This window comes from Lissotriton vulgaris, chromosome 10, assembly GCF_964263255.1.
Source record: "Lissotriton vulgaris chromosome 10, aLisVul1.2, whole genome shotgun sequence".
Classification (NCBI taxonomy): Eukaryota; Metazoa; Chordata; class Amphibia; order Caudata; family Salamandridae; genus Lissotriton; species Lissotriton vulgaris.
The window spans coordinates 614,778,630-614,850,718 of NC_141698.1; positions in this window are offsets into that span (position 1 = coordinate 614,778,630).

Consider the following 72,089-nt stretch of genomic DNA (forward strand, 5'->3'; position numbering starts at 1 on the left):
TTTGATCTATCTTTTAAAACATATTTCAGCCTCAACCTCAAATCTCTGTTATTAACCTTTCTTTTACTTTCATCTCCCACAAAAAATATTCTCTGCAGTATCTCGCTAACTTGATAACACATCCTATATAATTCACTCTTTTCCTGCTCATTTGTTCCACCCTTGCTTGACCCATCCCTAACCCTCACCCATTCCCTGTGCCCCTTCCAACCCCTGGTAGATGGGGAATAGCCCACCATACTCCTTGCCTCCCCACCCTAAATTACCCCTGAGCTGGGTGCCATGGTTTTGCACCCAGGAGTGACCTATCACCCCGCCCCCTTAGTCTCAACAAACAACTCAAAGAGAAAAAAAAATCATTTTCAAAGACAAAGAGGAAAAAAGGAAAGAAAGACAGCAGCCATTCCTGCATTTCTACTTTTCCGTAGTAATTTTCTGTAGCAGTTCTTGTGCTTCATCAAGATTTGTGAACATATGAAATTTCCCTTGCACCAAGACCTGTAACTTAGATTGCTGAGCTATAGCCGCCGTAGCCCCCTGTGCCTTGAACAGGTAAAGAAGCTTGCTAGCCGCTGCTGACATATCGGAGAAAATGCGGCAGCTCGGAACTTCCCGAGTTGAGAATTGCTTCTTTTGAATAGCTCTGATCAATGTCTGTTCTTAGACCCAGAAATCTGGGAAGTTGACTAGGATTGTTCACGGTAACTTTGAATTCAGAAATGGCTGGGCTGGGACCCTATGTGCTCTTGTGATAGTAAGATCTCCGGAGAATTTGGGCAGCACATCATCCTTAATGAGTGACTCGACCCATTGATGCATTTGTAACCCCTCACAGCCTTTTGGGACCCTGACCAGCCACAGATTAGAGGAGCAAGAGTGATCTTCCAGTTTACTTTCATGTACATGTTTCTGTTTTCAGTGGTGGCTGGTGACATTTGAAAGTGGTGGGCGTAAACTTTTTAGGCAAGCACCGTGGCGAGCGAGCGTAGCGGGTTTGCCCGAACACTTAAAGTGGGGTAGAGCGAGAGAGTGTATGGTGTATGGGGACCACGCCTCTTTAAGGAATTATGTGATAAAATACACCTATTGCAGCATAGAAAGTTTAGGAATGTAAATACATCTTACGGACTTTTTTACATGTTTACTCAGAAAGCCCTTTGGTTTTTTGACCCTTTACTTCTGGTATTTTTATCTATGAACAGTTGACACCTGCTAATTAGCCCTCAACTGCTTGTGGCCTTTCCTAAACATGGAAACAACAACACACTGTCCTTGTACAACTTTTGATTGGCAAAGGAAAGTCAGCATTATTTTTTGTTAACAGAACAACCGTATTCTGTGGTCCAAGGAAAGATGAGCAGGGTTGCGCGAGTCATTGGATTTTTATTATGTAATTTTGACCTGGTGTTGTGGTGAGATCTAACTTTTTATAATTCGCAATATTGAAGCTTTGTATGCAAGTTTAATAGGAACTTTGCATGAGCACACAGGAAAAAAACCATCAGCTACCAACCTTTCCTTTGGCAGGATTAGTGTGCTGCACCCAGCCCCCCAAACACAGCCTTCTTATGTTTCTGTAATTTCTGTAAAGAGGAGGTTATTATTTCGAAAGACTTTAAACAATTTGGCACACAGCTCCAAGATAAAGCAGGGGTTGACATCCGAACTGGGAGACAACTGTGAAAACGGCCAATCAAAGCTGCTGCGGACACATTTACAACTCACTTTCGGAGGAAGCTTGGGGCCACAGAACTTGTACAAAGGCTAAACAACTAACGTGCAAAGCGTTTAGCACATATTTCACAGACACAGAGACACGTAGCACACTACATGTGCCAACAAAGAACGTACAACAAAGTACTTGCGTTATTATTAGGTGACCTGTGGTTAGGTTACACTCAGGTAACATCATACATTCCAATCGATTTTATTTATGGCGGTGCGATGCCGATGGTGGTGGGGAGGACAGTGAAAGTAGCCCAGTAAATACACAGCAACTGCATGCCACGTGCCAGCACAGGACCAGAAAGTACTGCCCCTGGGGCCAGAATGCACCAGTCTCTGCATTGACGTTCTCGCTCTAAACACTACTAACACTCTTTGAAGTGCAGAGTGAACCACTCTGCACTTCAAAGAGGGTTAGTGTTTATAGAGTCAGAAAGAATGCTACCCCATTCGGCAATTGATTAGAACAGCTGCCACAGGCGAAAAATAAAATGCAGTGTGGACAGTAATGCGGCGCCTGCGGCCTGCGTGCCGTTGTTTTCATCCCTGGCCTCATCTCTCACTCAGACAGTGGCCGGAGGCAGCTTCCCTACTGTTTGACAGTCATTATTACGAGTAGAGATTAAGACAAGGTGGTCACTCAGATGGATCCTATGGGTGTGCACACACAGTCAGCCATCATGGCCCACCGAAATATTAACGGTCGGGCCACGAAATATTCAGTGACTGAGAATAGTGCTGGTCAGTCAGTCACACACACATGCAACAACAACAAATCAATATTTAATTTATATGCAAATATATGCAGCGTTGCTGCGCAGGGCTCATGGACTAAATGACTCTGATGACGACACTGGTATGAAGAGAAGACAGAAGTTGAAGTAGTAAGTAGAGGCCTCCCAGCAAACGCCAACGAGATCAGGTGAAGGCTCGACGTGAGTGCTCCTGGCAGACTGTCTCTCTCACTCACTCACACTCCCTTCTGTGTGCGCAAAGGGCACGTACGCACGCACGGAGGGGAGGGAAGTGGAGCACCCGGAGCAGAGCAGAGAGAGTGGGGCTGATGACCATGACCAATCACTGCACGCCCTTACAATAAAGCCATGCCATGATTGGTCAATATGCCTCCATGCTCCTGGACATGCCCCGACTATGCCCTGTGACTTGAGCAGCCAATCCAAGTGCTGCTAAGCCTAAGCAGCGCTTGGATTGGCCTGGGACAGAAGACCTTGCTGCTCCTTAGGAGGCAATGGGGGGCTGCAGCTTCAACCCTCCCACCCTCCGCAATTTTCGTACAGCGAGAGTGACAAGACCAGTAAAAATGCACATGTCAGACTGGCCTGGGAAAGGCACCCTGCCAACCCGACATGCGCATTTTTGCTGCACTAGTACAGGGAATGCCGGTATGCCACAAGCCAAGTAAGTTGCTCCCCCCCTCTGAGTGAAAGTGACATCATGGTAACGGCATGCCTGCAGCCACGGCTGAATCAGCCTGAGTGAGAGAGACAGCTAACTAGCTGAGCTGACTGCTCCTGTGCGCTGCAGGCTGAGCGCTTAGTGCTGCTGCTAGTGGACCCTTGGGGGCAAAATAATCAGTGGGGCGATGCCCCAATGCCCATACAAAGGAACCGCCACTGTCTGTTTTTTCATCCAGAGTAGCCTGATGCTGTATTGGGGTCATCTTATCTTCAAGGTGGGATATCTTGGATTCGGCTTCTTGTAATCTTACTGGATAGCTACCAACTGCTTCTTCGATTTTTGACAAGCACAGATGTAATGCTGCAATCTTGATTGCTTGCGTTGCTTTCAGCTCACGTATCTCTTCCAGGATGAGAATTAACATGGCTATAATGTCATATTGGATACTGGTCCCGGCCTCTGATAGCTGAATTCCTAAGGGTTCTTCTGGTCAGTAGCAGCCAGTGGCGGGAGTGCTGCTGGGCGCTGATATGGGGAGGGGAGAGACAGGGAGGGGGTAGTAAACTACAGATTATGGCTGATTAGAGGTAAGTAAACATATAAATAAATAAAACAAATTTTGTTGCGTGCGCTGCCTTGCCAAATGTGATGCAGCTGTCAGCAATTAATACTTTATACACTTTCCTAGAGTTTTCGTACTGCCCAGCGTCCAGACTAATGCCCAGCCGTGGGATTCTAAAGATGTCCCTGCAGCAACAAAAAAAACCCTGGAAAAAGAATGTCTTTGGGTGGTTAGGAGCCTGCTCACCTCAATTGCTAATTCCTTAAGAAAAAAGCTCCTTCAACCCCTGCAAAAACGTCCTCAGAAGATCAGTTCAGATTCATTTTCTGAAAACCCCTCTCTGAGCATGGGGGCCAGCGCAGGCCAAAAATACCCGAAAACGGAAAAGAGCCTCCGCGTAATCGGCTCTCTGATCTCAGCATCTCGGCGTCTCCTCTCTCCTTGCTCGACTGCCGGCATCAGCAAATCCGTTCCGTAGCAAGGGGTAATGGCAATGTGGTCACCTGCAGCTACGCTAGGCGGGATTCCCCGTAGCCGTCATCATTCGCCCAACATGGCGTTTAATTCAATGTAGCCCATCAATCCTTGATCAGGTTTTACTGGGTGTGAATCTGCATTGGATTAAATATACCAGCAGGTGTGTAATGTAGTAGAGACCTCTAATGAAGCACACCAGGCAGGGGTAGTGTTTAAGTATTTATTATTCTTTTCCCTGCAAGAGAACGCCGGGATTAACACCGGAGAGCTCAATTATCGGCACTTGAATGCCAATCAAAATGGCCGCCGCGCACTACGCGATTACGTAGTGTGCGACAACTAGAACGCAACATTACATGGTGACAAGCTGCTGGACACATCCGGGTGCACCGTGGCCCTGCATGATCCTTGCAAGTGATGGAGCGAGTTTCAGAAATTATTTTATTCTGACTCGCAAAGTTCATTCCCTGTAACATGAACTAATCTATTAATGAATTGTTGCATGATTTATTTTACTAATTCAACTTAGAATAAGATTGCTCACACACAAACACGTGGGACTAATGATATGTGCTCTTGTTGCATTTGCAAGTTTGTCATGTAATACATGATTAATATTGTCCTGTTCGTCCTATTGTTCTTATCACTATTATTGTGCGGCGGATCATTTTATGGCATGTGCTTTAATTATGTGTGCTTATGTGTTTGTCTTATGTTGTGACTGTTTGTCTGTGTATTATTCGATCATCTTTTTACTCTTTCAGATACATAAAGACTTCAGCTGGACGTTATGAAGAATGGTAGATATTAAATGTGCTGCTTTATCTGTTTGCTTCTGCTAGATGTCATTTATTAATGAGTTAATTATTAGCAATGGTAGGGTGGGTAACAGAAGGGTTTATTTTACTTGAATTAATCATTCTTTTGTGTTTGTTTCAATACTAGCCCGAGAGAAAGGCTTGAGGCCTAGTTCTGGAGAATGTTGGTTAGCCTGTACGTGAGCAGAGCCAAGCACAGTCGTATTGGAACTTTTCCATGAAAGCTATTCTTTGAAATCAACTCAGGCTTAAACAAAAAAGACTTGTGCGTTACGATCTCTGGATGTTATTTCTACAAGGCCAAGGAAGTGACAGAGATAGTTTTGCCGAGCTTTGGAGGAAATCAGTGAAACAACTTTTGAAACTGTATCAAATCCTCGGAAGCTGGAGTCGCTTCATGTCAATGAACAATGATGAAGTGACGTTGTCATTTTGGAAAGAGGTGGCTTAGGTGGTCTGACAGTCAGCAACCAATCAGGGTGCTGGAAATTATTAAAACATATCGTTTAGTTAGATTAGGGAGTAAGAAAGGTATAAAAATTAGGCCTCTTGAGGGGAGCGGGGCTGACTGTTTCCTGAGGGCGAAGTGCTGTCCGTTTTCCATTGGACACGTAAGCATAATAGATTGTTTCCTTTTCAGGTCAGAAAGCTAACTTAGGGAATATGGTTGATTTTTTCTTTAATTCATTATTCTATGCAATGTTGAAGTGCCAGACCCGCAGCCTATATGGAAGGCGAATATGGCTATCATACTGTAATTTGGTTTGACAATTGGATGCATTACACTAGAAATGATGGCGTATTAGCCTGGCCAGAAGATGGGTCATTTAATATGAAAGTTTTGAGAAACTTGAGAGGAAAAATGATGGATCTTGTGCTGAAGCCTAGACCTACACAATTTGAGGCATTGGTTGAATGGGAGGTTGAAATGATGGAACTTGAGCGTGAAAGCAAATGCTTGGCACCTAGAAATTCAAAGTATATTCTAAATAGAGAAACACATGAAGACAAAGTGAGACGCAGGAGAAAGGCAGACATGTATGATGGTCTGTATCCAGTGAGAATAATGATTACTGAAGATTTAGAACAAAAGAAAGCTGAAAAAAGACTTGATGAGGAATTAGATGATGCAGTTTTAGAAGACATTTATGCTACTAAACGCAAACCGCCACCTTATCAAGTAAGTTCTCAGACTACCCCGAGAGTTTCTACAGGAACTTCTCCAAGTGCACCTCCTAGAGAAGCTAAGGAAGGTTCTCCTAGATTTTTAAAATTACCTGAAAGGGTAGGGTCAACAAACAATTGTAGTACACCTAGAGAAAATAGATTTCCTCAACAAGCAAATAATTTTGTGAGAAATCAGGAAAGAATACCTGCTGACATGCAAGAAATTTCCAGTTACAATAAAGCGAAAGAACAATTGACAAAAAGCATGGAAGCAGTGACAGTACCAGTAACTATTGGTCCTGTTGTACCAGTTTTCGATCAGGGAGACAATAGACATTCTGCTTTGACAGTTCCATTAAATGCAGAAATTCAGATCTTTGGACAGAATGTAAAATTTCTGTGGATTGGCCAAAAGAAGAACCTCCCCGAGACCCAATTACAGGTGCCCCATCAAAAGATGTCATGGATATTTATAATAAAGTAATTTATGGGCTGAAAGGGAAAATTCCCCCGACGGAAGTGGACTGGGTTAAAATTGACAGAACAAACCAGGAACCAAAAGAATCAGTTATGAAAGGTTACTGTTAGTCTTCAAACAGTACAGTGGCTACGAAAAATTAAGTGAAAAGGACATGAGCCACTTTATATACAGATTTGTATATGGCCTGAGACCTGAAATTGGCGATATGATTAGAAACAGAATTGTGTGCTGGCAATCACTTTCAGTTGATGACATCCTGAGGAAGGCAAAATATTGCAGTGATGAAATAGATGCAAACAGAAAAATCTCAAGAAAAAGGCAATGTGGGCACAAGTGAAGGTAGCAGAGCAGCAACAACAGCAGTTAGCTTCTATGCAGCAGCAGAATCAAGGGAAATTCAAGAACAATTTCAATAATAATAATAAGCCAAAATTTAATGTAAATGTTGAAGAGCTTAAACAAAAGCTCCCATGCTTTAATAGCGGTGAAATTGGACACTGGAAACGCGAGTGTAAAAACCCGCCCAGAAATTTTAAAAATAATTCATTGAATCCACAGGTGCAGTGTGAGTTAAATCAGCAGCAACAGCAACAGCTACAGCAACAGTTAAATGAGTTAAGTCAGCAGCGACAGCTACAGCGACAGGTAGCGAATCAGCAGAGCCAGATACAGCAAAGCCAGTTTCAGCAGAACCAGATACAGCAGAGCCAAATTCAGCAGAGTCAGGTACCTCAAGCACCATTCCCAATAGTGCTAATGTTCAGAGATTTACTCCTGAAACAGGTTTCTGTGGAGGTAATCAGGTAAACAATGTGCCAAGAGTTAACATGACAAATGCTTCTCAATTTTGGCTGAAAGATAAAGAAGAGAGTGATTCGTCAGAAGAATACTCATGACGGTGCCTGAGAGAGGAGGAAGAGTGTGTGCTTGGACCCACTCTTGAGGTAGATCAGTCTGGTCCATTTGTAAATGGTAAAGTGAATGATGTAGATGTCACTTTCCTTGTGGATACAGGTGTTACCCGTTCTACTGTTAGATCAGCAGAAATAGAAAACCTTCCTCTCTCTGGTGAGTCCATCCAAGTTGTAGGTATAGCTAATCAGCAAATTAAAACAAGTTTAACAGAATCAGTTAAAGTGGAAATCGGAAATTACAAAGACAAACACAGATTTCTAGTTTGTGACAGCAGTCCTGGAAATCTGTTGGGTCGTGATATATTATGCAAAATGAATTGCAGGATATATTGCTCACCAGATGGCATTGAAATGCAAACATCAGAAGAAGATGGGCTTTATAAATTAACAATGTTGATGGTTGATGAAGAAAAAACGTTAATGTTTCCAGTTTTTGATAAAAAAGATTTGCCAGAAGAGCTTAAAGAGCCAGTTAATCCAGCAATTTGGGATCTAACAGGAAATGAAATGGGTCTTATGAAAAATGTAGATCCAGTGAAAATTACAGTAAAGCAGGGAATAGATTTTCCAAATGTTCCTCAATACAAAATGAAAGCTGAGACAATTGAAGGTGTCATTCCAGTAATTGAAAAATTCATAAGTCAAGGTGTGCTAAAAGAAATTGAGAGTAGCCCATGTAATTCACCAATTATGGGTATTAAAAAGCCAAACGGAACATATAGAATTGTTCAGGACCTGAGAAAAATTAATCAGATTGTTGTTCCTTGTTGCCCAATTGTTCCAAACCCTGCGGTAATTCTTTACCAGATTCCGCATGATGCAGAATGGTATACGGTCATTGACCTGTGCAATGCCTTCTTTACAGTCCCATTCCATCCAGAAAGCCAGCAAATGTTTGCTTTCAGGTTCCAGAATCGCATCCTAGCATGGTGTCGTATCCCACAAGGGTATACTGAAAGTCCATCTATCTTTAATCAGTTGTTAAAGAAGTCTCTGGAAGATCTGATATTGCCTGGTAATTCCACATTGGTGCAGTACATTGATGATTTGCTCGTGGCAGCAAAAACGCGAGAAAACTGTGTTACTGATACCATTACTCTTTTAAATCGATTAGCAGATGAAGGACATAAAGTGTCACCTGTAAAATTGCAGTTTTGTAAACAAGAAGTAAAGTATCTTGGTCACAGAATTGCAAAAGGAACAAGAAAAGTGACAGTTGAAAGAATTAAAATGATTCGAGCAATTCAGCCACCGACAACACAAAGACAGGTCAGAATGTTTCTGGGAATGGTTGGATACTGTCGACAATGGATTAGTGGATTTTCAGTAATTGCAAAACCACTTCAGAGACTAACAAAAGCAGACATAAAAGATCCGATTAAATTGTCAAAGATTGAACTAGAAGCTTTTGAACAATTAAAAAGGAGCTTATGTGAAGCTCCAGCTCTGGGTATGCCAGACTATGAGAAGGAATTTGAACGGTACTGCAGTGAAAGGGAAGGTTGTGCATTGTCTGTGTTGATTCAGAGACATGGAAAGTTGAGAAAGCCAATTGCATATTTCTCAGCTGTTTTGGATCCTGTTGCAAAAGCTTTGCCAGGTTGCTTAAAAGCAGTGGCTGCAACAAGTGTAAGTCTTGAACAAAGTGAGGTTATCATTATGGGATTTTCTGTAAAGGTATATGTACCTCATTCAGTTGAAATTCTTCTTACCAGAAGTAAGACTCAACATTTAACAAGTAGCAGATTGACAAAAAATGAGAAAACAATTCTGGGGTCAGATAACGTTTCAATTGCGAGGTGTGTTAATTTGAATCCTTCCACATTGTTGCCAGATGGAGTCGTTACTGAGGTAAATAATGAAAATGATATTGATCATGAATGCCTGGATGTTGTAGATTACTGCACAAACCCACAACAGGACATAAAAGATGTTTCTTTGCCTGAATCAGACATAGTATACTTTGTGGATGGGTCCTGTTTGAGAACTGATGAAGGGATTCTGAGAGCAGCATATTCGGTATGTACAGTTTCAGATGTTGTTGAAGGTTCACCTCTTGATGGAATGCGTTCTGCTCAAATTGCAGAGCTAGTTGGTCTAATTCGAGCTTGTGAAAAGGCAGCTGGCAAAAGGGTAACCATAGTGACTGATAGTCAGTATGGATATGGCGTGGTTCATGACTATGGACAGCTATGGTCTCATAGAGGTTATTTGACCTCTGCTGGTTCGCCAATCAGAAATGCAAAATTGATCAAGAGATTGATCGATGGCATTCAGTTACCAGAGCAAATTGCTGTTGTAAAATGTGCAGCTCACAAGAAAGGTGATGATTACATCACTAAAGGAAATGCATATGCAGACGAAATTGCAAAGTACTGCGCGAAGAACAATTATTCAATCAATCGGGAAAAAGACAAAAGTCACACGTTGAATTCTCTCATGCTAATCTCTGTAGATGAAACATGGCAGGAGGTAAAAGAATTACAAGATGAGGCAGACGATGAAGAGAAAAACACATGGTTAAAAAAAGAATTCAGACAGCGAGAGGAAGATGGAATTTGGGTGTACAAAGATAGAAGGCCTGTAATGCCAGACTGCGTGATTGCTGACATGGCACGGATGTACCATGGTCCAGGGCATTTAGGGAGAGATTCTATGATCAGACTATTCAGAGAAACATGGTTCAGTACAAAATTCAGAATCATTGCAGAGTCACTTTGCCAAAGATGTTTGACCTGTCAACAGATGAATCCAAACAGGAAAACTGTTGTAAGCATGGGAACCATAGGACGGGAGGGTGGTCCTTTTACTAGATTAAAGATGGATTTCATTGAAATGCCGATGCATAACAGACTAAAATATGTACTAGTATTTGTTTGTCTGTTTTCGAGATGGGTGGAAGCTTTCCCAACTCGTCACAATGACTCAGTCACTGTGGCCAAATTGCTCTTGAGGGAGATCATACCTAGGTACGGATTTCCAGTGACCATTGAAAGTGATTGCGGAACCCATTTTGAAAACAGATTGATGAAATTGATTTGTGAAGCTTTGAATATTGAGCAAAAGCTGCATTGTGCGTACAGACCAGAAGCATCAGGTGTTGTTGAGCAAATAAATGGAACTATCAAGAATAGAATTTCAAAAATGTGTCTAGCCACAGGAGTAAAGTGGACAGATGCTCTTCCACTTGTTCTGATGTCATTAAGAAGTACTCCTGAGAAAAAGACAGGTCTTAGTCCCCATGATATTGTTATGGGTAGAGTAATGAGGCAAGCATTTGTTCCAGTTGGCAAATTATTGAGTATTAATGATAGTGCAATCATTGAATACTGCCAAAATCTTTCTGATGTAGTCAATTCTGTATTTCATCAGGTGGGAACAGATGTAATTTAAAAGGAGAAAGTGCAAACGCATGACTTGTTGCCCGGAGACTGGGTAAGGACTAAAGTCCATCGGAGAAGAAACTGTTTAGTACCAAGGTGGCAGAAGGCAAGGCAAGTGATTTTGGTCACAACAAATGCTGTTAAATGCAAAGGGTTGAAAAGGTGGGTGCACGCGAGCCACACAATTCGTGTACCACCTCCTGAAAATCCTGATGAAGACAGTGAAGTGACAACTGATTCAGATTCAGAAGGAGATTCAGAAGATCCCGAGTCTGATGATCAGCAAGATAATCAACGTCAAGAAAATCTAGATGAGAATCAGAACTTGAGTGAAGAAGATCTGAATATCGAAACTGGAAATCGAGATGTTGATGAAGACCTGCTAGTAAAAGAATCTCAAAGAGAAAAGGGAGATTCAGGGGCAGAAGATTCTGAGCAAGACGAAAATCTAATCCAGGAGAGTATTGAAAGGCAAAGAAGTAACTCTGTGTGCAGGAGCAAGAAACCTGAAACTGGGAAATTAAAGGTGATCCCTGAAGAAGAGGAAGAATTACCAAGTACCAGCTGTAAGGATGATGTTGTTCCTAATTGAGTGAAGCTGCCAAGTAAAGAAGTTCCTAGGTACAGATTTGAAGTCTCAGATACAGACACTGATGTAAGTGATGAAGAATCTGAAATAAGAAAATTCAGAAAAAGAGCTTGGAAATCTGAATGTAATGAAAACGTGCCAAAGAAGAAAATCCTGAGGAAAGGAGATATTTGGCCTGAAGATAATTTGAAATTCAAACTAGTGAAGAAATCAAAAGAGCAGATCAATGAAGTTTCTAGTCAGGGGGGTGATTCTGATAAGAAAAATGAAAATATAAAGATTGAAGTAATCACTCGAAAAACAAAGAGAATAATTAAGCCAAATCAAAAGTATAAGTCCCCAGAGTGGACCTATATTAATATACCACCAACTGTAGAGGTGGAAAGCAGTAGTCAGGAAGATCTGGAAGAGCTCAGTGACAAAGATTGAGGTTGTTTAAATTTTAGATAAGGGTTTTGTTTCCTGGCATAAGGCTGAAGAAAATGTGTTAGATGACTTTAGGTCGAAGAAATTGTGTTTAGTTGGAAGCACATATTTATGTGACACAAGGTCGAAGAAAAGCTGTTTAGGGTTTTATTCTAAAAAAAAAAAATTTTTAAAGGGGGATATAGTTTATAGTTTACTCACATTTTAGTTAGTTGAATTCACAATATTTAAAAAAAAAAATGTTTTCAGAATGCCTAGATCAGATACTTCAAGGTGTTCGATACTAAGAAGATGTTGCAAGATGACTTCAATTTGTGTGGTTTTATTAATTTTAGTTTGGTTAATATTAGCTGTAGTTTACCATTTTGGTATTGACAAGCAAAAACTCAAGACTAATATATTATTTAGAGTTATTGAGCATGATCCAGAGATTCATCAAGATAGATCTGTTGGAGATTTCTCAAGCAATTCATTTTCAAGGCTTCTGTCTGAATATGTTAAAGTAATGAATGTTAAAGATTGTTATGTTTGCGTGAGCTGCCTGCTTCAGTTTCAGAGGGGGTGACTTATAATATGTTACCTCTCACTTATGGCATTACTTGCAGTGTAATTGCTAGCCTGTTTTATCAAACTGGTCGTCTAGAATATTATTATTCAGATTTTGATGAAGTTTTTGCAAACCTCAAAGTTGTAAATAACTTGAACAAAGTGAAGCCTGCGAAACAGATGAGGGAATTCTTTTTAGTTACAAATGAACTCAACTATGAGTACGCTTATAGAAATAATTTAACATGCAAAATGGGAGCAGAAGAAAAGACTTTCTTGAACATGGTTGAGGAAAGAAGGGCTGTTTACAAGAGAAATGAGATGTTAAAGCATGCCAAGTCCAAGTATTGGCAAATGGAGGATGCTAAACTAAATGGTGTTAGCACAAATGCTGCTATACACATAGATGAACTAGTTAGTGGAAAATTTTGCATTAGGAGAGATAACACACTTTACGATAATTATTTTGTGGGTGCTAGTCAATGTGAGGATACCTATCGTATCATAGGGGGATGGGGATTCAAGGGTAGTAAGGATCCAATTTTTCCTGGAATTTATTTTATTTGTGGCAATAAAGCATATTTTAGCCTCCCAGACCATTGGTATGGGACATGCTATCTTGGATTGGTTTTTCCAAAAAATTTCCATGTTGACAGAAATGAAAAGGGTACTTTTGAAATTGGTGAACACCTGAATAGGTACAAAAGAGAAAGTTTTACAGAAGTCCTGGGAGACATCTTTGGTGCTGTCATTCCTATGGTAGGAATTACCATGAATTCAATCAAAATCAGAAAGGTTTCTACAATTGTAGATAGATTGTCAACAGATACTGCAAGTGGTTTCCAATTAGTCAATACAGAACTTGTTGCTACCAGGAGCATGGTTATGCAGAATGGTCTTGCATTAGACATTCTGCTTGCAAAGGAGGGAGGAGTCTGTGGGGTCTTACATGTCCAGCATTGCTGTACTTATATTCCTGACAAGAGTCGGAATATAGATTTGCTAATCAAAAATTTAACTGAGTTTCATCAAGAAATAGAACCCCTGGAAGAAGAGAGTTTTACAGAACGAATAGGCAAAAGAATGGAGGCAATAAAAGAATGGTTTTCAGAAGTTGGTAGCTCCATCATTGGCAAAGTGCTCTATCCAGTTATTGTCATCATTATAGTGATAATGCTGCTAAAAATTAGCTGTATGATTCACAAAAGGAAGAAGCATCAGAAAGAAAAGAGGAGGATTTACAAACTCAGAAAGGAACAGGAGAAGGAATATGAGTTAGAAGAAATGCGAAAGGTTCAGTTTGAGAGAGATGACCAGACAGCAGAAACAGGGGTTTAGGGAGACTAATACCGAGAGAATTCATAATGTGCTGTCTCTAAATTGGGTTCAAAATTTCCTGAAATTTTGGGTGTTGTTTGGTGATTTTTAAATCACCAGATGAGGGAGTTGATGGAGCGAGTTTCAGAAATTATTTTATTCTGACTCGCAAAGTTCATTCCCTGTAACATGAACTAATCTATTAATGAATTGTTGCATGATTTATTTTACTAATTCAACTTAGAATAAGATTGCACACACACAAACACGTGGGACTAATGATATGTGCTCTTGTTGCATTTGCGAGTTTGTCATGTAATACATGATTAATATTGTCCTGTTCGTCCTATTGTTCTTGTCACTATTAATGTGCGACAGATCATTTTATGGCATGTGCTTTAATTATGTGTGCTTATGTGTTTGTCTTATGTTGTGACTGTTTGTCTGTGTATTATTCGATCATCTTTTTACTCTTTCAGATACATAAAGACTTCAGCTGGACGTTATGAAGAATGGTAGATATTAAATGTGCTGCTTTATCTGTTTGCTTCTGCTAGATGTCATTTATTAATGGGTTAATTATTAGCAATGGTAGGGTGGGTAACAGAAGGGTTTATTTTACTTGAATTAATCATTCTTTTGTGTTTGTTTAAATACTAGCTCGAGAGAAAGGCTTGAGGCCTAGTTCTGGAGAATGTTGGTTAGCCTGTACGTGAACAGAGCCAAGCACAGTCATATTGGAACTTTTCCATGAAAGCTATTCTTTGGAATGAACTGAGGCTTAAACAAAAAAGACTTGTGCGTTATGTGCTCTGGATGTTATTTCTACAAGGCCAAGGAAGTGACAGAGATGGTTTTGCCGAGCTTTGGAGGAAATCAGTGAAACAACTTTTGAAACTGTATCAAATCCTCGGAAGCTGGAGTCGCTTCATGTCAATGAACAATGATGAAGTGACGTTGTCAATTTGAAAAGAGGTGGCTTAGGTGGTCTGACAGTCAGACACCAATCAGGGTGCTGGAAATTATTAAAACATATCGTTTAGTTAGATTAGCGAGTAAGAAAGGTATAAAAATTTGGCCTCTTGAGGGGAGCGGGCTGACTGTTTCCTGAGGGCGAAGTGCTGTCCGTTTTCCATTGGACACGTAAGCATAATAGATTGTTTCCTTTTCAGGTCAGAAAGCTAACTTAGGGAATAGGGTTGATGTTTTCTTAAATTCATTATTCTATGCAATGTTGAAGTGTCAGACCTTTTGAGCCAATGATTTAATAAATAAAACTGAATTAATAAAATGCTTGGAATTAATAAATAAGCTAATAAAGTTTATGAAACGTTGAAACTTTAAAATTAAAGACTTAAAACGTCAAGCTGGACTTGATTATTGAGTTATTACCATTAGTTTAAATCCGTTGGCCTCAGTGGTCTAATTAATGTTTCTTTAATAAATTTATGTATATAAATGTTATACTGCAGTTGTAAATATGTATATATGAGTTTAATAGTGTGATTAATTAGGCCGCTAGATTCAGCTTCATGATTTTCTGTCCTATTTGCATGGGCCTGGTTATTGATTAGGTTGGTGAGTATTAGGTAGTGAATAGTGACACATGTGAGACAGAATTTCTATAGTGACGCTGGATCAGAAGCTTTACTGGGATGCCAATCCCCACCCCCCACAAGGAGCAAGTCCCTCGACCAGAGGAAGTCTCCTAGGGCTGTTAGCACCCATCCCAACCTCCACCTGCCCACCTTTATTAATGGGAGTTCCTGGATAGAGCAAAAGGATCGGGGCATAGAAACACTGCTACCAGAACACCAGTAACACCATACGGAATACCGGTAGCTCCCATACCATCTCCCCAAGCTGATTAGCCCCTTGACACTCAGCCTCCGGCTTCTCCTGCAAGCGGCTGCAGCCCACCTGCTTCCATTTACAAACTGCTCAGAACAGGTGGTAAATAGGAGTGTTAAAGAGGATGGAATCAGGAAAGCTATGTGGAATTCGGACTATAAAAACGGGTTTGCAAGATTATCCTCCATTCCAGTCTGTTTAACTCCTAATTGGATAGTGCAGGGAGAAATAACCATCCAGAATTGGTAATTCTAGACCTCTGCATCACCGAATCAAATCCAAAGTGAGATGGAATCTGAAGAGTATTATTAGAAAATATGCATATTTTAGTTATTTATTTTGGTTAATGTATTTGTTAATGTTGTTAATTCACCATTAGACAGATGCATTACCTAGGGTTGGTGTTACATTTGAGATGTATTATTTTGTGTCTGGATGTCTTAAATGTACATTATATGCAGTGGTGGTGAGTCCATTGTGGATGGCAGGGCACTGCTTCTCCAGCTCAGCACTACAGGTCACTTTGCATGTGGAAACATTCTCAGAGATCTTTTATGTATGTGTCCACTTCACTGTTCGAAAGTGCAGGACGGCTATGTGGGCTTGTAGAGGTTTGTGCATGTATAACAGACAACTGCAGTAGCACTCCCATCACACAGGCACACACTATAGATGGCATGGTGTACATGTCTTAGCAGTGCAGCATGTCATGAAAATCAACTTCAGTTGGGCTTGTCAATCATGCACCTCATGTACTGTCAGAACCGAGAATAGAGGGTCAGGATGAAAGGCTGTTGTGTCTATGCCTTGTTTCACTTATGCTTTCCATCACTTATGCTTTTGCAGTCATACTTGTACACTGCAGTTGGGTTTCTATAAGGCAGCTCCTCCGAGTTCTAAAATGCTAAGCACTTTTGGGATTTCAGTTGCCCGGAAAGAAGAAAAGCAAGCTGTGTCGGTTGTATGACAGAGGCACACAAGGCTAAGCCATGCATGCCTCTACTACGCTGCCTAAACCACAAATGCTTCTGAACAGCGCATTTCTTTACCTTGCATGCCTTTACCACGCATGCCTTTACCACGCTATTTCGTGGTAAAGGCATGACTGGTATAGGGATTTGTGGCAAAGAACCCACCCTATGCCACCTACACTTATCCCTAACAACTAGCTCGACCTAACCACGATCCTTAAAAAGTACCTTGACTCACCCTGAGCCCTAACAACTAACTGACCCCCTGATCCCTAAAAACTTATCAGATGCCCTCCAAGCCCTAACAACTACCCTGACTCCCAATCCCTAAAAGGTACTCTGCCCCCTGACCGCTTAAACCTGTGCTGACCTCCCCAGCCCTAAAAACTACCATGACCCCCTCCTAAGCCCTAAAAACGAACCCACCCTGAGCCCTCTACACAACCTCGACTCCCAGCCCTAAATACAACCCCGCCCCCAGCCCTGAAAACAACACTGATCTCCAGCCCTGAGCCCTAAAAACAATTGATGTGGAAGGTGAAATGGCCGTAGATCAGATGAAGAGACATTCTGTAGGACCAGAAGGTTCGAAGGTCTATGATCATATGTCAATGGAAATGGAGATGATGAGATGAATGCTTTTGAAAAAGCAATCAATAACTTTTATGGGTATTTTGCATCTAATGTTTGTACTGGAATAGGGAGATATCATTTTTCCAGAGGAAACAAGAAGTTAGTGAAGCAATTGATGAATATGCGGCCTCACTTAAAAGGTTCTTTCTGGATTGTAGATTTCAAAGTTTGCAGGAAGAGTTAATTAGGGATCAAGAAATCATGCACTCTAGGGACTCAGAAAATCAGGAGAGATTATGGGGCAATGGGATTGCAGATTTAAAATATGCCATAGCAATTGTAAGAAAGGCAGTGTTATTAAGCTGTACTGCTGAGGTCATAAGAGAGGAATTGCACGCCAAAGTAGGAGTTGGTAGGCAAAATAAAAAACAAGGGTGATGCCAAACCTCAGAGTAGAACTACAAAAAGTAAAGAAATATCTACAGAGGGTCCTAGATGTTCCAGGTGTGACAGTAGTTCACATTTAGCCTATTGCAAGGCATGTCCTGTCATTAAATAAAAGCGAACATTGTATTGAATAATTGGACACAAATGTACAAGAGGGAAGGGGAACAATGTAAAATGTATAAGGGATGGCACTTCCAGTAAGGAGTGTTGCACTAAGGAGGATCTTAAAGTACACACTGCGAATGGTTATAAGCAGTCTTTTGTCTTAAACATTAATGAATGTGAGAGGTGGAAAATAAAGAAACCGTTTTGTGAAATGTGCATAGGGGGAGTTATTGTACAAAAGTATGCATGCTGACTCTAAATCCCCTTATACTATTGTGAATGAAGAGGTATGGAAAATAGATTTTATGAGCAACATTGGAGAAATGATATTTGAACCAGACACATGGCCAGGGGGGTTCTCAGGTGAAAGAATTGACTTGCTAGGTTATAGCCCTTAAGTGTTCAAATTTAAGACTAGTGAAACCTATGGCAAATTATCCATTGGCAAAACAGGGGCTCTATGTTCTGGGCTAGTAAAATCAAGGAAATCTCTATATGAGTCAAACCCTAGTAGTCCAGAGCCAGTTATGATTGTGGATAAGAGGAAAGATTTAGTAATGTTTTGCTTACCAAATTTGAAAAAGTATTCAGTGGAATGATTGGTAACCTTACGGATTTTGAACATCATGCAATCCCAAAAAACAACGTCCCTCCTAAAGTCCACGAGGTTGCAGGAATATTCCCATGCTCTTGAGGAAAGAGGTGGAAAAGACATTTAAAAAATGCTGGTATTGTTAAAGATGAGGAAGCATCTAAATAGGTTTCTCCTATTGTGGTTGCCAGGAAGAGTAATGGTAAAATCAAGTTTGCACCAATTGTTTAGGAAAATGGACAATGACAAAGGTTTCCAAGATTACATTTTGGTCTTTGGCAACAATAGGTAGGAGCATTATGTCATTTTGGAAACCGTTGTGAGCATACCAGGAGATAGAGGCTTGACCGTGGAATATTCAAAATGCAAATTTTCAGTCCTGATTGTAACTTATTTGGGTTACGTTTTGAGTGCTGAGGGTGATACTCCTAAACCAAATTTAGGGCAAGCCATTCAGGATGGTCACCCACAATCAAATCAAGATGAAGTAAGATCATTCTTGGTTCCTGTAGAGTTTTACTATAAGTTTGTGAAAGTGTTTTCTGACAAGGTTTATAGCGTTAGGCAACTTCTAAAGAATAAGACAAACTTTGTGTGATCAACAGAATGTCAGAACAAAGTTTGATCCATTCAAAGAAGCTATTGTTAACACTGGCTTTGAAAAGATTTGATTCCAACCTCAATAACATCATCACCACTGATGCTAGCAGTATGGGGTTGGGAGTTGTTGTCAATAGGAGATACAATGGGAAAGGAAAGGATAATTGCATATGCCTCAATTGCCTTATCTCCTGTGGAAGAATAGTTTTTGGCTATTGAGAAGAGTACGCTGTCATGTGTATGGGCCTTGGAGCATTTTAGACCTTTTGTGTGGGGCACGTCATGCTTGGTGCCATGTGATCATAAGCAGCTGACCACAGAGGGTTTTGTCACATGCTTCTGCACAAATTGCATTCATGTCAATGAGGCTGCAGGATTTCATTTATAAAATTGAATATGTTCCAGGGAAAAGTAATGTGCTAGCAGATTTTTGGTCCAGGATGCCTGTGGAAATTCAAGAGTGTGGGAAAGATGATTGGGAGGCATTAATTCATGACAAAGATAGTCTTGTGTTGGATGATGTGGAATGGAAGAGGGACTATGAGAAGGATTCCACCTTACAGAAATTGAATAAGGTAGTTATAAAGGGATGGCCTGGAAAGGTTGGAATTTTGCCAGAGCTGAGACTATTTTGGTAAGTCAGGAAAGAATAGTCTCTGGAAAAGGGATTAGTTTAAAGTGGTGAAAGAGTTATTCCTCCTATGACTATGAGATCTAACGTGATTCAATAGGATCATCAAGGTCATGGTGGCATTGTTAAGATGAAACAATGTGAAGAAATGGTTTTGATGGCCAGGTCCAGACTTAGCTGTTGAAAGGATGGTGTGGAATTGTATGGCTTTTGCCAAATCTGATAAGCAATAAAGACTCTGAAGTCAAATATATGTGGAACAACTGTTCCTAAGAAACTTTGGGAGATAGTGGCCATTGACATTAAGAGATGAATAGGGTCCCATTCCAAGTATGTTATTGTATTGATTGATGTTTTTTCTAGGTGGCCAGTTGCCTGTACTTTGGATAGACTTTGGACTGAGGTGGTGTTGCATTTTATCAACAGAGTGTTCATGGATAAGGGTTTACCTTTCCAACTCATTAGTGACAATGGGGTACAGTTTCTGTCTGTCAAAGCTAAGAGTTATTTCATGCAATAGGGTATAAGGCATTGTACTACTTCACTCTGTAATCCCAGTGGCAATGGAATGATCAAGAGATTAGTAGAGTGATCAAGAATACTGTGCAACTAGCTATACCGAATACTAAAGATTGGGAAGTACAGGTCTTGAAAACGGTGTGGATGTACAGGACAAATATCCATGAAGCTTTGGGAATATCTCATTCTGAAGTTATGAGGAGAAGAGGGGCAAGTACTAAAGCTAATATGAAATGGTTGTTGGAATCTACTATTCTTAATTTGTCTGTTGATGTGTGAGAAGTAAGATCATTGAAACATATTTGGGCTACAAGAAGTGGTATTTGCCAAGAAAGGGTCTGAGGGTGTATACATAAGGCAGGTATGTGCGTTGAAGCTAAGAAACCATGGAGAGTAAGGAAAGGAAAGAGTCAGTTTTTTTAATCTTTGGAAGTTGTGAAGGCTTTGCGCAATGCAGTTCGATTGAGTGGTGGGAAGGTGTGGATTTTAAAAAGAATTGCCATCTTGAGGGGTGATCGTGAGGTAAGGGATTTCTCTATGAGTAAGTGTTTCATGTGGGTTGAAGATGATGAGAACAGAAGTTTCGAGCATGAGGATGGAAGGAAGTTGAGTAACTGTGGAGTGGAAGATGTCAACGTAGGTGATGAGGCCTAGATCGATGTTGATGGAGGGTTGGAAGTTTTTCAGTGGGAGGTGGACAATAACCAGAGCAGTTTCCAGAGAGATCAGAAAGGTAACATAATTGTTGACTCAAGAGTGGGTGAAGCATGTGTAGGAGGCCCACCTCCTGCCCTATCCTGGTTTCTGATTGGGAAGGGTCACCATCTGGATGAGGTACAGGGTCATTGACCTAAGTAGGATACGTAGAAGTTGTCATTTATTATAGCTTTGGCCTGCTACTTGTGCTAGGGTGTAACTCTCTTCTCCTCAGGACCTCAGCAGAGCTCAGTCGAACCAGAGCCATTTGCATTGCTGTTAGAACTCAGCATTATAGGAAGTGGGTGAAAAGCCTATGTGTGTGCAAGTGTAAGTGAGTGTATGAGTGAAACAAGATTGTATATGAGTGTGTGCGTGTGTGTGTGGGGGGGTGCGTGCATGTGTGTGTGCATAAGTGAAAGAGTGGGACCAAGACCTCAAGTTGTCATTGGGCATTGCTGGCACACTCTGGCTTAATGGCACCCACATCGGAAATATTGTCATAATTCAAGATAATATTATGGCTGCACCTCATGTACTAGTGGCCTACATGTTTGCCAGAATGTGAGCATTCAGAAAACATTCTTGGTATTCCAGGCCTAATAGTGGCTGATCCATTCAAAATATGACAGACGCATCCATCCGCCCACAGTTGACATTATTTACAGCGACACACTTAAATACTACGCCATCGCAGAGACTTCCCTAAATCATTTTCCTTGACCTTGTGAGTTGCAGCCTTCCTGTGCCCCATATTGCAGTGAACGGAGTCCAGGAAGTGGCAATTAGACAAACTAGTGCTGTCTCTTCCCCAAAACAAAAGTTATTAAAAAATCGATTTTCCCTTTCTGTGATTACTGTCTTTGCCTGTGGTTGTTACAGTTTAAAATTGTAGTTTTAACCTGCCTGTGATTGCATATTTTATCACCTATCTTGTGTTTTAAATTGTGGTTTTCCCTGCCCATGATTGCTTCCATTTACCGTGTTGAATTTGTGGGAATTGCAGTCCAAACTCTGTAGTTTATTCCTCTCATTTCTGTTGACAATTCAGTTTTCCATTTCTCCTCTGCTCTGTGCTAGGACCTGTATGTTAAAACAGTGCACCCCCAGCCACCATTTTGTGTTCACAAGCCAGTGAAACCAGCCCCCCTGCCCCCCCCCACCCCCCAGCAACAGGGATATTCTACATCAGAGGGTGCTTCTGTGAGCTGTTTAAACTGTTTACTAGGGACTGTGCACTTTGTTTTTTTGGCCAGGAGAGGGAGTAAAGTTTTATTCAAACAGTATTGTAAGATTTCAAGTTAGTGAGGTCTTTACCTGCAGACGGTCAAAGTGTGGATTGAGCCTGTCTGTCTCCTAGGAGATTCTGAACAGGAGAAGGAGCTCTCCAGCCCCAACCCCCAGGCCAGCAGATGATTGGCTATTCAGTTACCAGGCAACTCTGAGTCCTCCCCTCACACTTGCCCAGGCCCCTTAAGGCTTTGCTGGGTGCATCCCAAATCATTCTCCTCCATCTTGTGAGTTGCAGCCTTCTTGTGCCCCGGATTGCAGTGAGCAGTGTCCAGGAAGTGGTAAGGAGACAGACTAGTGCTGTCTCTTCCCCCCAAAAAAAGTTGTTAAAAAAAGATTTTCCCTTTCTGTGATTACTGTCATTGCCTGTGGTTGTTACAGTTTAAAATTGTAGTTTTAAACCTGCCTGTGATTGCATATTTTATCACCTGTTTTGTGTTTTAGACTTGGGGTTTTCCCTGTTCATGATTGCTTCCATTTAATTTGTTGAATAGTGGGATTTGCAGTCCAAACTCTGTAGTTTATCCCTCTCATTCTTGTTGACAATTTAGTTTTCCCTCCAAATGTCTCCTCTGCTCTGTGCTAAGACCTGTATGTTAAAACAGTGCACCCCCAGCTACCATTTTGTGTTCACAAGCCAGTAAACCCAGCCCCCCGCCTACCCCCCCCCCCCCCCCCCCCCCCCCAGCAACAGGGATATTGTACATCAGAGGGTGCTTCTGTGAGCTGTTTAAACTGTTTTTTGGTCAGGAAAGGAAGTAAAGTTTTATTCAAACAGTATTGTTAGATTTCAAGTTAGTGAGGCCTTTACCTGCAGAAGTCCAAAGTGTGGATTGAGCCTGTCTGTCTCCTAGGACATTCTGAACAGGAGAAGCATCTTCCAACTCCCTGGCCAGCAAACCTTGTCTGATGTCGCCAGGGCCTTATATGGTCTGCTAGTGGTTGGTACATGTGTACACTGATTGGTGGTAGTATCTGGTGTTTTTAATGGATTAGGGTTAGTGTCCTCATTGGTTGGGTATTTGAGGGTTCTGATTGGTTTGTGGGTCTGTGATTCAATCAACGTAGGGTTGGGACTAGGGCTAGGATTAGGATTTCTATTGGATTTAGGGACTAGACTTCCTATGTTATTGGTTGCTGGGAGTAGGGTGGGACTAGGGCTAGGGTTAGACCTTTAATTGGAAGTAGCGATTAGGGCTTCTGGTGTGATTGGTTCCTGGACTAGTTGTGGGACTAAGAGTAGGGTTAGGCTTTCTATTGGATGTAGGGACTAGAGCTTCCTGTACCATTGGTTGCTAGGACTTGGGTTGGGACTACTGGTAGGGTTAGGGCCTCTATTGGACATAGAGATTAGGGTTTTTGAACTGATTGGGTGCTTGGACTAGGGCTAAGATTGGCTGTAAGGTCCTGATCTCCAATTGGTTCTATATTTTAGGGCTAGTGTTGTGATTGGATAGTGTTAGGGCTAGGGTTCCCATTGGCTGAAGGGGTCACCTGATTACTAAGGCTATAAAATGTCAGGGTTAGGGCATCTTAGCCCAGGCGTCGGGGCTAAGGACGGAGAGGACAAGGGCTTCTGCCTGTTTGAGCCTATTAAGGGCGGAGAGGACAAGAGCAGCTGCCTATTTGAGCCTGTTAAGGGCGGAAAGGACAAGGGCTGCTGCCTGTTTGAGCCTGTTAAGGGCGGAGAGGACAAGGGCTACTGCCTGTTTGAGCCTGTTAAGGCAGAGAGGACAAGGGCTGCTGCCTGTTTGCTGCCCATTTTCCCATTTAGCAATACCAAGCCCACACCATCCACAACCACAAACTTAAGGTACTTATGGATCTATATATTTATCACTTTTTTCTCATTTGGCATTTCCAATGCACTACCCTATTTCTCAGCCTATACATCTATCAATATATCCTCTAGATCCACTCTCATTTATCCCAAACCCCATACCACTACTATGATCCCCAAAATAACCCTTTCTTAACTCTCTCCTACTCTACCCTCCTTGTATCATTTAACACCTCTTACTACTATACCTATCCCCAGAACAAATCTTTCTAAACTCTTCCCTCTGACTCCTCCCCTCCAAAACTCTTTTTTACTCATCCAAAAGCCTCCTCTTACTGCTAAGACCTAAAAACAAAAAAAAAACTTTTACTCTTTTATCCCTCAACTATCATTTTCAATCAAAATTAAAAGACTAACATTTTCACTTCTCAAATTCCATATTCAACTATACTAATTCACCACTAATCCTTTATGGGTTCCGGAGTGGCGTGCTTCAACACCCCATCAGGGGTAACAAGTGCTATATGAATGTGAGAAGTTGGCCCGATATGCAACGTTCGCTATTCTAGCGACCGCTATGTATCGTTCCAACGACCCTTATGGTGTTTGGTTGTAAGTCAACCTATAGACCAGCTATCCTAGTAGCGTGGATACGAGCAGTCTAAGGCTAAAGACTCGAGAGGGCGCGTTAAGCCAGCTGTTTACCACACATGTACCCCTTGAACACCCAGTGAAAGGACACCACACAAGTGTTATGAAAATAAACAATATATTTATTAAGAATCACAACAGCCCTGTACTCTTTATGAGGACAGGGTACTAAGCACAAACCAAATCTCTTTAGCAAATACTTCAAGTGCACAATTAAAACAAGTGTCCGAGGACACGGAACGATTAAGGTCTCGGGCGGACCCGATAAGGCAAGTCGGAAGCGAGGGACTCAGGACCCTAGAGTAAGGAGGTTATGCAGGCACCGAAATGCCGAGTTACCTAGCCACGAGGGCTGCGGCTGCACAAGTCTTACAGGCGTCGGGGTCTTCGCTGACGAGCCAGGAGCCGGAAGAAAAGGAGTTGCTGGCCGGCGACCAGTGCTGAATAGTTCGTAGAGATCCAAGCCTGGATCGGAGATTGATGAAACCTGAAAGCAGAGGGGACCAAGTTCGTACTACTAGCCAGTAGTCAGAAGGTACCAGGAAGGCACCGGTTGGCCGTCACCTCGACCAGGTGAGTGGGCGACGCTAGGCTCTGCAGTCTCACGGACCAGGAGGCGTTGTCGGCGACCACGGTGGAGGTGCGAGCTGTCCCACGAAGGATGATGCTGTCGGCGTCGCGGGGCCCAGGATGGGGCAACAAGCCTTGGCAGATCTCAGGGCCACGTGGTGGGCCTAAGATGGCGTCTTGAGTGGACCAGGAGGGTCCGGGGTGCTTCTCGCAAAGATGGAAGCAAGGGCCAGTCTGGAGCAACCAGACCAGCAGTGATGATTCTCGGATGTCGTCACAGAAGGGCACAAGCCAGCGGCTAGTGACCAGACAACGTGCTGAGCAGCGAGCAGAAGGGCCCCACGCAGATCGTGGAGATGCTGGGAGACTGCACTTCGGTGCTGGAGCGGCTCAGGGTCGGGGCTTCTCGGACCCCAGAGCACTCACCAGAGAGTTACCTCGATGGTCGTGCTGGTTTTAAGAGCGTGCAGGTTCTGATGATGGCCGGTCCCTCGAGGTCTCGTCGCACCCACAGATCACAGCTGAGCTGATGATGTGGGTAGAGGTCAGAGGTGCCAGGGAAGCCGGTTCTCGTCGAGCTGGGCCGTCGGATTCCTTGAGGAAGGACTTACAGCAAACCGCAGAGTTCTTAGTTGGTGCCCGCTGATGCAGGGTGACTACTCCTTAGTCACAAGGGAGAAATCTTGAGAAGAGTCTTGAATGTCCTTTCGTAGAAAGTAGTTCTTGAATCAAAGATGATCTAATTTGGAAGGGTCCCCGCTCCGGTCTTTATTCTAAAGAAAAGGGGTGGGTACATGACTAGGTCCTGCCCTAAGGGTGGGACCAGGAAGGGGGGTAGTTACACCCCTCTCCCCTGCCGGACTTTCCCCAGGCCAGGGCTGTCGCCCCTGGAACTGGTTCTAACCGGCAGATGCGTAGTGAGCACCGGGGTGCCACTCCGCAGTCACCTTCTCGCCAAAGCCCTACCTACCCAGAATACACAAACCCTGTCTGGGATGGTGCGAACAGCGCCCTCGACAGGAAACCCTTTGTCCAAGCGCTCCTCGCTGGAAGGACTCCCAGCAGCAGGAGGTCAGACTCGTGTCTGTGGTGGCAGCATCCATTTTGTGGAGCTGAGGCTTCAGTTAACTTTAACCGGGGTTCACAGTTACGTACATGTCGTGTCCCTCTAGAAGGGTGGAATGCTAACCTCGTCGCCAGAATTGGTGAGAGGGCAGCACCCCGATTTGTATGACACCTTACTCGACATGCCTGGGTAACGCGACACCGGAGTTACCGATATGGTACGCGTTACCATGGAACAGCTATTGGGTCTGGATTCCGCAAGCTGCAACCGGGCTCGGCTCGGGCCTGAACCTAGCTCACACGAGCCCACGCACTCTGCCTTCAGGATCGTTAAGGCCTGCCTTAGGAGTGACTGATAGGAACTCGGGTGTCCATTGTATGGTTAGATATAGAGCTACTATACCTAAAGCGAAGGGTGGTTACACGTCTTCGCCCCAGCTGTCGTGCAGCCAGTTGTGTCAGATTTAGGAGGCCAGCCAGGGGTGGCATAATACATGCTTCAGCCCCTGGCGGCCCTGGGTACACCTATGCCCTGCGTTACGGGGTCTGATAAGGTGGCCCAGTACCAATTGGTAGATGCACTTAGGGTACATATCGTAATTTAGAAAGAGAACAGCCAGGCTGTGGGTCTGATTAGCAGGCCCACAGCCAGAGAAAGTCGTAAACCAGTGAAACAAAAGCAAAAAAATCTGGGTGATCATAGGATTGCAGACCCTACTCTCCTACATGACCCCCCCCCAAACGTCGGAACAATAAGCTATCCTTGACCAGGTGAGTCTTCTTGTTCTAAGTGGAAATATCTGGAGAGCCCATCGGCATTGCCATGATCAGTACCAGGTCTATGTTCCACTGTAAAGTCCATCCCCTGTAGGGAAATGGACCACCTAAGCAGTTTGGGGTTTTCACCCTTCATCTGATTTAGCCACAAGAGGGGCTTATGGTCGGTCTGAATCTTGAAGTGAGTGCCAAACAAGTATGGCCTCAGCTTCTTCAGGGCCCAAACCACAGCAAAGGCCTCCCTCTCAATAGCTGACCAATTCTTCTCTCTAGGGGTCAGCCTTCTGCTTATAAAAGCAATGGGCTGGTCTTGACCATCAAAATTCAGTTGAGAAAGAACAGCTCCCACACCCAACTCAGAAGCATCTGTTTGGACAATGAATGGTTTGGAGTAGTCCGGACTCTTGAGGATAGGCGCCGTGCACATGGCCTGCTTTAGGTCATCGAATGCTTTTTGACAGCTCGCTGTCCACTGAACTTTTTTTGGCATTTTCTTACTTGTCAGTTCGTTTAATGGTGTCACAATTGAACCATAGTTCCTGACAAACTTCCTATAGTAACCAGTCAGGCCCAAGAAAGCTCGAACCTGAGTCTGGGTGGTTGGAGGAGCCCAGTCCCTGATTGACTGTATCTTGCTCTCCAGTGGCTGAACCTGACCTCCACCTACAAGGTGGCCCAGGTATACAACCTGTGTCTGCCCTATCTGGCACTTGGTGGCCTTGATAGTGAGACCTGCTGCTTGCAGTGCCTCTAACGTCTTCCGCAGGTGGACCAGGTGATCCTCCCAGGTGGAGCTAAAGACAGCAATATCGTCAAGATACGCCGCACAGAAGTCCTCCAGCCCAGTAAGGACTTGATTCACCAACCGTTGGAAGGTGGCAGGTGCATTTTTCAGACCAAAGGGCATCACCACGAACTGATAATGCCCACCAGGGGTTGAAAATGCGGTTTTAGGCTTGGCGTCCTCAGCTAACCTGATTTGCCAATACCCAGCTGTCAGGTCAAACGTACTTAAGTAGTTGGCCGAAGCCAGTCTATCGATAAGCTCGTCTGCCCTTGGTATTGGGTGGGCGTCAGTCTTAGTGACTGCATTGAGACCCCTGTAGTCTACGCAAAACCTCATCTCTCTCTTACCACCCTGGGTGTGAGGTTTCGGCACTAGAACTACGGGACTAGCCCAAGGGCTATCCGAGGGTTCAATGACTCCCAGCTCCAACATTTTCTGCACTTCACTCTTGATGCAGTCTCTAACGTGATCAGGCTGCCTGTAGATTTTACTCTTGACGGGCAAGCTGTCACCAGTGTCAACCTCATGGGTGCACCAATCGGTCTGACTGGGTGTTAGAGAAAGCATATGTCTGAACGACTGAAGAACCTGTTTACAGTCGCTCTGTTGATGTTCGGAGAGGCTGCCACAAAAGACAACACCATCTACCGAGCCATCGTCAGGATTCTGAGTGAGCAGGTCGGGGAGAGGGTCACTCTCCTCTTCCTGTCCCTCATCTAGGGCCATGAGCAAACTCATGTCCTTCCTGTCGACATATGCTTTTAGCCTGTTGACATGAAGCACCCTGTGGGGGCTCCGGGGAGTTCCCAGGTCGACCAGGTAGGTGACCTCTCCCTTTTTCTCCAGGATGGTGTAGGGCCCGGACCATTTGTCCTTGAGTGCTGCTGGGGCCACTGGCTCCAACACCCACACCTTCTGTCCGGGCTGGTAAACAGTCAAGACAGCCTTTTGGTCATGCCAAGTTTTTTGGAGTTCTTGGCTGGCCTTAAGGTTTTCAGATGCCTTTTCCATGTATTCAGCCATCCGCGAGCGGAGGCCAAGCACATAGTCCACTATGTTGGCTGCAGGCTTTTTGAGAGGTCTCTCCCATCCTTCCTTCACCAAACACAGGGGTCCCCTTACAGGATGCCCGTACAAAAGTTCAAAAGGGCTGTAGCCAACCCCCTTCTGCGGGACTTCTCTGTAGGCGAACAAGAGGCAGGGGATCAGGACGTCCCATCTACGCCTAAGCTTTTCCGGTAGTCCGTGAATCATCCCTTTAAGGGTCCTGTTGAATCTCTCAACAAGCCCATTGCATTGTGGATGATAGGGTGTAGTGAACTTGTAGTTGACACCACATTCCTTCCACATAGCAGTTAAGTAGCTCGACATAAAGTTTGCACCTCTGTCGGAGACGACCTCCTTAGGGAAGCCCACTCTGGAGAATACTCCAACTAGGGCTCTTGCCACAACAGGTGCTGTAGTGGTCCTAAGGGGAATAGCTTCAGGATACCTGGTGGCATGATCCACTACCACCAGTATAAACTTGTGCCCTGAGGCTGTAGGTGGTTCCATGGGACCGACGATGTCGATCCCCACCCGTTCAAAGGGCACCCCCACCACAGGCATTGGTATAAGGGGGGCCTTTGTCGTGCCACCTAACTTACCACTGGCTTGGCAAGTGACACAGGAGCGGCAAAACTCCTTGGTATCTTCGTTCATGTGAGGCCAGTGAAAGTGTGAGACGAGCCTGTCCCACGTTTTCGTCTGGCCTAAGTGACCTGCTAAGGGAATCTCGTGGGCCAAGGTAAGTAGGAAACCACGCTGAGACAAGGGTACAACCAGCCTCCTGGTCATGCCAGGCTTGGGGTCTCTTGACTCAGTGTACAGGAGTCCATCTTCCCAGTATACCTTGTGGGTACCTGTGGCGTTCCCAGCAGCCTCAGCAGCAGCCTGCTGTCTGAGGGGTTCAAGAGAAGGGCAGTCTAACTGGTCCTTCCCCAGGTCTTCCCTTGAGGGTCCCCCTGAACCCAAGAATTCAACTTGATCAAGTTCGAATTCCCTTGGCTCAGTTTCCCTCAATTCCTGTAGGTCAGCTTCCTCTGAGACTTGATCCTCGACCTGGGGCAAGGGGGAAGGCGCAGCCTTAACCCTACTGCTCTTTTTCTTGGGAGGCGTCTGGTCCGTTGTTCCAGGATCCAGCACCTGTTCAGTGGGGCATTTCCTGACCTGTGACCTGGTCACAGCGAACACATGTGCTGGCAAACCTAACATTTCCATGTGAGTCCGGTGCTCCACTTCTGACCATTGTGACGACTCCAAATCATTGCCCAACAAACAATCCACTGGGAGGTCTGGACTAACTACAACCTTCTTTTGGCCAGTTACCCCTCCCCAGGAGAAAGCTACAATTGCCATACTATGATTGGTAGTGACATTGCTTGCATTGGTCACCAGGAATTCTGTACCTGGCATAATCTGTCCAGGGTCCACAAAGTTAGGCGTCACCATGGTGACGCTGGCACAAGTGTCCCTATAGGCCTGAGCCATCTTTCCATTTATGAAAGGCGTCTGTCGGTATTTGCCCAAAGTATTGGGGCTTACGTCAGGGGATACGTCCGCGTCCCCTGTACTGACAAGGACAGCATGAGTGAGTGTGCCAACTAAGTTGTCACGCTCCTCAGAACCCAGGGTTAACCCTACTAAACCCTTGGGAGGCGCACTACCACTGCTGACTGTACTAGGGGGCACAGGTGCCTTAGGGGCTGCAGTGGCAGGAGTCTGCCCTCCTCCTTTCTTGGTGCACTCACTAAACCAGTGAGATTTACTTTTACAGTACTGGCACCATCTTTTGGATTGGCCTTCTTTCTTCTTTTGGGGAGCCTGACCCCCACCCTCTTTGGGTTGTTGGGGACCTGTCGAAGACTTCTGGTCATTTTGTTCCCCTTTAGAATCTTTACCCTTCTGGTCTGCTTTCTTCTGACCACCTTGATTCTGGCCCTGGTTCTGTTTAACTCTTGTACGAACCCATCTGTCTGCCTTCTTTCCCAATTCTTGGGGAGAGGTCAGATCCGAGTCGACAAGATGCTGATGCAACAACTGGTTCTGACAATTGTTTAAAATTTGTTCTCTCATCATCAAATTATACAATCCTTGATAATCAGTAACCTTACTGCCCAGCAACCAGCCCTCAAAAGCCTTAGTGGCACAATCGACAAAATCAGACCAATCTTGAGACTGCGTTTTCTGGGTATCCCTGAACAGCACCCTGTACTGCTCAGTGGTTAGGCCGAACCCTTCAACGAGTGTATTTTTCAAGATTTGGTAATTGTTAGCATCCTCCACCCTTGTGGTGAGGAGCTTGTCTCTTCCTTTTCCTTCAAAGGAGAGCCACAAGATAGCTGCCCACTGACTCTGGGGAACACCCTGCACAGTGCAGGCCCTCTCCAAAGCAGTAATCCATTTGTGGATGTCGTCCCCTTGTTTAAAGGGGGGCACTATCTTACCAAGGTGTTTCGTATCGAAACTCTTTTCCCTATTACTAGGTACATTGCTGCCACCAGTGGGGACTACCCCACTTAACTGTTGCTCTCTAGCAAAGGCAAGCCTTTCTTTGGCCAGGGCAAGTTCTTCCCTTTCAATCCTTAGATTGGCTGCCCTTTCCTTAGCTTCGTACACTCTCCTCTGAGGGGACGTCATCCCTCTCTGAGAAGAGTTGTGAGAGCCATTGGTTTGAAGGGATCTGCCAGAGTCTCTTGACAGAGATCGGGCTCGTCCATTCCCAATGTTAAGCTGACCTGATAGTGGCCCCAGGGGTCCCCCAGTACCGCTATCATGTTTGCTTAAGTTGGACCTGCTTAGCCTGACGACTTCTACCTGTCCCTTATCTGCCTCATCCCCAGAGAGATCCTCATCCTCATCCTCCTCCACATCTTCGTTCTCAGTTGCGAGGTGGATGAGGTCAGGATCGTCCCGGGTTCCCTCGAGGGGAGGCATGTCTCCTTCTGGATTAGAAGAGCTACGAAGTTTCTCAGCTCTTCTGGCATCATAAGTCTCCAAGAGACCAATCAGAAAGGACGTTGTGGGGTTAGACCCCTGCTGAATCTTCCTGGAGTGACACAGTCGTCTTAACTCCTTGAAGCTCAGCACAGTATATCCTGAAGGGATGACCTGTGGAGGGTCAACTGACACAAGGGGAGACTCAGAGTTTCCTCCTTTGTCCGACATACTGTTTCTAGTGTGGTGTAAGTGATGCACCTACCTACACTACGTGTTTACCTACTGTACCCTTGCTAAGAGTTGTAGCCAAGGTGTGCTAAGCCTTGAGGAGCTACAACAGCTGGTTCAGTAGAACTCAGAGTATTCTAAGCTTCTAGTTATATGTACTAACAGTACTTGTGCGATCTTTCAACAAGATATTCTTAGGATATGTGTGGTAAAACAACAGCAAGCTCAAATCCCAACCGCTGCTCACCAATGTGAGAAGTTGGCCCGATATGCAATGTTCGCTATTCTAGCGACCGCTATGTATCGTTCCAACGACCCTTATGGTGTTTGGTTGTAAGTCAACCTATAGACCAGCTATCCTAGTAGCGTGGATACGAGCAGTCTAAGGCTAAAGACTCGAGAGGGCGCGTTAAGCCAGCTGTTTACCACACATGTACCCCTTGAACACCCAGTGAAAGGACACCACACAAGTGTTATGAAAATAAACAATATATTTATTAAGAATCACAACAGCCCTGTACTCTTTATGAGGACAGGGTACTAAGCACAAACCAAATCTCTTTAGCAAATACTTCAAGTGCACAATTAAAACAAGTGTCCGAGGACACGGAACGATTAAGGTCTCGGGCGGACCCGATAAGGCAAGTCGGAAGCGAGGGACTCAGGACCCTAGAGTAAGGAGGCTATGCAGGCACCGAAATGCCGAGTTACCTAGCCACGAGGGCTGCGGCTGCACAAGTCTTACAGGCGTCGGGGTCTTCGCTGACGAGCCAGGAGCCGGAAGAAAAGGAGTTGCTGGCCGGCGACCAGTGCTGAATAGTTCGTAGAGATCCAAGCCTGGATCGGAGATTGATGAAACCTGAAAGCAGAGGGGACCAAGTTCGTACTACTAGCCAGTAGTCAGAAGGTACCAGGAAGGCACCGGTTGGCCGTCACCTCGACCAGGTGAGTGGGCGACGCTAGGCTCTGCAGTCTCACGGACCAGGAGGCGTTGTCGGCGACCACGGTGGAGGTGCGAGCTGTCCCACGAAGGATGATGCTGTCGGCGTCGCGGGGCCCAGGATGGGGCAACAAGCCTTGGCAGATCTCAGGGCCACGTGGTGGGCCTAAGATGGCGTCTTGAGTGGACCAGGAGGGTCCGGGGTGCTTCTCGCAAAGATGGAAGCAAGGGCCAGTCTGGAGCAACCAGACCAGCAGTGATGATTCTCGGATGTCGTCACAGAAGGGCACAAGCCAGCGGCTAGTGACCAGACAACGTGCTGAGCAGCGAGCAGAAGGGCCCCACGCAGATCGTGGAGATGCTGGGAGACTGCACTTCGGTGCTGGAGCGGCTCAGGGTCGGGGCTTCTCGGACCCCAGAGCACTCACCAGAGAGTTACCTCGATGGTCGTGCTGGTTTTAAGAGCGTGCAGGTTCTGATGATGGCCGGTCCCTCGAGGTCTCGTCGCACCCACAGATCACAGCTGAGCTGATGATGTGGATAGAGGTCAGAGGTGCCAGGGAAGCCGGTTCTCGTCGAGCTGGGCCGTCGGATTCCTTGAGGAAGGACTTACAGCAAACCGCAGAGTTCTTAGTTGGTGCCCGCTGATGCAGGGTGACTACTCCTTAGTCACAAGGGAGAAATCTTGAGAAGAGTCTTGAATGTCCTTTCGTAGTAAGTAGTTCTTGAATCAAAGATGATCTAATTTGGAAGGGTCCCCGCTCCGGTCTTTATTCTAAAGAAAAGGGGTGGGTACATGACTAGGTCCTGCCCTAAGGGTGGGACCAGGAAGGGGGGTAGTTACACCCCTCTCCCCTGCCGGACTTTCCCCAGGCCAGGGCTGTCGCCCCTGGAACTGGTTCTAACCGGCAGATGCGTAGTGAGCACCGGGGTGCCACTCCGCAGTCACCTTCTCGCCAAAGCCCTACCTACCCAGAATACACAAACCCTGTCTGGGATGGTGCGAACAGCGCCCTCGACAGGAAACCCTTTGTCCAAGCGCTCCTAGCTGGAAGGACTCCCAGCAGCAGGAGGTCAGACTTGTGTCTGTGGTGGCAGCATCCATTTTGTGGAGCTGAGGCTTCAGTTAACTTTAACCGGGGTTCACAGTTACGTACATGTCGTGTCCCTCTAGAAGGGTGGAATGCTAACCTCGTCGCCAGCATTGGTGAGAGGGCAGCACCCCGATTCGTATGACACCTTACTCGACATGCCTGGGTAACGCGACACCGGAGTTACCGATATGGTACGCGTTACCATGGAACAGCTATTGGGTCTGGATTCCGCAAGCTGCAACCGGGCTCGGCTCGGGCCTGAACCTAGCTCACACGAGCCCACGCACTCTGCCTTCAGGATCGTTAAGGCCTGCCATAGGAGTGACTGATAGGAACTCGGGTGTCCATTGTATGGTTAGATATAGAGCTACTATACCTAAAGCGAAGGGTGGTTACACGTCTTCGCCCCAGCTGTCGTGCAGCCAGTTGTGTCAGATTTAGGAGGCCAGCCAGGGGTGGCATAATACATGCTTCAGCCCCTGGCGGCCCTGGGTACACCTATGCCCTGCGTTACGGGGTCTGATAAGGTGGCCCAGTACCAATTGGTAGATGCACTTAGGGTACATATCGTAATTTAGAAAGAGAACAGCCAGGCTGTGGGTCTGATTAGCAGGCCCACAGCCAGAGAAAGTCGTAAACCAGTGAAACAAAAGCAAAAAAATCTGGGTGATCATAGGATTGCAGACCCTACTCTCCTACAATGAATGCAAACCTTTCTTCCCCTTTTATCCCTCCGCTATCCTTCTCACTCCAAATAACTGACTAATATCCACCACTGAGAGTACTTTCATATTTCATCATACTAATTCACCACTAATCCTTTATAGGCTTCCGGAGTTGCGTGCTTCAACAACCCATCAGGGGTAACAAGCGCTATATAAATACAAACCTTTTTCCTTCCTCTATCCTTCTGCTATCATTCCAAATCAAATAACTGACTAACCTATCCACCACTTAAAATGTACTTGCATGTCTCACTATACTAATTTAACACTAATCTTCTATGGGTCCCGGAGTAGTGTGCTACTCGCCGAAAAAGCGCTTCAACGCCTCGTATGGGGTAGTAAGCGCTATATAAATGCAATTACAATACAATGCAATATACTGTCTCTCCAAGATATAATAGTGGCCTTTCTTTGGCATTCTATGTACCACTGGCATAAAAGTGTTAGATCTTTAACATGTTGCCAACATGTGGCTGTCTCTGACATGAAAGCGGCCAGAGCGGCTGATTCCGGAGCGCGGGGGTCACGGTTCGATCACCGGAGCTGGCGGCTGCTCAGCTTAGCATCCTGTGACTCTGGGAAATATCTCACTTAATCTCCCCAACGGCCCCCAGTGCCTTGAAACCTGAAGGGGTGATATTTTGATGCTTTAGAAGCATGGAGTATTACATCCTGACCTATTGTTGCCATTCTTGACAACCTCCTGGGAACCCATTACATATAGATGCACATTGTTGACATACAGTGATTGTTGATGATAAAATTTTGGCTATCTATTGCATAATTGTGGTCGCATAAATGCTGCCCGTCCCTAACTAATTGTTGCCATTATTGACATAATTCTGACTATCCCTAGCATAATAGTAATGAAAATCTATACAATATGCTGAATATTCATTGTATTGGATTATGATGATAAATAGACATAAAAGGCAGAATCTGTTCAAGAGTATGAGTAGTATGTAAGTTGTTTGTAAAACAAATCACTTGCTGAAGATAAGAATATTGTTTTATTTTTAAAAATGACAATATTTTGTTTGGGAAAATTAGCTTATTAATACACAGTGGCCATTTTATATTCCATGGTGTAAAGTCTGTATTTTCTCACACTGGCAACTTCAGACAAAATTATGGCATTTGTAAATTACATTTGAAGCTTATATGAAAGGTGTGTTACTGTTTCACATTCCTTATCACAAAGTGGCACTTACTGCTAAAGCAGTCATCTAAAGACTTGGTAGAAATGTTATATCATCTATATTGATAAGGCTTTCTATGATACTATCCCATTTACTAACTACTAACTGATGCCTTTGTATGGAAGACTGATTTAATATGCCTGGCTCAGTATATTCTACATAATTTAACAGTAGCACTACTTAATTAGGATATAGTGTTTGCTTAGCTCTCCTGTCTACAGCCTGTGGTTCTGTGATGTGTGTAACTCTTAATTTGTCCACCTTTCCTCATCAAGTAGTCTTTGTCTCAGCATGTGATTTAGAATCTGATTGCAAGTGACAGGATGAGAAATTGAAGTGAAGGACACTCCTCACATTTATTAAAAATCAAGCCAAGTGACATTGCTTAATCTGAACTTTGTAAACTGCCCTCAAATCATATAGTTCTCTAAACAATACTTAGGGAAATTCTGCAGGAAAATCTACGCTTGCCATCATTTTCTAATTTTTCTCTTTAGTGGAGGAATTTGATCACCAGTGAGGATAATATGTCTTGCCTGGCACACTACAAATGTGGTGGAGAATTTAATTTGTGTCCCTATGGAATGTCTGTATTTTTAACCAATTATGAAAAAATTGTGCTGAAAAATAGTTTTCTATCCATTTGGTCAATGTTTTATTGAGAGTCCCAAAACTCCCAAATGCTATTCAAACCTAAATTCATAGTTCATTTGCTCACTCAAATATGAGGCAGGAATGTATAATCCACCAAGTTCCAAGCTCAGCAACTGCCACTGGACGTGGGTATGTGACTTGTGAATGAGTGGGTAAGGAATAAAATAGGTACTTACGCAAATGCATGAATGTATGGATGAGAGAGTGGATGTTTCAATAATTGGATATGTGGATAGTGGCAGTTTCTCTATAGGAACATCAAGACTCTATCCTACCATATTTTGATAGCCTATAAAAGTTAAATAAAAGGTGAAGTGACTTGCCGACTGTTTCTTGAATACTAATAGGCTGGCGATCACAACAGCATAAACCGCAGCATTGCACAGCCCAGAACAGAATGGTCCACTGGTCTTTTATGGAGACCAGGTAGGGTATAGAGGATTGTAAGTCAGAATATTGGGAGCAATCATATATTAAAATATTGTAGCCTAAATGTTATTATGAAGGTAAGTATGTACATGTGAGTATAGATTTACTAAAATAGATAAGGCCCCTGACACATTGTTATGAGTTGAGCCCTGGAGGATGGTGCCAACTGGACCGAAGTCAGCTTGGGGAGGGTCCCAATATCCACCTCCCCATATAAAAAGAAATTGTGGACACTAGGAGATGGGGTTCCTGGGTAAGAAATCGGCTTGGGGACTGTGGCCACACAACTCTATTCCTTAAAGGATTATCTGCCCAACCACCACCAGCCCTGGCCACCCTGGTAGGATCAATATTGGAAAGGGGGGGATCCCTCCATTTATTTTTTTAACCAAACCCCTGATCCTCCAGTCAAACAAACAGTCTGTTTTTGGCTCAAGGAGAGGATCCTTCTGGGACCACCGCATCAAGCCTAGAGGGGTAGGGTATCCCTACCCTGCCCCCTATATGTTTCTTTACACTTTTATCTAGGACAGAGGACTAAGTCCCCGAGTCCTAAAATGGTTGCCACCACATCTTTGTTGATGTGGTAGCAGCCAATCAGATCTCATCTTTAGATCTGTCGGCTTACCTGATCCTCTGCGGTGTGAAATATACATACATTTTGAACATTCATTTCATAAAAAATACTGAATGGATTTACACCAACTTACAAAAAAAAACATGCTTTCTGGACCAAGATATAGCTTTCTGCTAAATTTGGCTGTAGCTGTCTCTAATTTTCTTATGTAAAACTACATGGGTAAAACATATTTTGTGACTCCATGCTTGACAGATTATCCTGAAACTTTCAAGGAAGGAGCTGAGGTGGATGAGCCTTTTTTTCAAGTTTCCTGAAGATTTGTCAAATGGTGCCAAAATTTTAAGCAGAACAAAAAATAAGTGTCCTACTTGTACTAGGAACTATGTTCATGATTTGGAAGTGGCAGTTATATGATAGACAATTACTGGAATGCGACCTATTGCATGTATAGATGGAGAAATGTGTAGCTGGGATTAACTCTGGCTCGGACCCTAAACACTAAGCAGCATTTCTTCATAATCTTTCTCCACTGCCACTAGAAACACTATTTCAGATATTAATTATTGATAATTCATACTTTGTATGTTGCATTATACAAAATACCACTAAAAATACTTTGAAAAATAAAAAATAAAAAGAATACCTATGGAAATATGGTCCTAACTATGGCAACTATATCAACATGAGCAGATATGCCCCTACAATGTCCAGTGCATTCTGAGATGTTGTAAGTGCACAGGGAAGCTATAAAGAGTACATTGGCTGGATACTTGTCAACTCGAGTTCCATAGCTCCTTGATGGCTTCACTGATTCCTAAGATGTTTAGTCCCATGCATATTGTCTTAACCTATCCTTCCTGATGCCAGTGTTAGATTTATTAATACATTCACACAGGGGACCTTTTGAGAAGGTTCCCCTGAAAACACACCAAGCACTAGTGTGCTTCCAGACTTGTTTTCATCAGCCTGCCACTACTAGACTTGTTTCTGACCTCATGGGGTGAGAGCCAGTGCTCTCAGAGGACAGAGACAAAGACTGCTCTGGGTGCAGATGCTTCACACCTCATCCAGGAGAGGATGGCTTTCCTGGGTGGGAAGCTTCAAAGGTGATGCTGCCTTTGAAATCCAACCAAGGAACCTACAATACTGGTGGAAGCCCAGTCCCCTTTCCTGCTCCACCTTTGGTTGGAGGAAAAGCAAGAAAATAAGTTAGATTAGGAGGGGAGTCCGCATTAGCCTATACCACCCATAAGGCTGAGCAGGCATCTGAAATCCTACCATCTTGAGATGGTGGGAAATGATCCTATCAGGGCTTGGATAGTGCCTCTTCCCACAGGAAGTGGTCACTTGAGGGTGTTGTCACCCTAAAGGTAGGGAGTCTATTGGCTACTAACTGTCTCCCCTTGTAACACACATAAATTCAGTATTTAGGTGGTACCCCGAGACCTGAATATCAGATTCAACGGACAAAAGAAGACCAGGACATAGAAGATCCGCTGCATGAGAAATGAAGCCCTGCTGTAGAAGAAAATGGTGCCAAACCCTGCCTACTACTCCCATGACTCGTCAATTGCTGCTGCTATGTTGTCCTGAAACCTGAGGGGACTCCAAGAACCCCAGAGCACCTCTAGCCCTCAAGACATCACCAAGTACCTCCCTTGGAGTGAAGGTATCACTTCCCTGCACCCCAAAGGCACAAATCCTGTGAAGTCCAGTTTGTCGACTTGCTGCTCCCTGATGACCTCAAAGCAAGAGAAGGTCGAACAGCTCCGGAGGGTCATATCTGCCTCTCCACCAAGTTTGGAGACACCAGGACCTACCGGAGCCACAGCGTACCAATATCTGGGGTACCAGAACCCCAAAAGGAAACACCAAGAAGAAGAGTCCACCGGACTCCCAAAACACCAGACGCAAGCACTGATTGAGAGCTGTGGAGACACCTGAGACCCACTTCTCGAGTGGCCCAACTGTCACTAGACCGCCTCTCCAAGTTGCCTGCCCTTGACCATGAGGACATCAAGAAGCATGGTAGCCAGCTGACCTGTTCGCTCTGCACTGGCCCACGTACCCCAGCATCGACCAACCAGCTCTGCTCCCATGGTCCCCAGGCCCTGGTTTCCTCCTCCCTCTAAGGAGACCCACCAGATTTACCTCTGTGCAGTACATTTTCAAGTGGCCTTATTCATATTTACACACCAGCTTCAAAGACTTCAGCACTCTGCTCTTGGCTGAACTGGGACGCCCCCGATCTTCTCCAGCTAGAACTTTGGACCTGGTTCCAACATCATCCTAAAATGAGACCTTGAACTTCGTGAGACCATTGCCGGAATTTCTATGCATTTTTCCAAGTGATACATTTATCGAACGTTGCAAAATTATATCACCGAAAGTACTTACCTTAGAACTGTGTTCTTGGTCTTAAAAAGTATATAAAAATCGATATTCATTTTACAATTTGGGCTCTGATTTATTCTTAAGTGTATGTTTCATTTATTGCCTCTGTGAGTACCTTAAATTCTTAATACTACCCTCTGATAAGCCTAACTGCTCGCCCACGCTACCACAAAAAGTTACTATTATCTACTTATACCTCTGTATACCAGTTGCTGATTCCTCCGACTCTCTACAAAGTGTACTTCATGGTAGTACACTGTATAGACAGCCAGTTTCCTACAATCTGGATATATTTATATACTCTAGGATGCTACAGTTTTCATTAGTGCATCAGTTTATTTTTTCCATAATTGTTACTCTTTCTCACGAGTGTGCAGTTTTGCTGGCTTGCAAGAGAACACAAACAAACAGATATGACGGCCTTTTCATTCATAATATGTTGACTGCCAACTGCAGCAGAAGGCATTGTCTGCCTGCTCCGGAAATCTCAGTTGGCATCATTGAAGCCAGCGCTCCAAAGTGTGTGCATGTGACACGCACCCCTCCTGCGCCCCCACATTTCTGCTAGCCCCTCATTGTTATGCCTAAGTTGTGAACAACAGTGACAATCGAGACATTGGCACTTCTGAGTCACAGGCACTGCTCAGTCTGAACACAAGTCACTGCCTCTCAAGTTACCCAGAAGGCAGTGACATGCTGCAGGATTTGTATTATTATTATTAGGTAGACCTGTGATATTTCAAGATTTCTGATCACATCCACATTTCAGAGGAATCCATGTTAGATGAAAGACCGCCAGCTAGAGTTAGGAGACCTTTCTTAAGTTCAGGTACATTTCAGGGGGAACATCACTTACAACGCATTTTTTACAACGCACTACCATTACATCGCAACCATTACAACGCATACCATTAAAACGCATTGCGCTGGGGGGCGCTCTAGGATAGGGAATATATTTAATTTACTATCCAACACCTTCCCTGCTATCCACGGGGACTGGAGTTGGAATAGTAAATTAAATAATTCACTATCCAGCGCCTAAAAGCATTATGCGTTGTAATGGACTGCGTGGTAAAAACCGCGTTGTAAAGGCATGCGATGTAAAAGCATGCGTTGTAGTGACACCAATCCACATTTCAGCCGCTTCATACCTGTTTTCAGCTCGTGTTCTCATGTTAGCAGTCACACGGGAGAAGAATAAAGAGTGAGCTGTGTTCTCTTTGGAGTGTAACTACTTGTGTATGTAAGTGCTTGGCTTGTAGCATGTTGTAGAATTTCTAAAAGGCTAGCGTTGCCTGATGTCATGTGCTGCACATATGACCTCTCTTCTGTTCCTTGTGCCCTTGTGTGGTGGTGGCACAGTCATCTCCCAGCGCAGAGAGTTAAGAGAGGGCTGCAGGACATGTCTGTGAGGGCTTTTGATGACTCCTGAAGTGATATCGACGTGGACAGTGGGATGATGGCAGGAAGGGCCCAGGACAGCATTGAGAGCATCAGGGAGTGAAGCGAGGGATGCTTCTCTTGGAATTAATTGTTTTTACTGTCCTACCTGAGTGCCTTTGCTTCTTTGGTTCTTTATCGACTTCAGTCACTGGACTCCCTTCCAAGCTCAGCCACTCCTGCTGAATTTGGCCTGTCCTACCTGCCCCAAATTCCACACCTTGGGCTCCACAGTGCTTCTATCTGTCCACATCTCCCTGATGCTCACGGCCCCTTGAGATCTGGTTGGTGCTGCACTCCCACTCTGTCCTCTCTATGTGATGAACTGCAGCCTCCCCTCCCTTCCCCCGCCCCGGTGTGGCTTTTCCTCCTCCACACTCCTGATTGTATTGTTTGTCTCCTTTCGTCCTATTTCTCCTGCCCATTGCTAACCTGTGCAGCCCTATCTGGAAGAGAGGATTCGGACTTGGCTTGTAGGGGGTGACTGAGGCTGCTGTTGCCTTCTCATCCCTTCCTCCTATTTGGAGTGAGTCTTCTCTGGCATGCCTGCTTCCCGTGGTATCACCAAGAAGCATTGGTAAAGCCAATAGGTCTGGCTTTAATGAGGTAACACAAACCGTGTCCTAGAATTACTAATGACTTGCATTGTCCTTGCTTGACACACGTCGCCCAAGACAGCACAAGTTTTATCTGGATCTACTGAGGGACACAACGCCCCTTTGCATGGATGTGTTCAGCTTAATAAATTCAAAGTATATTTAGTGTATAGTGCTGCTTGTTGTTAACTTGCATTGGAAAGGCGTAACATGGGTAATGCATGGGCATTCTCATGCATCCACACTTGGATTTTGGTGCATTCCCAGATTTACAATGACTCGTCAACCTGGGAATACATCAAAGCGCTATGCCTTCTCCAGTGCAGAGTAACAATAATACAAATCTTAATTTCTCCTGGTTATTTGCTGCAGCACACACAGAAAGAAGAAAATGCCTCAGGTTTGTTTTGTGCGGGAAGGTATTACTTCCTGCAGAAAAACAATCCTATGCATAATGCAGAAAAGGGGGTGGTGATGAACAGAGTGTCTGAATTAAGCAGACCACTCTTACCCAGTCCAAAGATCAGGGCTTGATCCATCACCGTTATTTATCTCACTGCACCATCCCAGCTCAGAACCTGGCTATATGCAAATCAGTCTGTCCCTGGCCCAGTGCATCATGGGAACAGGGCAGACTAAACTACCAAGCCAATTCTTCACCAGAAAGGAGACAAGCTACCGGGGACCGGTTTCTGGCATTTCAGCCTTCTTCGGCCCGGCTTGCTTGAATCCTGATGGTGCAGTGAGAAAGGGACTCATGTCTGAGTATACCCTGCCACACCTATAGTGGCCAAAAACGATTCAGAAAAGAGGGTGGTGATGAACAGAGTGTCTGAATTAAGCAGACCACTCTTACCCAGTCCAAAGATCAGGGCTTGATCCATCACCGTTATTTATCTCACTGCACCATCCCAGCTCAGAACCTGGCTATATGCAAATCAGTCTGTCCCTGGCCCAGTGCATCATGGGAACAGGGCAGACTAAACTACCAAGCCAATTCTTCACCAGAAAGGAGACAAGCTACCGGGGACCGGTTTCTGGCATTTCAGCCTTCTTCGGCCCGGCTTGCTTGAATCCTGATGGTGCAGTGAGAAAGGGACTCATGTCTGAGTATACCCTGCCACACCTATAGTGGCCAAAAACGATTCAGAAAAGGGGGTGGTGATGAACAGAGTGTCTGAATTAAGCAGACCACTCTTACCCAGTCCAAAGATCAGGGCTTGATCCATCACCGTTATTTATCTCACTGCACCATCCCAGCTCAGAACCTGGCTATATGCAAATCAGTCCGTCCCTGGCCCAGTGCATCATGGGAACAGGGCAGACTAAACTACCAAGCCAATTCTTCACCAGAAAGGAGACAAGCTACCGGGGACCGGTTTCTGGCATTTCAGCCTTCTTCGGCCCGGCTTGCTTGAATCCTGATGGTGCAGTGAGAAAGGGACTCATGTCTGAGTATACCCTGTCACACCTATAGTGGCCAAAAACGATTCAGAAAAGGGGGTGGTGATGAACAGAGTGTCTGAATTAAGTAGACCACTCTTACCCAGTCCAAAGATCAGGGCTTGATCCATCACCGTTATTTATCTCACTGCACCATCCCAGCTCAGAACCTGGCTATATGCAAATCAGTCTGTCCCTGGCCCAGTGCATCATGGGAACAGGGCAGACTAAACTACCAAGCCAATTCTTCACCAGAAAGGAGACAAGCTACCGGGGACCGGTTTCTGGCATTTCAGCCTTCTTCGGCCCGGCTTGCTTGAATCCTGATGGTGCAGTGAGAAAGGGACTCATGTCTGAGTATACCCTGCCACACCTATAGTGGCCAAAAACGATTCAGAAAAGGGGGTGATGATGAACAGAGTGTCTGAATTAAGCAGACCACTCTTACCCAGTCCAAAGATCAGGGCTTGATCCATCACCGTTATTTATCTCACTGCACCATCCCAGCTCAGAACCTGGCTATATGCAAATCAGTCTGTCCCTGGCCCAGTGCATCATGGGAACAGGGCAGACTAAACTACCTAGCCAATTTTTCACCAGAAAGGAGACAAGCTACCGGGGACCGGTTTCTGGCATTTCAGCCTTCTTCGGCCCGGCTTGCTTTAATCCTGATGGTGCAGTGAGAAAGGGACTCATGTCTGAGTATACCCTGCCACACCTATAGTGGCCAAAAACGATTCAGAAAAGGGGGTGGTGATGAACAGAGTGTCTGAATTAAGCAGACCACTCTTACCCAGTCCAAAGATCAGGGCTTGATCCATCACCGTTATTTATCTCACTGCACCATCCCAGCTCAGAACCTGGCTATATGCAAATCAGTCTGTCCCTGGCCCAGTGCATCATGGGAACAGGGCAGACTAAACTACCAAGCCAATTCTTCACCAGAAACAGACAAGCTACCGGGGACCGGTTTCTGGCATTTCAGCCTTCTTCGGCCCGGCTTGCTTGAATCCTGATGGTGCAGTGAGAAAGGGACTCATGTCTGAGTATACCCTGCCACACCTATAGTGGCCAAAAACGATTCAGAAAAGGGGGTGGTGATGAACAGAGTGTCTGAATCAAGCAGACCACTCTTACCCAGTCCAAAGATCAGGGCTTGATCCATCACCGTTATTTATCTCACTGCACCATCCCAGCTCAGAACCTGGCTATATGCAAATCAGTCTGTCCCTGGCCCAGTGCATCATGGGAACAGGGCAGACTAAACTACCAAGCCAATTCTTCACCAGAAAGGAGACAAGCTACCGGGGACCGGTTTCTATGCATTTCAGCCTTATTCGGCCCGGCTTGCTTGAATCCTGATGGTGCAGTGAGAAAGGGACTCATGTCTGAGTATACCCTGCCACACCTATAGGGGCCAAAAACGATTCAGAAAAGGGGGTGGTGATGAACAGAGTGTCTGAATTAAGCAGACCACTCTTACCCAGTCCAAAGATCAGGGCTTGATCCATCACCGTTATTTATCTCACTGCACCATCCCAGCTCAGAACCTGGCTATATGCAAATCCGTCTGTCCCTGGCCCAGTGCATCATGGGAACAGGGCAGACTAAACTACCAAGCCAATTCTTCACCAGAAAGGAGACAAGCTACCGGGGACCGGTTTCTGGCATTTCAGCCTTCTTCGGCCCGGCTTGCTTGAATCCTGATGGTGCAGTGAGAAAGGGACTCATGTCTGAGTATACCCTGTCACACCTATAGTGGCCAAAAACGATTCAGAAAAGGGGGTGGTGATGAACAGAGTGTCTGAATTAAGCAGACCACTCTTACCCAGTCCAAAGATCAGGGCTTGATCCATCACCGTTATTTATCTCACTGCACCATCCCAGCTCAGAACCTGGCTATATGCAAATCAGTCTGTCCCTGGCCCAGGGCATCATGGGAACAGGGCAGACTAAACTACCAAGCCAATTCTTCACCAGAAAGGAGACAAGCTACCGGGGACCGGTTTCTGGCATTTCAGCCTTCTTCGGCCCGGCTTGCTTGAATCCTGATGGTGCAGTGAGAAAGGGACTCATGTCTGAGTATACCCTGCCACACCTATAGTGGCCAAAAACGATTCAGAAAAGGGGGTGGTGATGAACAGAGTGTCTGAATTAAGCAGACCACTCTTACCAAGTCCAAAGATCAGGGCTTGATCCATCACCGTTATTTATCTCACTGCACCATCCCAGCTCAGAACCTGGCTATATGCAAATCAGTCTGTCCCTGGCCCAGTGCATCATGGGAACAGGGCAGACTAAACTACCAAGCCAATTCTTCACCAGAAAGGAGACAAGCTACCGGGGACCGGTTTCTGGCATTTCAGCCTTCTTCGGCCCGGCTTGCTTGAATCCTGATGGTGCAGTGAGAAAGGGACTCATGTCTGAGTATACCCTGCCACACCTATAGTGGCCAAAAACGATTCAGAAAAGGGGGTGGTGATGAACAGAGTGTCTGAATTAAGCAGACCACTCTTACCCAGTCCAAAGATCAGGGCTTGATCCATCACCGTTATTTATCTCACTGCACCATCCCAGCTCAGAACCTGGCTATATGCAAATCAGTCTGTCCCTGGCCCAGGGCATCATGGGAACAGGGCAGACTAAACTACCAAGCCAATTCTTCACCAGAAAGGAGACAAGCTACCGGGGACCGGTTTCTGGCATTTCAGCCTTCTTCGGCCCGGCTTGCTTGAATCCTGATGGTGCAGTGAGAAAGGGACTCATGTCTGAGTATACCCTGCCACACCTATAGTGGCCAAAAACGATTCAGAAAAGGGGGTGGTGATGAACAGAGTGTCTGAATTAAGCAGACCACTCTTACCAAGTCCAAAGATCAGGGCTTGATCCATCACCGTTATTTATCTCACTGCACCATCCCAGCTCAGAACCTGGCTATATGCAAATCAGTCTGTCCCTGGCCCAGTGCATCATGGGAACAGGGCAGACTAAACTACCAAGCCAATTCTTCACCAGAAAGGAGACAAGCTACCGGGGACCGGTGTCTGGCATTTCAGCCTTCTTCGGCCCGGCTTGCTTGAATCCTGATGGTGCAGTGAGAAAGGGACTCATGTCTGAGTATACCCTGTCACACCTATAGTGGCCAAAAACGATTCAGAAAAGGGGGTGGTGATGAACAGAGTGTCTGAATTAAGTAGACCACTCTTACCCAGTCCAAAGATCAGGGCTTGATCCATCACCGTTATTTATCTCACTGCACCATCCCAGCTCAGAACCTGGCTATATGCAAATCAGTCTGTCCCTGGCCCAGTGCATCATGGGAACAGGCCAGACTAAACTACCAAGCCAATTCTTCACCAGAAAGGAGACAAGCTACCGGGGACCGGTTTCTGGCATTTCAGCCTTCTTCGGCCCGGCTTGCTTGAATCCTGATGGTGCAGTGAGGAAGGGATTCATGTCTGAGTATACCCTGCCACACCTATAGTGGCCAAAAACGATTCAGAAAAGGGGGTGGTGATGAACAGAGTGTCTGAATTAAGCAGACCACTCTTACCCAGTCCAAAGATCAGGGCTTGATCCATCACCGTTATTTATCTCACTGCACCATCCCAGCTCAGAACCTGGCTATATGCAAATCAGTCTGTCCCTGGCCCAGTGCATCATGGGAACAGGGCAGACTAAACTACCTAGCCAATTTTTCACCAGAAAGGAGACAAGCTACCGGGGACCGGTTTCTGGCATTTCAGCCTTCTTCGGCCCGGCTTGCTTTAATCCTGATGGTGCAGTGAGAAAGGGACTCATGTCTGAGTATACCCTGCCACACCTATAGTGGCCAAAAACGATTCAGAAAAGGGGGTGGTGATGAACAGAGTGTCTGAATTAAGCAGACCACTCTTACCCAGTCCAAAGATCAGGGCTTGATCCATCACCGTTATTTATCTCACTGCACCATCCCAGCTCAGAACCTGGCTATTTGCAAATCAGTCTGTCCCTGGCCCAGTGCATCATGGGAACAGGGCAGACTAAACTACCAAGCCAATTCTTCACCAGAAAGGAGACAAGCTACCGGAGACCGGTTTCTGGCATTTCAGCCTTCTTCGGCCCGGCTTGCTTGAATCCTGATGGTGCAGTGAGAAAGGGACTCATGTCTGAGTATACCCTGCCACACCTATAGTGGCCAAAAACGATTCAGAAAAGGGGGTGGTGATGAACAGAGTGTCTGAATCAAGCAGACCACTCTTACCCAGTCCAAAGATCAGGGCTTGATCCATCACCGTTATTTATCTCACTGCACCATCCCAGCTCAGAACCTGGCTATATGCAAATCAGTCTGTCCCTGGCCCAGGGCATCATGGGAACAGGGCAGACTAAACTACCAAGCCAATTCTTCACCAGAAAGGAGACAAGCTACCGGGGACCGGTTTCTGGCATTTCAGCCTTCTTCGGCCCGGCTTGCTTGAATCCTGATGGTGCAGTGAGAAAGGGACTCATGTCTGAGTATACCCTGCCACACCTATAGTGGCCAAAAACGATTCAGAAAAGGGGGTGGTGATGAACAGAGTGTCTGAATTAAGCAGACCACTCTTACCAAGTCCAAAGATCAGGGCTTGATCCATCACCGTTATTTATCTCACTGCACCATCCCAGCTCAGAACCTGGCTATATGCAAATCAGTCTGTCCCTGGCCCAGTGCATCATGGGAACAGGGCAGACTAAACTACCAAGCCAATTCTTCACCAGAAAGGAGACAAGCTACCGGGGACCGGTTTCTGGCATTTCAGCCTTCTTCGGCCCGGCTTGCTTGAATCCTGATGGTGCAGTGAGAAAGGGACTCATGTCTGAGTATACCCTGCCACACCTATAGTGGCCAAAAACGATTCAGAAAAGGGGGTGGTGATGAACAGAGTGTCTGAATTAAGCAGACCACTCTTACCCAGTCCAAAGATCAGGGCTTGATCCATCACCGTTATTTATCTCACTGCACCATCCCAGCTCAGAACCTGGCTATATGCAAATCAGTCTGTCCCTGGCCCAGTGCATCATGGGAACAGGGCAGACTAAACTACCAAGCCAATTCTTCACCAGAAAGGAGACAAGCTACCGGGGACCGGTTTCTGGCATTTCAGCCTTCTTCGGCCCGGCTTGCTTGAATCCTGATGGTGCAGTGAGAAAGGGACTCATGTCTGAGTATACCCTGTCACACCTATAGTGGCCAAAAACGATTCAGAAAAGGGGGTGGTGATGAACAGAGTGTCTGAATTAAGTAGACCACTCTTACCCAGTCCAAAGATCAGGGCTTGATCCATCACCGTTATTTATCTCACTGCACCATCCCAGCTCAGAACCTGGCTATATGCAAATCAGTCTGTCCCTGGCCCAGTGCATCATGGGAACAGGCCAGACTAAACTACCAAGCCAATTCTTCACCAGAAAGGAGACAAGCTACCGGGGACCGGTTTCTGGCATTTCAGCCTTCTTCGGCCCGGCTTGCTTGAATCCTGATGGTGCAGTGAGGAAGGGATTCATGTCTGAGTATACCCTGCCACACCTATAGTGGCCAAAAACGATTCAGAAAAGGGGGTGGTGATGAACAGAGTGTCTGAATTAAGCAGACCACTCTTACCCAGTCCAAAGATCAGGGCTTGATCCATCACCGTTATTTATCTCACTGCACCATCCCAGCTCAGAACCTGGCTATATGCAAATCAGTCTGTCCCTGGCCCAGTGCATCATGGGAACAGGGCAGACTAAACTACCTAGCCAATTTTTCACCAGAAAGGAGACAAGCTACCGGGGACCGGTTTCTGGCATTTCAGCCTTCTTCGGCCCGGCTTGCTTTAATCCTGATGGTGCAGTGAGAAAGGGACTCATGTCTGAGTATACCCTGCCACACCTATAGTGGCCAAAAACGATTCAGAAAAGGGGGTGGTGATGAACAGAGTGTCTGAATTAAGCAGACCACTCTTACCCAGTCCAAAGATCAGGGCTTGATCCATCACCGTTATTTATCTCACTGCACCATCCCAGCTCAGAACCTGGCTATATGCAAATCAGTCTGTCCCTGGCCCAGTGCATCATGGGAACAGGGCAGACTAAACTACCAAGCCAATTCTTCACCAGAAAGGAGACAAGCTACCGGAGACCGGTTTCTGGCATTTCAGCCTTCTTCGGCCCGGCTTGCTTGAATCCTGATGGTGCAGTGAGAAAGGGACTCATGTCTGAGTATACCCTGCCACACCTATAGTGGCCAAAAACGATTCAGAAAAGGGGGTGGTGATGAACAGAGTGTCTGAATCAAGCAGACCACTCTTACCCAGTCCAAAGATCAGGGCTTGATCCATCACCGTTATTTATCTCACTGCACCATCCCAGCTCAGAACCTGGCTAAATGCAAATCAGTCTGTCCCTGGCCCAGTGCATCATGGGAACAGGGCAGACTAAACTACCAAGCCAATTCTTCACCAGAAAGGAGACAAGCTACCGGGGACCGGTTTCTGGCATTTCAGCCTTCTTCGGCCCGGCTTGCTTGAATCCTGATGGTGCAGTGAGAAAGGGACTCATGTCTGAGTATACCCTGTCACACCTATAGTGGCCAAAAACGATTCAGAAAAGGGGGTGGTGATGAACAGAGTGTCTGAATTAGGTAGACCACTCTTACCCAGTCCAAAGATCAGGGCTTGATCCATCACCGTTATTTATCTCACTGCACCATCCCAGCTCAGAACCTGGCTATATGCAAACCAGTCTGTCCCTGGCCCAGTGCATCATGGGAACAGGGCAGACTAAACTACCAAGCCAATTCTTCACCAGAAAGGAGACAAGCTACCGGGGACCGGTTTCTGGCATTTCAGCCTTCTTCGGCCCGGCTTGCTTGAATCCTGATGGTGCAGTGAGAAAGGGACTCATGTCTGAGTATACCCTGCCACACCTATAGTGGCCAAAAACTATTCAGAAAAGGGCGTGGTGATGAACAGAGTGTCTGAATTAAGCAGACCACTCTTACCCAGTCCAAAGATCAGGGCTTGATCCATCACCTTTATTTATCTCACTGCACCATCCCAGCTCAGAACCTGGCTATATGTAAATCAGTCTGTCCCTGGCCCAGTGCATCATGGGAACAGGGCAGACTAAACTACCAAGCCAATTCTTCACCAGAAAGTAGACAAGCTACCGGGGACCGGTTTCTGGCATTTCAGCCTTCTTCGGCCCGGCTTGCTTTAATCCTGATGGTGCAGTGAGAAAGGGACTCATGTCTGAGTATACCCTGCCACACCTATAGTGGCCAAAAACGATTCAGAAAAGGGGGTGGTGATGAACAGAGTGTCTGAATTAAGCAGACCACTCTTACCCAGTCCAAAGATCAGGGCTTGATCCATCACCGTTATTTATCTCACTGCACCATCCCAGCTCAGAACCTGGCTATATGCAAATCAGTCTGTCCCTGGCCCAGTGCATCATGGGAACAGGGCAGACTAAACTACCAAGCCAATTCTTCACCAGAAAGGAGACAAGCTACCGGGGACCGGTTTCTGGCATTTCAGCCTTCTTCGGCCCGGCTTGCTTGAATCCTGATGGTGCAGTGAGAAAGGGACTCATGTCTGAGTATACCCTGCCACACCTATAGTGGCCAAAAACGATTCAGAAAAGGGGGTGGTGATGAACAGAGTGTCTGAATTAAGCAGACCACTCTTACCCAGTCCAAAGATCAGGGCTTGATCCATCACTGTTATTTATCTCACTGCATCATCCCAGCTCAGAACCTGGCTATATGCAAATCAGTCTGTCCCTGGCCCAGTGCATCATGGGAACAGGGCAGACTAAACTACCAAGCCAATTCTTCACCAGAAAGGAGACAAGCTACCGGGGACCGGTTTCTGGCATTTCAGCCTTCTTCGGCCGGCTTGCTTGAATCCTGATGGTGCAGTGAGAAAGGGGCTCATGTCTGAGTATACCCTGCCACACCTATAGTGGCCAAAAACGATTCAGAAAAGGGGGTGGTGATGAACAGAGTGTCTGAATTAAGCAGACCACTCTTACCCAGTCCAAAGATCAGGGCTTGATCCATCACCGTTATTTATCTCACTGCACCATCCCAGCTCAGAACCTGGCTATATGCAAATCAGTCTGTCCCTGGCCCAGTGCATCATGGGAACAGGGCAGACTAAACTACCAAGCCAATTCTTCACCAGAAAGGAGACAAGCTACGGGGGACCGGTTTCTGGCATTTCAGCCTTCTTAGGCCCGGCTTGCTTGAATCCTGATGGTGCAGTGAGAAAGGGACTCATGTCTGAGTATGCCCTGCCACACCTATAGTGGCCAAAAACGATTCAGAAAAGGGGGTGGTGATGAACAGAGTGTCTGAATTAAGCAGACCACTCTTACCCAGTCCAAAGATCAGGGCTTGATCCATCACCGTTATTTATCTCACTGCACCATCCCAGCTCAGAACCTGGCTATATGCAAATCAGTCTGTCCCTGGCCCAGTGCATCATGGGAACAGGGCAGACTAAACTACCAAGCCAATTCTTCACCAGAAAGGAGACAAGCTACCGGGGACCGGTTTCTGGCATTTCAGCCTTCTTCGGCCCGGCTTGCTTTAATCCTGATGGTGCAGTGAGAAAGGGACTCATGTCTGAGTATACCCTGCCACACCTATAGTGGCCAAAAACGATTCAGAAAAGGGGGTGGTGATGAACAGAGTGTCTGAATTAAGCAGACCACTCTTACCCAGTCCAAAGATCAGGGCTTGATCCATCACCGTTATTTATCTCACTGCACCATCCCAGCTCAGAACCTGGCTATATGCAAATCAGTCTGTCCCTGGCCCAGTGCATCATGGGAACAGGGCAGACTAAACTACCAAGCCAATTCTTCACCAGAAAGGAGACAAGCTACCGGGGACCGGTTTCTATGCATTTCAGCCTTCTTCGGCCCGGCTTGCTTGAATCCTGATGGTGCAGTGAGAAAGGGACTCATGTCTGAGTATACCCTGCCACACCTATAGGGGCCAAAACGATTCAGAAAAGGGGGTGGTGATGAACAGAGTGTCTGAATTAAGCAGACCACTCTTACCCAGTCCAAAGATCAGGGCTTGATCCATCACCGTTATTTATCTCACTGCACCATCCCAGCTCAGAACCTGGCTATATGCAAATCAGTCTGTCCCTGGCCCAGTGCATCATGGGAACAGGGCAGACTAAACTACCAAGCCAATTCTTCACCAGAAAGGAGACAAGCTACCGGGGACCGGTTTCTGGCATTTCAGCCTTCTTCGGCCCGGCTTGCTTGAATCCTGATGGTGCAGTGAGAAAGGGACTCATGTCTGAGTATACCCTGTCACACCTATAGTGGCCAAAAACGATTCAGAAAAGGGGGTGGTGATGAACAGAGTGTCTGAATTAAGCAGACCACTCTTACCCAGTCCAAAGATCAGGGCTTGATCCATCACCGTTATTTATCTCACTGCACCATCCCAGCTCAGAACCTGGCTATATGCAAATCAGTCTGTCCCTGTCCCAGGGCATCATGGGAACAGGGCAGACTAAACTACCAAGCCAATTCTTCACCAGAAAGGAGACAAGCTACCGGGGACCAGTTTCTGGCATTTCAGCCTTCTTCGGCCCGGCTTGCTTGAATCCTGATGGTGCAGTGAGAAAGGGACTCATGTCTGAGTATACCCTGCCACACCTATAGTGGCCAAAAACGATTCAGAAAAGGGGGTGGTGATGAACAGAGTGTCTGAATTAAGTAGACCACTCTTACCCAGTCCAAAGATCAGGGCTTGATCCATCACCGTTATTTATCTCACTGCACCATCCCAGCTCAGAACCTGGCTATATGCAAACCAGTCTGTCCCTGGCCCAGTGCATCATGGGAACAGGGCAGACTAAACTACCAAGCCAATTCTTCACCAGAAAGGAGACAAGCTACCGGGGACCGGTTTCTGGCATTTCAGCCTTCTTCGGCCCGGCTTGCTTGAATCCTGATGGTGCAGTGAGAAAGGGACTCATGTCTGAGTATTCCCTGCCACACCTATAGTGGCCAAAAACGATTCAGAAAAGGGGGTGGTGATGAACAGAGTGTCTGAATTAAGCAGACCACTCTTACCCAGTCCAAAGATCAGGGCTTGATCCATCACCGTTATTTATCTCACTGCACCATCCCAGCTCAGAACCTGGCTATATGCAAATCAGTCTGTCCCTGGCCCAGTGCATCATGGGAACAGGGCAGACTAAACTACCAAGCCAATTCTTCACCAGAAAGGAGACAAGCTACCGGGGACCGGTTTCTGGCATTTCAGCCTTCTTCGGCCCGGCTTGCTTTAATCCTGATGGTGCAGTGAGAAAGGGACTCATGTCTGAGTATACCCTGCCACACCTATAGTGGCCAAAAACGATTCAGAAAAGGGGGTGGTGATGAACAGAGTGTCTGAATTAAGCAGACCACTCTTACCCAGTCCAAAGATCAGGGCTTGATCCATCACCGTTATTTATCTCACTGCACCATCCCAGCTCAGAACCTGGCTATATGCAAATCAGTCTGTCCCTGGCCCAGTGCATCATGGGAACAGGGCAGACTAAACTACCAAGCCAATTCTTCACCAGAAAGGAGACAAGCTACCGGGGACCGGTTTCTGGCATTTCAGCCTTCTTCGGCCCGGCTTGCTTGAATCCTGATGGTGCAGTGAGAAAGGGACTCATGTCTGAGTATACCCTGCCACACCTATAGTGGCCAAAAACGATTCAGAAAAGGGGGTGGTGATGAACAGAGTGTCTGAATTAAGCAGACCACTCTTACCCAGTCCAAAGATCAGGGCTTGATCCATCACTGTTATTTATCTCACTGCACCATCCCAGCTCAGAACCTGGCTATATGCAAATCAGTCTGTCCCTGGCCCAGTGCATCATGGGAATAGGGCAGACTAAACTACCAAGCCAATTCTTCACCAGAAAGGAGACAAGCTACCGGGGACCGGTTTCTGGCATTTCAGCCTTCTTTGGCCGGCTTGCTTGAATCCTGATGGTGCAGTGAGAAAGGGACTCATGTCTGAGTATACCCTGCCACACCTATAGTGGCCAAAAACGATTCAGAAAAGGGGGTGGTGATGAACAGAGTGCCTGAATTAAGCAGACCACTCTTACCCAGTCCAAAGATCAGGGCTTGATCCATCACCGTTATTTATCTCACTGCACCATCCCAGCTCAGAACCTGGCTATATGCAAATCAGTCTGTCCCTGGCCCAGTGCATCATGGGAACAGGGCAGACTAAACTACCAAGCCAATTCTTCACCAGAAAGGAGACAAGCTACGGGGGACCGGTTTCTGGCATTTCAGCCTTCTTCGGCCCGGCTTGCTTGAATCCTGATGGTGCAGTGAGAAAGGGACTCATGTCTGAGTATGCCCTGTCACACCTATAGTGGCCAAAAACGATTCAGAAAAGGGGGTGGTGATGAACAGAGTGTCTGAATTAAGCAGACCACTCTTACCCAGTCCAAAGATCAGGGCTTGATCCATCACCGTTATTTATCTCACTGCACCATCCCAGCTCAGAACCTGGCTATATGCAAATCAGTCTGTCCCTGGCCCAGTGCATCATGGGAACAGGGCAGACTAAACTACCAAGCCAATTCTTCACCAGAAAGGAGACAAGCTACCGGGGACCGGTTTCTGGCATTTCAGCCTTCTTCGGCCCGGCTTGCTTGAATCCTGATGGTGCAGTGAGAAAGGGACTCATGTCTGAGTATGCCCTGCCACACCTATAGTGGCCAAAAACGATTCAGAAAAGGGGGTGGTGTTGAACAGAGTGTCTGAATTAAGCAGACCACTCTTACCCAGTCCAAAGATCAGGGCTTGATCCATCACCGTTATTTATCTCACTGCACCATCCCAGCTCAGAACCTGGCTATATGCAAATCAGTCTGTCCCTGGCCCAGTGCATCATGGGAACAGGGCAGACTAAACTACCAAGCCAATTCTTCACCAGAAAGGAGACAAGCTACCGGGGACCGGTTTCTGGCATTTCAGCCTTCTTCGGCCCGGCTTGCTTGAATCCTGATGGTGCAGTGAGAAAGGGACTCATGTCTGAGTATACCCTGCCACACCTATAGTGGCCAAAAACGATTCAGAAAAGGGGGTGGTGATGAACAGAGTGTCTGAATTAAGCAGACCACTCTTACCCAGTCCAAAGATCAGGGCTTGATCCATCACCGTTATTTATCTCACTGCACCATCCCAGCTCAGAACCTGGCTATATGCAAATCAGTCTGTCCCTGGCCCAGTGCATCATGGGAACAGGGCAGACTAAACTACCAAGCCAATTTTTCACCAGAAAGGAGACAAGCTACCGGGGACCGGTTTCTGGCATTTCAGCCTTCTTCGGCCCGGCTTGCTTTAATCCTGATGGTGCAGTGAGAAAGGGACTCATATCTGAATATACCCTGCCACACCTATAGTGGCCAAAAACGATTCAGAAAAGGGGGTGGTGATGAACAGAATGTCTGAATTAAGCAGACCACTCTTACCCAGTCCAAAGATCAGGGCTTGATCCATCACCGTTATTTATCTCACTGCACCATCCCAGCTCAGAACCTGGCTATATGCAAATCAGTCTGTCCCTGGCCCAGTGCATCATGGGAACAGGGCAGACTAAACTACCAAGCCAATTCTTCTCCAGAAAGGAGACAAGCTACCGGGGACCGGTTTCTGGCATTTCAGCCTTCTTCGGCCCGGCTTGCTTGAATCCTGATGGTGCAGTGAGAAAGGGACTCATGTCTGAGTATACCCTGCCACACCTTTAGTGGCCAAAAACGATTCAGAAAAGGGGGTGGTGATGAACAGAGTGTCTGAATCAAGCAGACCACTCTTACCCAGTCCAAAGATCAGGGCTTGATCCATCACCGTTATTTATCTCACTGCACCATCCCAGCTCAGAACCTGGCTATATGCAAATCAGTCTGTCCCTGGTCCAGTGCATCATGGGAACAGGGCAGACTAAACTACCAAGCCAATTCTTCACCAGAAAGGAGACAAGCTACCGGGGACCGGTTTCTGGCATTTCAGCCTTCTTCGGCCCGGCTTGCTTGAATCCTGATGGTGCAGTGAGAAAGGGACTCATGTCTGAGTATACCCTGCCACACCTATAGTGGCCAAAAACGATTCAGAAAAGGGGGTGGTGATGAACAGAGTGTCTGAATTAAGCAGACCACTCTTACCCAGTCCAAAGATCAGGGCTTGATCCATCACCGTTATTTATCTCACTGCACCATCCCAGCTCAGAACCTGGCTATATGCAAATCAGTCGGTCCCTGGCCCAGTGCATCATGGGAACAGGGCAGACTAAACTACCAAGCCAATTCTTCACCAGAAAGGAGACAAGCTACCGGGGACTGGTTTCTGGCATTTCAGCCTTCTTCGGCCCGGCTTGCTTGAATCCTGATGGTGCAGTGAGAAAGGGACTCATGTCTGAGTATACCCTGCCACACCTATAGTGGCCAAAAACGATTCAGAAAAGGGGGTGGTGATGAACAGAGTGTCTGAATTAAGTAGACCACTCTTACCCAGTCCAAAGATCAGGGCTTGATCCATCACCGTTATTTATCTCACTGCACCATCCCAGCTCAGAACCTGGCTATATGCAAACCAGTCTGTCCCTGGCCCAGTGCATCATGGGAACAGGGCAGACTAAACTACCAAGCCAATTCTTCACCAGAAAGGAGACAAGCTACCGGGGACCGGTTGCTGGCATTTCAGCCTTCTTCGGCCCGGCTTGCTTGAATCCTGATGGTGCAGTGAGAAAGGGACTCATGTCTGAGTATACCCTGCCACACCTATAGTGGCCAAAAACGATTCAGAAAAGGGGGTGGTGATGAACAGAGTGTCTGAATTAAGCAGACCACTCTTACCCAGTCCAAAGATCAGGGCTTGATCCATCACCGTTATTTATCTCACTGCACCATCCCAGCTCAGAACCTGGCTATATGCAAATCAGTCGGTCCCTGGCCCAGTGCATCATGGGAACAGGGCAGACTAAACTACCAAGCCAATTCTTCACCAGAAAGGAGACAAGCTACCGGGGACTGGTTTCTGGCATTTCAGCCTTCTTCGGCCCGGCTTGCTTGAATCCTGATGGTGCAGTGAGAAAGGGACTCATGTCTGAGTATACCCTGCCACACCTATAGTGGCCAAAAACGATTCAGAAAAGGGGGTGGTGATGAACAGAGTGTCTGAATTAAGTAGACCACTCTTACCCAGTCCAAAGATCAGGGCTTGATCCATCACCGTTATTTATCTCACTGCACCATCCCAGCTCAGAACCTGGATATATGCAAACCAGTCTGTCCCTGGCCCAGTGCATCATGGGAACAGGGCAGACTAAACTACCAAGCCAATTCTTCACCAGAAAGGAGACAAGCTACCGGGAACCGGTTTCTGGCATTTCAGCCTTCTTCGGCCCGGCTTGCTTGAATCCTGATGGTGCAGTGAGAAAGGGACTCATGTCTGAGTATACCCTGCCACACCTATAGTGGCCAAAAACGATTCAGAAAAGGGGGTGGTGATGAACAGAGTGTCTGAATTAGGCAGACCACTCTTACCCAGTCCAAAGATCAGGGCTTGATCCATCACCGTTATTTATCTCACTGCACCATCCCAGCTCAGAACCTGGCTATATGCAAATCAGTCTGTCCCTGGCCCAGTGCATCATGGGAACAGGGCAGACTAAACTACCAAGCCAATTCTTCACCAGAAAGGAGACAAGCTACCGGGGACCGGTTTCTGGCATTTCAGCCTTCTTCGGCCCGGCTTGCTTGAATCCTGATGGTGCAGTGAGAAAGGGACTCATGTCTGAGTATACCCTGCCACACCTATAGTGGCCAAAAACGATTCAGAAAAGGGGGTGGTGATGAACAGAGTGTCTGAATTAAGCAGACCACTCTTACCCAGTCCAAAGATCAGGGCTTGATCCATCACCGTTATTTATCTCACTGCACCATCCCAGCTCAGAACCTGGCTATATGCAAATCAGTCTGTCCCTGGCCCAGTGCATCATGGGAACAGGGCAGACTAAACTACCAAGCCAATTCTTCACCAGAAAGGAGACAAGCTACCGGGGACCGGTTTCTGGCATTTCAGCCTTCTTCGGCCCGGCTTGCTTGAATCCTGATGGTGCAGTGAGAAAGGGACTCATGTCTGAGTATACCCTGCCACACCTATAGTGGCCAAAAACGATTCAGAAAAGGGGGTGGTGATGAACAGAGTGTCTGAATTAAGCAGACCACTCTTACCCAGTCCAAAGATCAGGGCTTGATCCATCACCGTTATTTATCTCACTGCACCATCCCAGCTCAGAACCTGGCTATATGCAAATCAGTCTGTCCCTGGCCCAGTGCATCATGGGAACAGGGCAGACTAAACTACCTAGCCAATTTTTCACCAGAAAGGAGACAAGCTACCGGGGACCGGTTTCTGGCATTTCAGCCTTCTTCGGCCCGGCTTGCTTTAATCCTGATGGTGCAGTGAGAAAGGAACTCATGTCTGAGTATACCCTGCCACACCTATAGTGGCCAAAAACGATTCAGAAAAGGGGGTGGTGATGAACAGAGTGTCTGAATTAAGCAGACCACTCTTACCCAGTCCAAAGATCAGGGCTTGATCCATCACCGTTATTTATCTCACTGCACCATCCCAGCTCAGAACCTGGCTATATGCAAATCAGTCGGTCCCTGGCCCAGTGCATCATGGGAACAGGGCAGACTAAACTACCAAGCCAATTCTTCACCAAAAAGGAGACAAGCTACCGGGGACCAGTTTCTGGCATTTCAGCCATCTTCGGCCCGGCTTGCTTGAATCCTGATGGTGCAGTGAGAAAGGGACTCATGTCTGAGTATACCCTGCCACACCTATAGTGGCCAAAAACGATTCAGAAAAGGGGGTGGTGATGAACAGAGTGTCTGAATCAAGCAGACCACTCTTACCCAGTCCAAAGATCAGGGCTTGATCCATCACCGTTATTTATCTCACTGCACCATCCCAGCTCAGAACCTGGCTATATGCAAATCAGTCTGTCCCTGGCCCAGTGCATCATGGGAACAGGGCAGACTAAACTACCAAGCCAATTCTTCACCAGAAAGGAGACAAGCTACCGGGGACCGGTTTCTATGCATTTCAGCCTTCTTCGGCCCAGCTTGCTTGAATCCTGATGGTGCAGTGAGAAAGGGACTCATGTCTGAGTATACCCTGCCACACCTATAGTGGCCAAAAACGATTCAGAAAAGGGGGTGGTGATGAACAGAGTGTCTGAATTAAGCAGACCACTCTTACCCAGTCCAAAGATCAGGGCTTGATCCATCACCGTTATTTATCTCACTGCACCATCCCAGCTCAGAACCTGGCTATATGCAAATCAGTCTGTCCCTGGCCCAGTGCATCATGGGAACAGGGCAGACTAAACTACCAAGCCAATTCTTCACCAGAAAGGAGACAAGCTACCGGGGACCGGTTTCTGGCATTTCAGCCTTCTTCGGCCCGGCTTGCTTGAATCCTGATGGTGCAGTGAGAAAGGGACTCATGTCTGAGTATACCCTGTCACACCTATAGTGGCCAAAAACGATTCAGAAAAGGGGGTGGTGATGAACAGAGTGTCTGAATTAAGTAGACCACTCTTACCCAGTCCAAAGATCAGGGCTTGATCCATCACCGTTATTTATCTCACTGCACCATCCCAGCTCAGAACCTGGCTATATGCAAATCAGTCTGTCCCTGGCCCAGTGCATCATGGGAACAGGCCAGACTAAACTACCAAGCCAATTCTTCACCAGAAAGGAGACAAGCTACCGGGGACCGGTTTCTGGCATTTCAGCCTTCTTCGGCCCGGCTTGCTTGAATCCTGATGGTGCAGTGAGGAAGGGATTCATGTCTGAGTATACCCTGCCACACCTATAGTGGCCAAAAACGATTCAGAAAAGGGGGTGGTGATGAACAGAGTGTCTGAATTAAGCAGACCACTCTTACCCAGTCCAAAGATCAGGGCTTGATCCATCACCGTTATTTATCTCACTGCACCATCCCAGCTCAGAACCTGGCTATATGCAAATCAGTCTGTCCCTGGCCCAGTGCATCATGGGAACAGGGCAGACTAAACTACCTAGCCAATTTTTCACCAGAAAGGAGACAAGCTACCGGGGACCGGTTTCTGGCATTTCAGCCTTCTTCGGCCCGGCTTGCTTTAATCCTGATGGTGCAGTGAGAAAGGGACTCATGTCTGAGTATACCCTGCCACACCTATAGTGGCCAAAAACGATTCAGAAAAGGGGGTGGTGATGAACAGAGTGTCTGAATTAAGCAGACCACTCTTACCCAGTCCAAAGATCAGGGCTTGATCCATCACCGTTATTTATCTCACTGCACCATCCCAGCTCAGAACCTGGCTATATGCAAATCAGTCTGTCCCTGGCCCAGTGCATCATGGGAACAGGGCAGACTAAACTACCAAGCCAATTCTTCACCAGAAAGGAGACAAGCTACCGGGGACCGGTTTCTGGCATTTCAGCCTTCTTCGGCCCGGCTTGCTTGAATCCTGATGGTGCAGTGAGAAAGGGACTCATGTCTGAGTATACCCTGCCACACCTATAGTGGCCAAAAACGATTCAGAAAAGGGGGTGGTGATGAACAGAGTGTCTGAATTAAGCAGACCACTCTTACCCAGTCCAAAGATCAGGGCTTGATCCATCACCGTTATTTATCTCACTGCACCATCCCAGCTCAGAACCTGGCTATATGCAAATCAGTCTGTCCCTGGCCCAGTGCATCATGGGAACAGGGCAGACTAAACTACCTAGCCAATTTTTCACCAGAAAGGAGACAAGCTACCGGGGACCGGTTTCTGGCATTTCAGCCTTCTTCGGCCCGGCTTGCTTTAATCCTGATGGTGCAGTGAGAAAGGAACTCATGTCTGAGTATACCCTGCCACACCTATAGTGGCCAAAAACGATTCAGAAAAGGGGGTGGTGATGAACAGAGTGTCTGAATTAAGCAGACCACTCTTACCCAGTCCAAAGATCAGGGCTTGATCCATCACCGTTATTTATCTCACTGCACCATCCCAGCTCAGAACCTGGCTATATGCAAATCAGTCGGTCCCTGGCCCAGTGCATCATGGGAACAGGGCAGACTAAACTACCAAGCCAATTCTTCACCAAAAAGGAGACAAGCTACCGGGGACCAGTTTCTGGCATTTCAGCCATCTTCGGCCCGGCTTGCTTGAATCCTGATGGTGCAGTGAGAAAGGGACTCATGTCTGAGTATACCCTGCCACACCTATAGTGGCCAAAAACGATTCAGAAAAGGGGGTGGTGATGAACAGAGTGTCTGAATCAAGCAGACCACTCTTACCCAGTCCAAAGATCAGGGCTTGATCCATCACCGTTATTTATCTCACTGCACCATCCCAGCTCAGAACCTGGCTATATGCAAATCAGTCTGTCCCTGGCCCAGTGCATCATGGGAACAGGGCAGACTAAACTACCAAGCCAATTCTTCACCAGAAAGGAGACAAGCTACCGGGGACCGGTTTCTATGCATTTCAGCCTTCTTCGGCCCAGCTTGCTTGAATCCTGATGGTGCAGTGAGAAAGGGACTCATGTCTGAGTATACCCTGCCACACCTATAGTGGCCAAAAACGATTCAGAAAAGGGGGTGGTGATGAACAGAGTGTCTGAATTAAGCAGACCACTCTTACCCAGTCCAAAGATCAGGGCTTGATCCATCACCGTTATTTATCTCACTGCACCATCCCAGCTCAGAACCTGGCTATATGCAAATCAGTCTGTCCCTGGCCCAGTGCATCATGGGAACAGGGCAGACTAAACTACCAAGCCAATTCTTCACCAGAAAGGAGACAAGCTACCGGGGACCGGTTTCTGGCATTTCAGCCTTCTTCGGCCCGGCTTGCTTGAATCCTGATGGTGCAGTGAGAAAGGGACTCATGTCTGAGTATACCCTGTCACACCTATAGTGGCCAAAAACGATTCAGAAAAGGGGGTGGTGATGAACAGAGTGTCTGAATTAAGTAGACCACTCTTACCCAGTCCAAAGATCAGGGCTTGATCCATCACCGTTATTTATCTCACTGCACCATCCCAGCTCAGAACCTGGCTATATGCAAATCAGTCTGTCCCTGGCCCAGTGCATCATGGGAACAGGCCAGACTAAACTACCAAGCCAATTCTTCACCAGAAAGGAGACAAGCTACCGGGGACCGGTTTCTGGCATTTCAGCCTTCTTCGGCCCGGCTTGCTTGAATCCTGATGGTGCAGTGAGGAAGGGATTCATGTCTGAGTATACCCTGCCACACCTATAGTGGCCAAAAACGATTCAGAAAAGGGGGTGGTGATGAACAGAGTGTCTGAATTAAGCAGACCACTCTTACCCAGTCCAAAGATCAGGGCTTGATCCATCACCGTTATTTATCTCACTGCACCATCCCAGCTCAGAACCTGGCTATATGCAAATCAGTCTGTCCCTGGCCCAGTGCATCATGGGAACAGGGCAGACTAAACTACCTAGCCAATTTTTCACCAGAAAGGAGACAAGCTACCGGGGACCGGTTTCTGGCATTTCAGCCTTCTTCGGCCCGGCTTGCTTTAATCCTGATGGTGCAGTGAGAAAGGGACTCATGTCTGAGTATACCCTGCCACACCTATAGTGGCCAAAAACGATTCAGAAAAGGGGGTGGTGATGAACAGAGTGTCTGAATTAAGCAGACCACTCTTACCCAGTCCAAAGATCAGGGCTTGATCCATCACCGTTATTTATCTCACTGCACCATCCCAGCTCAGAACCTGGCTATATGCAAATCAGTCTGTCCCTGGCCCAGTGCATCATGGGAACAGGGCAGACTAAACTACCAAGCCAATTCTTCACCAGAAAGGAGACAAGCTACCGGAGACCGGTTTCTGGCATTTCAGCCTTCTTCGGCCCGGCTTGCTTGAATCCTGATGGTGCAGTGAGAAAGGGACTCATGTCTGAGTATACCCTGCCACACCTATAGTGGCCAAAAACGATTCAGAAAAGGGGGTGGTGATGAACAGAGTGTCTGAATCAAGCAGACCACTCTTACCCAGTCCAAAGATCAGGGCTTGATCCATCACCGTTATTTATCTCACTGCACCATCCCAGCTCAGAACCTGGCTAAATGCAAATCAGTCTGTCCCTGGCCCAGTGCATCATGGGAACAGGGCAGACTAAACTACCAAGCCAATTCTTCACCAGAAAGGAGACAAGCTACCGGGGACCGGTTTCTGGCATTTCAGCCTTCTTCGGCCCGGCTTGCTTTAATCCTGATGGTGCAGTGAGAAAGGGACTCATGTCTGAGTATACCCTGTCACACCTATAGTGGCCAAAAACGATTCAGAAAAGGGGGTGGTGATGAACAGAGTGTCTGAATTAGGTAGACCACTCTTACCCAGTCCAAAGATCAGGGCTTGATCCATCACCGTTATTTATCTCACTGCACCATCCCAGCTCAGAACCTGGCTATATGCAAACCAGTCTGTCCCTGGCCCAGTGCATCATGGGAACAGGGCAGACTAAACTACCAAGCCAATTCTTCACCAGAAAGGAGACAAGCTACCGGGGACCGGTTTCTGGCATTTCAGCCTTCTTCGGCCCGGCTTGCTTGAATCCTGATGGTGCAGTGAGAAAGGGACTCATGTCTGAGTATACCCTGCCACACCTATAGTGGCCAAAAACTATTCAGAAAAGGGCGTGGTGATGAACAGAGTGTCTGAATTAAGCAGACCACTCTTACCCAGTCCAAAGATCAGGGCTTGATCCATCACCTTTATTTATCTCACTGCACCATCCCAGCTCAGAACCTGGCTATATGTAAATCAGTCTGTCCCTGGCCCAGTGCATCATGGGAACAGGGCAGACTAAACTACCAAGCCAATTCTTCACCAGAAAGTAGACAAGCTACCGGGGACCGGTTTCTGGCATTTCAGCCTTCTTCGGCCCGGCTTGCTTTAATCCTGATGGTGCAGTGAGAAAGGGACTCATGTCTGAGTATACCCTGCCACACCTATAGTGGCCAAAAACGATTCAGAAAAGGGGGTGGTGATGAACAGAGTGTCTGAATTAAGCAGACCACTCTTACCCAGTCCAAAGATCAGGGCTTGATCCATCACCGTTATTTATCTCACTGCACCATCCCAGCTCAGAACCTGGCTATATGCAAATCAGTCTGTCCCTGGCCCAGTGCATCATGGGAACAGGGCAGACTAAACTACCAAGCCAATTCTTCACCAGAAAGGAGACAAGCTACCGGGGACCGGTTTCTGGCATTTCAGCCTTCTTCGGCCCGGCTTGCTTGAATCCTGATGGTGCAGTGAGAAAGGGACTCATGTCTGAGTATACCCTGCCACACCTATAGTGGCCAAAAACGATTCAGAAAAGGGGGTGGTGATGAACAGAGTGTCTGAATTAAGCAGACCACTCTTACCCAGTCCAAAGATCAGGGCTTGATCCATCACTGTTATTTATCTCACTGCATCATCCCAGCTCAGAACCTGGCTATATGCAAATCAGTCTGTCCCTGGCCCAGTGCATCATGGGAACAGGGCAGACTAAACTACCAAGCCAATTCTTCACCAGAAAGGAGACAAGCTACCGGGGACCGGTTTCTGGCATTTCAGCCTTCTTCGGCCGGCTTGCTTGAATCCTGATGGTGCAGTGAGAAAGGGACTCATGTCTGAGTATACCCTGCCACACCTATAGTGGCCAAAAACGATTCAGAAAAGGGGGTGGTGATGAACAGAGTGTCTGAATTAAGCAGACCACTCTTACCCAGTCCAAAGATCAGGGCTTGATCCATCACCGTTATTTATCTCACTGCACCATCCCAGCTCAGAACCTGGCTATATGCAAATCAGTCTGTCCCTGGCCCAGTGCATCATGGGAACAGGGCAGACTAAACTACCAAGCCAATTCTTCACCAGAAAGGAGACAAGCTACGGGGGACCGGTTTCTGGCATTTCAGCCTTCTTAGGCCCGGCTTGCTTGAATCCTGATGGTGCAGTGAGAAAGGGACTCATGTCTGAGTATGCCCTGCCACACCTATAGTGGCCAAAAACGATTCAGAAAAGGGGGTGGTGATGAACAGAGTGTCTGAATTAAGCAGACCACTCTTACCCAGTCCAAAGATCAGGGCTTGATCCATCACCGTTATTTATCTCACTGCACCATCCCAGCTCAGAACCTGGCTATATGCAAATCAGTCTGTCCCTGGCCCAGTGCATCATGGGAACAGGGCAGACTAAACTACCAAGCCAATTCTTCACCAGAAAGGAGACAAGCTACCGGGGACCGGTTTCTGGCATTTCAGCCTTCTTCGGCCCGGCTTGCTTTAATCCTGATGGTGCAGTGAGAAAGGGACTCATGTCTGAGTATACCCTGCCACACCTATAGTGGCCAAAAACGATTCAGAAAAGGGGGTGGTGATGAACAGAGTGTCTGAATTAAGCAGACCACTCTTACCCAGTCCAAAGATCAGGGCTTGATCCATCACCGTTATTTATCTCACTGCACCATCCCAGCTCAGAACCTGGCTATATGCAAATCAGTCTGTCCCTGGCCCAGTGCATCATGGGAACAGGGCAGACTAAACTACCAAGCCAATTCTTCACCAGAAAGGAGACAAGCTACCGGGGACCGGTTTCTATGCATTTCAGCCTTCTTCGGCCCGGCTTGCTTGAATCCTGATGGTGCAGTGAGAAAGGGACTCATGTCTGAGTATACCCTGCCACACCTATAGGGGCCAAAACGATTCAGAAAAGGGGGTGGTGATGAACAGAGTGTCTGAATTAAGCAGACCACTCTTACCCAGTCCAAAGATCAGGGCTTGATCCATCACCGTTATTTATCTCACTGCACCATCCCAGCTCAGAACCTGGCTATATGCAAATCAGTCTGTCCCTGGCCCAGTGCATCATGGGAACAGGGCAGACTAAACTACCAAGCCAATTCTTCACCAGAAAGGAGACAAGCTACCGGGGACCGGTTTCTGGCATTTAAGCCTTCTTTGGCCGGCTTGCTTGAATCCTGATGGTGCAGTGAGAAAGGGACTCATGTCTGAGTATACCCTGCCACACCTATAGTGGCCAAAAACGATTCAGAAAAGGGGGTGGTGATGAACAGAGTGCCTGAATTAAGCAGACCACTCTTACCCAGTCCAAAGATCAGGGCTTGATCCATCACCGTTATTTATCTCACTGCACCATCCCAGCTCAGAACCTGGCTATATGCAAATCAGTCTGTCCCTGGCCCAGTGCATCATGGGAACAGGGCAGACTAAACTACCAAGCCAATTCTTCACCAGAAAGGAGACAAGCTACGGGGGACCGGTTTCTGGCATTTCAGCCTTCTTCGGCCCGGCTTGCTTGAATCCTGATGGTGCAGTGAGAAAGGGACTCATGTCTGAGTATGCCCTGTCACACCTATAGTGGCCAAAAACGATTCAGAAAAGGGGGTGGTGATGAACAGAGTGTCTGAATTAAGCAGACCACTCTTACCCAGTCCAAAGATCAGGGCTTGATCCATCACCGTTATTTATCTCACTGCACCATCCCAGCTCAGAACCTGGCTATATGCAAATCAGTCTGTCCCTGGCCCAGTGCATCATGGGAACAGGGCAGACTAAACTACCAAGCCAATTCTTCACCAGAAAGGAGACAAGCTACCGGGGACCGGTTTCTGGCATTTCAGCCTTCTTCGGCCCGGCTTGCTTGAATCCTGATGGTGCAGTGAGAAAGGGACTCATGTCTGAGTATGCCCTGCCACACCTATAGTGGCCAAAAACGATTCAGAAAAGGGGGTGGTGATGAACAGAGTGTCTGAATTAAGCAGACCACTCTTACCCAGTCCAAAGATCAGGGCTTGATCCATCACCGTTATTTATCTCACTGCACCATCCCAGCTCAGAACCTGGCTATATGCAAATCAGTCTGTCCCTGGCCCAGTGCATCATGGGAACAGGGCAGACTAAACTACCAAGCCAATTCTTCACCAGAAAGGAGACAAGCTACCGGGGACCGGTTTCTGGCATTTCAGCCTTCTTCGGCCCGGCTTGCTTGAATCCTGATGGTGCAGTGAGAAAGGGACTCATGTCTGAGTATACCCTGCCACACCTATAGTGGCCAAAAACGATTCAGAAAAGGGGGTGGTGATGAACAGAGTGTCTGAATTAAGCAGACCACTCTTACCCAGTCCAAAGATCAGGGCTTGATCCATCACCGTTATTTATCTCACTGCACCATCCCAGCTCAGAACCTGGCTATATGCAAATCAGTCTGTCCCTGGCCCAGTGCATCATGGGAACAGGGCAGACTAAACTACCAAGCCAATTTTTCACCAGAAAGGAGACAAGCTACCGGGGACCGGTTTCTGGCATTTCAGCCTTCTTCGGCCCGGCTTGCTTTAATCCTGATGGTGCAGTGAGAAAGGGACTCATATCTGAATATACCCTGCCACACCTATAGTGGCCAAAAACGATTCAGAAAAGGGGGTGGTGATGAACAGAGTGTCTGAATTAAGCAGACCACTCTTACCCAGTCCAAAGATCAGGGCTTGATCCATCACCGTTATTTATCTCACTGCACCATCCCAGCTCAGAACCTGGCTATATGCAAATCAGTCTGTCCCTGGCCCAGTGCATCATGGGAACAGGGCAGACTAAACTACCAAGCCAATTCTTCTCCAGAAAGGAGACAAGCTACCGGGGACCGGTTTCTGGCATTTCAGCCTTCTTCGGCCCGGCTTGCTTGAATCCTGATGGTGCAGTGAGAAAGGGACTCATGTCTGAGTATACCCTGCCACACCTTTAGTGGCCAAAAACGATTCAGAAAAGGGGGTGGTGATGAACAGAGTGTCTGAATCAAGCAGACCACTCTTACCCAGTCCAAAGATCAGGGCTTGATCCATCACCGTTATTTATCTCACTGCACCATCCCAGCTCAGAACCTGGCTATATGCAAATCAGTCTGTCCCTGGTCCAGTGCATCATGGGAACAGGGCAGACTAAACTACCAAGCCAATTCTTCACCAGAAAGGAGACAAGCTACCGGGGACCGGTTTCTGGCATTTCAGCCTTCTTCGGCCCGGCTTGCTTGAATCCTGATGGTGCAGTGAGAAAGGGACTCATGTCTGAGTATACCCTGCCACACCTATAGTGGCCAAAAACGATTCAGAAAAGGGGGTGGTGATGAACAGAGTGTCTGAATTAAGCAGACCACTCTTACCCAGTCCAAAGATCAGGGCTTGATCCATCACCGTTATTTATCTCACTGCACCATCCCAGCTCAGAACCTGGCTATATGCAAATCAGTCGGTCCCTGGCCCAGTGCATCATGGGAACAGGGCAGACTAAACTACCAAGCCAATTCTTCACCAGAAAGGAGACAAGCTACCGGGGACTGGTTTCTGGCATTTCAGCCTTCTTCGGCCCGGCTTGCTTGAATCCTGATGGTGCAGTGAGAAAGGGACTCATGTCTGAGTATACCCTGCCACACCTATAGTGGCCAAAAACGATTCAGAAAAGGGGGTGGTGATGAACAGAGTGTCTGAATTAAGTAGACCACTCTTACCCAGTCCAAAGATCAGGGCTTGATCCATCACCGTTATTTATCTCACTGCACCATCCCAGCTCAGAACCTGGCTATATGCAAATCAGTCGGTCCCTGGCCCAGTGCATCATGGGAACAGGGCAGACTAAACTACCAAGCCAATTCTTCACCAGAAAGGAGACAAGCTACCGGGGACTGGTTTCTGGCATTTCAGCCTTCTTCGGCCCGGCTTGCTTGAATCCTGATGGTGCAGTGAGAAAGGGACTCATGTCTGAGTATACCCTGCCACACCTATAGTGGCCAAAAACGATTCAGAAAAGGGGGTGGTGATGAACAGAGTGTCTGAATTAAGTAGACCACTCTTACCCAGTCCAAAGATCAGGGCTTGATCCATCACCGTTATTTATCTCACTGCACCATCCCAGCTCAGAACCTGGCTATATGCAAACCAGTCTGTCCCTGGCCCAGTGCATCATGGGAACAGGGCAGACTAAACTACCAAGCCAATTCTTCACCAGAAAGGAGACAAGCTACCGGGGACCGGTTGCTGGCATTTCAGCCTTCTTCGGCCCGGCTTGCTTGAATCCTGATGGTGCAGTGAGAAAGGGACTCATGTCTGAGTATACCCTGCCACACCTATAGTGGCCAAAAACGATTCAGAAAAGGGGGTGGTGATGAACAGAGTGTCTGAATTAAGCAGACCACTCTTACCCAGTCCAAAGATCAGGGCTTGATCCATCACCGTTATTTATCTCACTGCACCATCCCAGCTCAGAACCTGGCTATATGCAAATCAGTCGGTCCCTGGCCCAGTGCATCATGGGAACAGGGCAGACTAAACTACCAAGCCAATTCTTCACCAGAAAGGAGACAAGCTACCGGGGACTGGTTTCTGGCATTTCAGCCTTCTTCGGCCCGGCTTGCTTGAATCCTGATGGTGCAGTGAGAAAGGGACTCATGTCTGAGTATACCCTGCCACACCTATAGTGGCCAAAAACGATTCAGAAAAGGGGGTGGTGATGAACAGAGTGTCTGAATTAAGTAGACCACTCTTACCCAGTCCAAAGATCAGGGCTTGATCCATCACCGTTATTTATCTCACTGCACCATCCCAGCTCAGAACCTGGATATATGCAAACCAGTCTGTCCCTGGCCCAGTGCATCATGGGAACAGGGCAGACTAAACTACCAAGCCAATTCTTCACCAGAAAGGAGACAAGCTACCGGGGACCGGTTTCTGGCATTTCAGCCTTCTTCGGCCCGGCTTGCTTGAATCCTGATGGTGCAGTGAGAAAGGGACTCATGTCTGAGTATACCCTGCCACACCTATAGTGGCCAAAAACGATTCAGAAAAGGGGGTGGTGATGAACAGAGTGTCTGAATTAGGCAGACCACTCTTACCCAGTCCAAAGATCAGGGCTTGATCCATCACCGTTATTTATCTCACTGCACCATCCCAGCTCAGAACCTGGCTATATGCAAATCAGTCTGTCCCTGGCCCAGTGCATCATGGGAACAGGGCAGACTAAACTACCAAGCCAATTCTTCACCAGAAAGGAGACAAGCTACCGGGGACCGGTTTCTGGCATTTCAGCCTTCTTCGGCCCGGCTTGCTTGAATCCTGATGGTGCAGTGAGAAAGGGACTCATGTCTGAGTATACCCTGCCACACCTATAGTGGCCAAAAACGATTCAGAAAAGGGGGTGGTGATGAACAGAGTGTCTGAATTAAGCAGACCACTCTTACCCAGTCCAAAGATCAGGGCTTGATCCATCACCGTTATTTATCTCACTGCACCATCCCAGCTCAGAACCTGGCTATATGCAAATCAGTCTGTCCCTGGCCCAGTGCATCATGGGAACAGGGCAGACTAAACTACCAAGCCAATTCTTCACCAGAAAGGAGACAAGCTACCGGGGACCGGTTTCTGGCATTTCAGCCTTCTTCGGCCCGGCTTGCTTGAATCCTGATGGTGCAGTGAGAAAGGGACTCATGTCTGAGTATACCCTGCCACACCTATAGTGGCCAAAAACGATTCAGAAAAGGGGGTGGTGATGAACAGAGTGTCTGAATTAAGCAGACCACTCTTACCCAGTCCAAAGATCAGGGCTTGATCCATCACCGTTATTTATCTCACTGCACCATCCCAGCTCAGAACCTGGCTATATGCAAATCAGTCTGTCCCTGGCCCAGTGCATCATGGGAACAGGGCAGACTAAACTACCTAGCCAATTTTTCACCAGAAAGGAGACAAGCTACCGGGGACCGGTTTCTGGCATTTCAGCCTTCTTCGGCCCGGCTTGCTTTAATCCTGATGGTGCAGTGAGAAAGGAACTCATGTCTGAGTATACCCTGCCACACCTATAGTGGCCAAAAACGATTCAGAAAAGGGGGTGGTGATGAACAGAGTGTCTGAATTAAGCAGACCACTCTTACCCAGTCCAAAGATCAGGGCTTGATCCATCACCGTTATTTATCTCACTGCACCATCCCAGCTCAGAACCTGGCTATATGCAAATCAGTCTGTCCCTGGCCCAGTGCATCATGGGAACAGGGCAGACTAAACTACCAAGCCAATTCTTCACCAAAAAGGAGACAAGCTACCGGGGACCAGTTTCTGGCATTTCAGCCATCTTCGGCCCGGCTTGCTTGAATCCTGATGGTGCAGTGAGAAAGGGACTCATGTCTGAGTATACCCTGCCACACCTATAGTGGCCAAAAACGATTCAGAAAAGGGGGTGGTGATGAACAGAGTGTCTGAATCAAGCAGACCACTCTTACCCAGTCCAAAGATCAGGGCTTGATCCATCACCGTTATTTATCTCACTGCACCATCCCAGCTCAGAACCTGGCTATATGCAAATCAGTCTGTCCCTGGCCCAGTGCATCATGGGAACAGGGCAGACTAAACTACCAAGCCAATTCTTCACCAGAAAGGAGACAAGCTACCGGGGACCGGTTTCTATGCATTTCAGCCTTCTTCGGCCCAGCTTGCTTGAATCCTGATGGTGCAGTGAGAAAGGGACTCATGTCTGAGTATACCCTGCCAC